Below are 72089 nucleotides of genomic sequence, written 5' to 3' on the forward strand. Positions count from 1 at the left end.
ATGATGAGCATGATTGCAATGTTGTTAGTATGAATTGTTTGAATACCCATGATGCTACTGATATGCAAAGCCACAAGCTTGGGGATGCTATGTTTGATGAAGATGATATGTTTAGTCCCCCAAGTTTTGATGAGAATATTTATTATGATGAAAGCATGCCTCCTATTTATGATGATTATATTGATGGAAGTGGGTTTGGAAGAGTGTAAAATTTAGGAAGTAATGATCCCACTATTTTGGAGGATGTTGAATATTATTGTGATAATTATGAAAGTGGATTTGGAGAGGTCATGACTTTATTTAGTGATGAATCCACTATTTCGAAAGAGGTTCCAATTGATTATGAGAACAAAGTTGCTACCTATGACGATTATTGTGATGACTTGTATACTATTAAGAATAATGATAACCATGAAACTTGTCATCATTATTTTAGTTTTCAATTGGATTATGCCTCACATGATAATTATTTTGTTGAGTTTGCTCCCACTATTATTCATGAGAAGAAATTTGCTTATGTGGAGAGTAATAAAAATTATATGCTTGTAGATCATGAAAAGAATGCTTTATGTGATGGTTATATTGTTGAATTCATTCATGACGCTACTGAAAATTATTATGAGGGAGGAATATATGCTTGTAGGAATTGCAATAATATCAAGTTTCCTCTCTATGTCCTTAAAATCTTGAAGTTATGCTTGTTTTGCCTTCCTATGCTAGTTGATTATTGTTCCCATAAGTTGTTTGCTCACAAAATCCCTATGCATAGGAAGTGGGTTATATTTAAATGTGCTAGTCATATTCTTCATGATGCTCTCTTTATGTTTCAATTCTTATCTTTTATGTGAGCATCATTGAAATCATCATGCCTAGCTACGGGTGTTAAACGTTAGCGCTTGTTGGGAGGCAACCCAATTTTATTTTTGTTCTTTGCATTTTGCTCCTGTTTAGTAATAAATAATTCATCTAGACTATGTTTATATGTGGTTTTATGTTTCATTAGTGTTTGTGCCAAGTAGAACCTTTGGGAAGACTTGGGTTAAGTCTTTGCGATCTTGCTGTAAAAAACAGAAACTTTTGCGCTCACGAGATTAGCTACCATTTTTTACTGAAGAGTGCTTTTAGGTTGATTCTTTTTGCAGATGATTAATAGACAAATTCCTCAGGTCCACCAATTTATTTCAGAATTTTTGGAGTTACAGAAGTATTCGAATGATACAGATTACTACAGACTGTTCTGTTTTTGACAGATTCTGTTTTCTATGTGTTGTTTGCTTATTTTGATGAATCTGTGAGTAGTATCGGAGGGTATGAACCATATAGAAGTTGGAATACAGTAGATATTACACCAGTATGAATTTAGAATTAGTTCACAACAGTACCTAAGTGATGATTTATTTTCTTATATTAACGGAGCTTACGAGTTTTCTGTTGAGTTTTGTGTTGTGAAGTTTTCAAGTTTTGGGTAAAGATTCGATGGACTATGGAATAAGGAGTGGAAAGAGCCTAAGCTTGGGGATGCCCAAGGCACCCCAAGGTAATATTCAAGGACAACCAAGAGCCTAAGCTTGGGGATGCCCCGGAAGGCATCCCCTCTTTCGTCTTCGTCTATCGGTAACTTTACTTGGAGCTATATTTTTATTCACCACATGATATGCATTTTTCTTGGAGCATCATTTTATTTTGTTTTGTTTTGCTTGCTGTTTGATAAATACCAAGATCTGAAATTCTTAAATGTTAGAGAGTCTTCACATAGTTACATAATTATTCAACTACTCATTGATCTTCACTTATATCTTTTGGACTAGTTTGTCATTTGCTCTAGTGCTTCACTTATATCTTCTTAGAGCATGGTGGTAGTTTTATTTTGAAGAAAGTGTTGATCTCTCATGCTTCACTTATATTATTTTGAGAGTCTTTAGAACAGCATGGTAATTTGGTTTGGTTATGAATTTAGTCCTAATATGATGGGCATCTAAGAGGGATATAATAAAAACTTTCATATAAAGTGCATTGAATACTATGAGAAGTTTGATTCCTTATGATTGTTTTGAGATATGAGGATGGTAAATATTAGAGTCATGCTAGTTAAGTAGTTGTGAATTTGAGAAATCTTTGTGTTGAGGTTTGCAAGTCCCGTAGCATGCACGTATGGTAACCGTTGTGTAACAAATTTGAAGCATGAAGTGTTTCGTTGATTGCCTTCCTTATGAGTGGAGGTTGGGGACGAGCGATGGTCTTTTCCTACCAATCTATACCCCTAGGAGCATGAATGTAATGCTTGGTTTCTATGACTTGTAGATTTTTGCAATAAGTATGTGAGTTCTTTATGACTAATGTTGAGTCCATGGATTATACGCACTCTCACCCTTCCATCATTGCTAGCCTCTTCGGTACCGTGCATTGCCCTTTCTCACCTCGAGAGTTGGTGCAAACTTCGCCGGTGCATCCAAATCCCGTGATATGATACGCTCTAGCACACATAAGCCTCCTTATACCTTCCTCAAAACAGCCACCATACCTACCTATTATGGCATTTCCATAGCCATTCCGAGATATATTGCCATGCAACTTTCCACCGTTCCGTTTATTATTACACGCTTCATCATTGTCATATTGCCTTGCATGATCATGTAGTTGACATCGTATTTATGGCAAGGCCACCATGCATAATTTTTCAGATTCATTCCCGGTACACCGCCGGAGGCACTCATATAGAGTCATATTTTGTTCTAGTATCGAGTTGTGACGCCCCCGATTTGACCGTACACTAATCATACACGCAAACGTGTACGATCAAGATCAGGGACTCACGGGAAGATATCACAACACAACTCTAAAAATAAAATAAGTCATACAAGCATCATAATACAAGCCAGGGGCCTCGAGGGCTCGAATACAAGTGCTTGATCATAGGCGAGTCAGCGGAAGCAACAATATCTGAGTACAGACATAAGTTAAACAAGTTGCCATAAGATGGTTAGCACAAACTGGTATACAGATCGAAAGAGGCGCATGCCTCCTGCCTGGGACCCTCCTAAACTACTCCTGGTCATCATCAGCGGCCTGCACGTAGTAGTAGGCACCTCCGGTGTAGTAGGAGTCATCGTCGATGGTGGCGTCTGGCTCCTGGGCTCCAGCATCTGGTTGCGACAACCAGGTAGAATGAAAAGGGGGAAAAGAGGGAGAAAAGCAACCGTGAGTACTCATCCAAAGTACTCGCAAGCAAGGAGCTACACTACATATGCATGGGTATATGTGTAAAGGGCCATATCGGTGGACTGAACTGCAGAATGCCAGAATAAGAGGGGATAGCTAATCTTGTCGAAGACTACGCTTCAGGCCACCTCCATCTTGTAGCATGTAGAAGAGAGTAGATGGTAAGTTCACCAAGTAGCATCGCATAGCGTAAACCTACCCGGTGATCCCCTCCTCGTCGCCCTGTTAGAGAGCGATCACCGGGTTATATCTGGCACTTGGAAGGGTGTGTTTTATTAAGTATCCGGTTCTAGTTGTCATAAGGTCAAGGTACAACTCCAAGTCGTCCTGTTACCGAAGATCACGGCTATTCGAATAGATAAACTTCCCTGCAGGGGTGCACCACATAACCCAACACGCTCGATCCCATTTGGCTGGACACACTTTCCTGGGTCATGCCCGGCCTCGGAAGATCAACACGTCGCAGCCCTACCTAGGCACAACAGAGAGGTCAGCACGCCGTTCTAAATCCTATGGCGCAGGGGTCTGGGCCCATCGCCCATTGCACACCTGCACGTTGCGTACGCGGCCGGAAGCAGACCTAGCCCCCTTAATACAAGCACGAGCTTACGGTCCAATGCGGCACGCGCCGCTCAGTCGCTGACGTCACGAAGGCTTTGGCTGATACCACGACGTCGAGTGCCCATAACTTTCCCACGTAGTTGGTTAGTGCGTATAGGCCAGTGGCCAGACTCAGATCAAATACCAAGATCTCGTTAAGCGTGTTAAGTATCTGCGAATGCCGACCAGGGCCAGGCCCACCTCTCTCCTAGGTGGTCTCAACCTGCCCTGTCGCTCCGCCATAAAGTAACAGTCGGGGGCCATCGGGAACCCAGGCCCACCTCTACCGGGATGGAGCCACCTGCCCCTTCAGCCCCCATCTCCAAACAGTATCATAAGTAATGTAACAGTATAAAGTATATATCATATGCCCGTGATCACCTCCCGAAGAGATCACGGCCCAGTAGTATAGCATGGTAGACGGACAAGAGTGTAGGGCCACTGATGGAACACTAGCATCTTATACTAAGCAGTAGGATAGCAGGTAAGGGTAACAACTGTAGCAACAATGACAGGCTATGCAGCAGAATAGGATTAACCGAAAGCAGTAACATGCTACACTACTCTAATGCAAGCAGTAGAGAGAAGGAATAGGCAATATCTGGTGACCAAGGGGGGGCTTGCCTGGTTGCTCAGACAAGAAGGAGGGGTCATCGGTGACGTAGTCGACCACAGGGGCATCAACATCGTCACGGGGTCTACCGAAGAGAAGAGGGGGAGAAACAGTAAATACATAGCAAGCAAGTGCATAACGGAACAACAGGCAGAGCTAGACGTGTTCTAACGCGGTATGAGGTGATACCGGTGAAGGGGGGAAACATCCGGGAAAATATCCCCAGTGTTTCGCGTTTTCGGACAGATGAATCGGAGGGGAAAAGTTGCGTGTTCGCTATGCTAGGGATGCGTGGCGGACGAACGGGCTGCGTAACCGGATTCGTCTCGTCGTTCTGAGCAACTTTCGTGTACAAAGTTTTTCATCCGAGCTACGGTTTATTTTATATTGATTTTAAAAGATTTAAATCATTTTTAGCATTTATTTAATTATTTTAATCCAACATTATCCAGAACAGTGCACGCTGACGTCGACGTCAGCAGTCAACAGAGGCGTTGACTGGTCAACTGACGTGTGGGTCCCGTTCGTCATTAACTGTTTAGTCCAATTAGGGTTTAACTAATCTAATTATTGTTTAATTAAACTAACTAGTTAATTAGATTAATTAAATAGGATTAATTAACTTAATTAATTAATTAATTGTTTTAATTATTATTTTTTATTTTTTATTCATTTTTTTAATGTTCCAGGGGCTGGGCCCCACTTGCCATTGGCCCTGGGGGGCCATAGCGGTTTTGGGCGCGGGTGCGGGCACGCGCCCGTCAGGGCGACCCCGTGTGAGCGGGCGACGGTTACGGGCATGCGGGTGCGCGCCCGAGTCTACCCGGGAAGGGGACTCCGGCCAGGGTGGGGGCGCGACCGCGGCGGCGGGCGCCGGCTATGGCGGAACGGCGCGGGGCCGGCGGGGCGAAGGAGGCGTGCGGCGGCACGCACGAGCTGCAGCGGTGGAGGTGGTGGCGGGGTCGCGCGGGCGAAGCGGCGCGAAGGCGCTGGCGGGATGGGCGCTGGTAGCGCGCGGGCAGAGCGGCGCGGGCAGCGTGCGGCCAGGCCGAGCAGGAGGGGGACGGCGGAGCTGAGGCAACCAGGCGGCAGCACAGGCCATGGCGGGGCAGGGAGGGGCAGAGCCGGAGCAGGGGTTCACGGGCGCGCGGGCCGACGAGGTGACAGCAGCGTCAACGAGTCGGAACAACGCGCGCGGGCGAGCAGCGGGGCCGCGAGCGGGGCGCCGGTCCAGGCTCGGCGCGGGGAGGAGGGGAGAAGTGGCCGGGGGCCTCACCAACGGTCGTGGGGTCAAGGCAGCGGGCTCGGGGAGGAGGACGACGAATGGGCGACGTCCGGGTCGCTGGCGAGGCGACGGGGTCGAGGGCGCGGCGCAGGAATGGCAGCCTCGGCACGGGACGAGTAGGAGGCCGAGGCACAGGGGGCGATGGCGGCGTCGGCGGAGACGTCAGGCAGTGGTGGTCGGCGACGGGGAGGGTGGCGGCGGCCGGGGAGTGACGGCGTTGGGGGCGGCGGTGACCGGGCGTTGGCCCGATCTCGATCCCGTTCGGGATGGGGAAAAGGGGATCGTGGGGAGTGGGGGGCGAGTGGTGGAGTAGTGGGCTAGGGTTACCGTGGTGGGGGCTAATAGGCAGGGGTGGGGTGGCTGGTTGGGCCTTTGCCCAGTTGGGCCAGCCCGCTGGGCCATCTGGCCCAGTGAGGGGGGTCCTTTTCCTCTCTTCGGTTTCTTTTACTTTTTATTTATTTTTCTAATTTTGTTTTCTTTTAGTTTCCATTTATCTTAGTTTTAGTAAAATACCAAAGTGGCACCTAAGTAGATGCTACAAATTATGCCACTGCCACAATAGTTTAATACTTATAACAATTTAGTTTTGAAATTGTTTATTATTTTAAAAGCGTTTAAATAATTGTACTTGCTACCGTTTTATTCATTTTATAGTATTTAAACATTTTATAAAAGTGTGGTTTCTTCACCAGTATTATCCATGATTTATTTGTCACATTGAGAACATTTTAGTTTTGACTTTTGAAAACTTTAATTGTTTGACTTGAATTCAAATTCGAGTTTGAATTGGTTTTGAACTAACGCGAGATTAACAATAGTAACCGTGGTGACATGGCATCATTAACATGTGATTACTATAGCCTAATTATCCGGGCGTCACAATTCTCCTCCACTACAAGAAATCTCGTCCCGAGATTTAAGAGGTAGTGAAAGGGGGAAAGGTTTTGGTTACGAATCTAGCGGGTCTTCTCATCCCGGCTTGCTCTTCGTGAAGAAGTTGATCCCTGTCGTTGATGTCTTCATTTTCCTACTTCAGGTCATCTTGACGAAGTCGCATCCTTTCTTCGGGGTCTGTCTCGTACTTACGAATAGGTAAGGGGCAGTTTGACAATGATAGAATGCTGTAAGGGTTAACCATTGGGGGTCATCCCATGAATGAACATAGGGGTATCTCTCGAGTTGGTCAAATGAAACACATCGAGAGCCAAGCAAGAAGGTATAGTAAGAAGTATCAAGCGGAAAGGCGATCGTTCGGTGCCCAATTAGAAGGTGAAAGGGTTTCAAGGCATAAGAATAAGTGCGTCTGATACCAGAATTGATGATCTCTCCGACGGTGGCTCGTGAATCCCATACGAGGCCACACGCGAGGAATAACTTTGGGAACAGGGGGTATAGGAGAGTCAGGTTTCGATCCTGTGGAACTATGGGTTATGGGCCCACCATGTGGGTTAAAAGTAGGAAGTGTGGTGACGTCTTGCACGATCATGTAAGCAAGGCATGTCAGAGGATAGCCTATCAATTATGTCGGCCACGTCGGTACCAAGGGCGAGGGACGAAGAGAACCATTTTCCTGCTTGTTGAACGAGGCGGACCAATAGGCAAAGTTCTCGTCCATCGGTGGCTAGCAGAATGTCATCAACAATAGTAACAGGGTCTTGCTGACAGAATTGTACAACGAGGTGTTTACATAAGCAGGAGAATATTACTGCTTAGATCATATAGATCACAAGAAAGGTTAAACCAAACAATGGAAAGGAAAATATGATTATCAGATTAAACAGAACAATGGAAAGGAAAATGTGTTAAAACACATATTTCAGGGGCATTTCCTTCCCAAGGACAAACAGAGTATGATATCCGTGACAGGATATAATGTAGAAAACCCTCTAGGTAGGGGGAGAGAAATTTTCATGACATTACCGATACAACGGTGTTTGGATAACTGAGCAAGAAACAATTAGCATTGGGATAAGTGTTCTTGTTGAAAATCGGAGTACCACAGACATGCTTCGAGATAGCATTGACATGGTCTTCAAGCAAAGGTCATACTTGGATACAAAAAGGATTCATCAAGAACAACATATAGAATAAGTCTTACAATTTCCTTATGGAAGAATGGGTAACATTGCTGAAGAGGATACTATAACAATAGGTCCTCCGGTCAAGTGTGCTAGGCATGACATCACCTTACCGGGTTATATAAAGACCAATGTTATAACTCCTGAAAATATGCTCCAACCATCATATCTGACCGAGATTCAGATTTGATCGGTGTTAGGATACCTCAGACTCAGCATGCCTGAGAAGAAAAGGTGCAAAACAAATTGATGAGACGACATTGTAAGATTCTCGGGAAATGAACGATGGAAGCAAGTTCCGAAACCAGAGTTCAGCATTAAACCAAGGAGAGGATGAGGAGTTGGCTGATGAACTCAGCGACAATTCAATGAGATTTCCAAAAGATGGATTTCCACAATTATGTGAACAAGGAGATAACATTAGTCAGATCAAATGATATAATGATGTATGCTCGAGGAAAACATCCACAATTAAACATTGGTTGACAGGTGCACCCGAAATATGGCTGGGTCGCATGAACAATGTTAGAATGGTGACTTAATGAACAAAAGAATTAGAATGAAACTATCAATCATTCACTTCAAAGCATTAGGGTTGCTAGAAGTTTTGAATTCACACCTCAAGTTCAATTGTCGGTATTCCGATTCGAATCAACACGGGGACCAAGAAATGAACGGAGATGGCGAGAAGTAATACTATAACAAGAATCCTTAAGAGGTGGGGCATTCCCATGACATTCTCGACATAACAGATGGTAATACTCCAAGGTAGAACACAGCATAAGCTGGATGGCAAGGAACCCAAGGTGTAATACAAAACACGAACAAGTTTGTGTTGGAGAGAAGGCAAGGATGTTGTCGATGGTAACTCAAATTACCAAGGAACAAGGGTGGTACTTATCATCATGAATTCGATTGGTATCCTGGAAGGATTCAAAATGTTGATGATGACCACGACAATTTTTGTCGAGAGATTTCATGAGGATGTAATCGATCAGCGATGACATCAAGTCAAAGGGATGATGAAGCAAGAGATCAATGGAAGCACAGGTACAACACAAACTTGAAATCAAGCTTGCTGTTCAAGGTGAAATTATATGACAAGGAAATTCAACGTAAGCTTAGCTCATTGTCGAAAATTGTGCTCCGGGAAGGACCAGGTAGTACAGTTAAAATTGGCACAATAATGATGTAGCCGATCAGGCTAGGAATGAGTTGAAAGATTATTAAATCATAAGCAACGAAACTTACTTAGAGTTATTGAATCGGAGTGCGGTATCGATTCACTTAACGGTGTTCTCGAGTGACTAATAACTAAGAACCCGAGGGAAATTGGAATTGGCGAGAATAATAGTTGATGAAGAACTCATAAGAAGTTATGTAGTTCCATGGTATTCTTAAGATACCAGAGTGTAATGCTCGACGGTAGATCAAAGGGTTGGACAGGTGCAATGATCTGCAGAAGACAAGTACTTCAACTTGTCCGAGAAATGGTATTTAAAAGGAGAACATGGCCGGAACAACGGTTGCAAAATGCTAGATCCCAGATATAAGATAAACTTATACCAAGGAAATATTTATTTGAAGAGAAGCTTTAATGATACGATCTACATTGTTTCCATGGGCATGAACACAAAGTTCAAGGTCGACTCCCACTTCTCCAATGCGAGACCATTCATTCACTGCTCTAATAAAAATGATTTCAGTGTGAAAACCTACCGGGTGAATTACTAGAGGAGTATGACCCGTGAAAAGTTTTTGGGTCAAACAGATTAAGGAAGGCATAAGGTTCAACCCATCGGGATATCTTAGTAACATATACCACAAGTTCCAAGAGTAAATATCACCAGCTCGAAAGCAGAGCATGGTTGGCCAAATCAGAGAATAGGATTTACTAATGGCATTATGTATCAGGGAAGAATTCACAAGGCGATTAAATATGAAGGACATTGCCGAATAATAATCCAACAAAGGATTTGACGGTCGATAGCGGAGCTGATGTGAGCATCGGCACACAACCAGTTGAAGAAAGAATGCAAGGGCATCATATTATAGAACATCTGAATGATTCGATGCTTAGATATCAAAGGAATTATGATTTCCAAATCGAAGGATTAGAAGAGGACGCTCTGATCAAAGGGTGGATAAGTTCAATAGACCTAAGGGTACAATTGACGGCAAATAGATTGGTCGAGAACAAGCTCATGTTTAAAATGACGTCTGAGCCAAAAAGATAATTTAAAAGGATCAACTGATGATTGCGTGCATTCGCACTCAGGTTGAATCAATAGGATCAAAATGATGGTGCCTAAGGATACTAACGAATATTGCCAGACATATAGAAAGCATCCATAATGCAAGCAGATAAAGAAGATCAAGAGCAATAGGCTACTGAGGATTTCGGAAGACCGAATGGCATTTCAAAGAATTTTGCGGAACACCTGAACAACTGGGGATGAACGAATCCCCAATAAGGGTGAGGAATTATTCATACATGTATTCATGAGGAAAAGGAGCTGCAAGGCAGTAAGCACAAAGGATTCTCGGAACAGCGGGAAGTAGTTCAAGGTATCTTGTACTAACAAGAGTAATCGAGAATGAAGGTATGGATGGCAAGTATAAGTAGCTATCCATAGGGATGTCTCGGTGGTAGTGAATTTACAAAGGCGGCGGGCACAAGTGTCCCGGTGCAGCAGGCGATCATCTGTAATAAGGGGCTCTCCGGGTGGAAGTAGTTACGAGAACCTAAAGTCAGAGTAAGTAAAATCGTTTAACCCGAATAGAAGAGATGTCAGAGTCCCAGAGTATAGGTCGAGAAATAAAAGATCCTAATACCACCCAATGGCGACGTGGGCCCGTAAGCCGCACAACCATGTTAGTAAAAACTTTTTCAATGACTAGACTCAACTTCGGCCAAGGAGGTGAAAAGGGGGATTCCTACAGGTAGTCGGCTCTGATACCAACTTGTGACGCCCCCGATTTGGCCGTACACTAATCATACACGCAAACGTGTACGATCAAGATCAGGGACTCATGGGAAGATATCACAACACAACTCTAAAAATAAAATAAGTCATACAAGCATCATAATACAAGCCAGAGGCCTCGAGGGCTCGAATACAAGTGCTCGATCATAGGCGAGTCAGCGGAAGCAACAATATCTGAGTACAGACATAAGTTAAACAAGTTGCCATAAGATGGCTAGCACAAACTGGTATACAGATCGAAAGAGGCGCAAGCCTCCTGCCTGGGATCCTCCTAAACTACTCCTGGTCGTCGTTAGCGGCCTGCACGTAGTAGTAGGCACCTCTGGTGTAGTAGGAGTCATCGTCGACGGTGGCGTCTGGCTCCTGGGCTCCAGCATCTGGTTGCGACAACCATGTAGAAGGGAAAGGGGGGAAAAAGAGGGAGAAAAGTAACCGTGAGTACTCATCCAAAGTACTCGCAAGCAAGGAGCTACACTACATATGCATGGGTATATGTGTAAAGGGCCATATCGGTGGACTGAACTGCAGAATGCCAGAATAAGAGGGGGATAGCTCATCATGTCGAAGACTACGCTTCAGGCCGCCTCCATCTTGTAGCATGTAGAAGAGAGTAGATGGTAAGTTCACCAAGTAGCATCGCATAGCGTAAAAATACCCGGTGATCCCCTCCTCGCCGCCTTATTAGAGAGCGATCACCGGGTTATATCTAGCACTTGGAAGGGTGTGTTTTATTAAGTATCCGGTTCTAGTTGTCATAAGGTCAAGGTACAACTCCAAGTCGTCCTGTTACCGAAGATCACGGCTATTCGAATAGATAAACTTCCCTGCATGGGTGCACCACATAACCCAACACGCTCGATCCCATTTGGCCGGACACACTTTCCTGGGTCATGCCCGGCCTCGGAAGATCAACACGTCGCAGCCCTACCTAGGCACAACAGAGAGGTCAGCACGCCAGTTTAAATCCTATGGCGCAGGGGTCTGGGCCCTTCGCCCATTGCACACCTGCACGTTGCGTACGCGGCCGGAAGCAGACCTAGCCCCCTTAATACAAGCGCGAGCTTACGGTCCAATGCGGCGCGCGCCGCTCAGTCGCTGACGTCACGAAGGCTTCGGCTGATACCACGACGTCGAGTGCCCATAACTTTCCCGCGTAGTTGGTTAGTGCGTATAGGCAAGTGGCCAGACTCAGATCAAATACCAAGATCTCGTTAAGCGTGTTAAGTATCCGCGAATGCCGACCAGGGCCAGGCCCACCTCTCTCCTAGGTGGTCTCAACCTGCCCTGTCGCTCCGCCACAAAGTAACAGTCGGGGGCCGTCGGGAACCCAGGCCCACCTCTACCGGGATGGAGCCACCTGCCCCTTCAGCCCCCATCTCCAAACAGTATCATAAGTAATGTAACAGTATAAAGTATATATCATATGCCCGTGATCACCTCCCGAAGTGATCACGGCCCAGTAGTATAGCATGGCAGACGGACAAGAGTGTAGGGCCACTGATGGAACACTAGCATCTTATACTAAGCAGTAGGATAGCAGGTAAGGGTAACAACTGTAGCAACAATGACAGGCTATGTAGCAGAATAGGATTAACCGAAAGCAGTAACATGCTACACTACTCTAATGCAAGCAGTAGAGAGAAGGAATAGGCGATATCTGGTGATCAAGGGGGGGCTTGCCTGGTTGCTCAGACAAGAAGGAGGGGTCGTCGGTGACGTAGTCGACCACAGGGGCATCAGCATCGTCACGGGGTCTACCGAAGAGAAGAGGGGGGAGCAGCAGTAAATACATAGCAAGCAAGCGCATAACGGAAGAACAGGCAGAGCTAGACGTGTTCTAACGCGGTATGAGGTGATACCGGTGAAGGGGGGAAACATCCGGGAATATCCCCGGTGTTTCGTGTTTTCGGACAGATGAATGAGAGGGGAAAAGTTGCGTGTTCGCTATGCTAGGGATGTGTGGCGGACGAACGGGTTGCGTAACCGGATTCGTCTCGTTGTTCTGAGCAACTTTCATGTACAAAGTTTTTCCATCCGAGCTACGGTTTATTTTATATTGACTTTAAAAGATTTAAATCATTTTTAGCATTTATTTAATTATTTTAATCCAACATTATCCAGAACAGTGCACGCTGACGTCAGCATGACGTCAGCAGTCAACAGAGGCGTTGAATGGTCAACTGACGTGTGGGTCCCGTTCGTCATTGACTGTTTAGTCTAATTAGGGTTTAACTAATCTAATTATTGTTTAATTAAACTAACTAGCTAATTAAATTAATTAAATAGGATTAATTAACTTAATTAATTAATGAATTAATTAATTTAATTATTTTTTATATTCATTTTTTTAATGTTCCACGGGCTGGGCCCCACTTGTCATTGGCCCTGGGGGGCCATAGCGGTTTTGGGTGCGGGTGCGGGCACGTGCCAGTCAGGGCGACCCCGGGTGAGCGGGCGACGGTTACGGGCGTGCGGGTGCGCGCCCGAGTCTACCCGGGAAGGGGACTCCGGCCAGGGTGGGGGCGCGACCGCGGCGGCGGGCGCCGGCTGTGGCGGAACGGCGCGGGGCCGGCGGGGCGAAGGAGGCGCGCGGCGACATGCACGAGCTGCAGCAGTGGAGGTGGTGGCGGGGTCGCGTGGGCGAAGCGGGGCGAAGGCGCTGGCGGGATGGGCGCTGGTAGCGCGCGGGCAGAGCGGCACGGGCAGCGCGCGGCCAGGCCGAGTAGGAGGGGGACGGCGGAGCTGAGGCAACGAGGTGGTAGCACAGGCCATGGCGGGGCAGGGAGGGGCAGAGCCGGAGCGGGGGTTCACGGGCGCGCGGGCCGACGAGGTGACAGCAGCGTCGGCGAGTCGGAACAACGCGCGCGGGCGAGCAGCGGGGCCGCGAGCGGGGCGCCGGTCCAGGCTCGGCGCGGGGAGGAGGAGAGAAGTGGCCGGGGGCCTCACCGACGGTCGTGGGGTCAAGGCAGCGGGCTCGGGGAGGAGGACGACGAAGGGGCGACGTCCGGGTCGCCGGCGAGGCGACGGGGTCGAGGGCGCGGTGCAGGAATGGCGGCCTCGGCACGAGACGAGGAGGAGGCCGAGGCACGCGAGGCGATGGCGGCGTCGACGGAGACGTCAGGGAGCGGTGGTCGGCGACGGGGAGGGCAGCGGCGGCCGGGGAGTGACGGCGTTGGGGGCGGCGGCGACCGGGCGTTGGCCCGATCTCGATCCCGTTCAGGATGGGGAAAAGGGGATCGTGGGGAGTGGGGGTGCGAGTGGTGGAGTAGTGGGCTAGGGTTACCGTGGTGGGGGTATAGGCAGGGGTGGGGGTGGCCAGTTGGGCCTTTGCCCAGTTGGGCCGGCCAGCTGGGCCATCTGGCCCAGTGGGGGGGGGTCCTTTTCCTCTCTTCGGTTTCTTTTACTTTTTATTTAGTTTTCTAATTTTGTTTTCTTTTAGTTTCCATTTATCTTAGTTTTAGTAAAATACCAAAGTGGCACCTAAGTAGATGCTACAAATTATGCCACTACCACAATAGTTTAATACTTATAACAATTTAGTTTTGAAATTGTTTGTTATTTTAAAAGTGTTTAAATAATTGTACTTGCTACCGTTTTATTCATTTTATAGTATTTAAACATTTTATAAAAGTGTGGTTTCTTCACCAGTATTATTCATGATTTATTTGTCACATTGAGAGCATTTTAGTTTTGACTTTTGAAAACTTTAATTGTTTGACTTGAATTCAAATTCGAGTTTGAATCGGTTTTGAACTAACGCGAGATTAACAATAGTAACCGTGGTGACATGGCATCATTAACATGTGATTACTGTAGCCTAATTATTCGGGCGTCACAGTTCTAGTATCGAGTTGTAACCCTTGAGTTGTAAATAAATAGAAGTGTGATGATCATCATTATTAGAGCATTGTCCCGTGTGAGAAAAAAAAGAGAAAGGCCAAAAAAAGAGAAAGGCCAAATAAAAAAAAGGAAGGCCCAAAAAATGAGAGAAAAAGAGAGAAGGGGCAATGTTACTATCCTTTTTCCACACTTGTGCTTCAAAGTAGCACCATGATCTTCATGATAGAGAGTTTCTTATTTTGTCACTTCCATATACTAGTCGGAATCTTTCATTATAGAACTTGGCTTGTATATTCCAACGATGGGCTTCCTCAAAATGCCCTAGGTCTTCGTGAGCAAGCAAGTTGGATGCACACCCACTTAGTTTCTTTTGTTGAGCTTTCATACATTTATAGCTCTAGTGCATCCGTTCCATGGCAATCCCTACTCCTCGCATTGACATCAATTGATGGGTATCTCCATAACCCGTTGATTGGCTGCGTCGATGTGAGACTTTCTCCCTTTTTGTCTTCTCCACACAACCCCCATCATCATACTCTATTCCACCTATAGTGCTATGTCCTTGGCTCGCGCTCATGTATTGCGTGAAAGTTGAAAAAGTTTGAGAGTACTAAAGTATGAAACAATTGCTTGGCTTGTCATCGGGGTTGTGCATGATGAGAGCATTTTTGTGTGACGAAAATGAAGCATAGCCAAACTATATGATTTTGTAGGGATGAGCTTTCTTTGGCCATGTTATTTTGAGAAGACATAATTGCTTAGTTAGTATGCCCGAAGTATTATGATTTTTATGTCAATATTAAACTTTTGTCTTGAATCTTTTGGATCTGAACATTCATGCCACAATAAAGAAGATTACATTGATAAATTATGTTAGGTAGCATTCCACATCAAAAAATTTGTTTTTATCATTTACCTACTCGAGGACGAGCAGGAATTAAGCTTGGGGATGCTTGATACGTCTCCAACGTATCTATAATTTTTGATTGTTCCATGCTATTATATTATCCATCTAGGATGTTTTATATGCATTTATATGCTATTTTATATGATTTTTGGGACTAACCTATTAACCTAGAGCCCAATGCATGTTTCCTTGTTTTTGAGTATCGCAGAAAAGGAAAACCAAACGGAGTCCAATTGACCTAAAATTTCACGGAGATTATTTCTGGACCAGAAGAAGCCCACGGAGTATCGGAGATGGGCCAGAAGAGTCCCGAGGCACCCATGAGGGTGGGGCGCGCCCTACCCCCTGGGCGCGCCCCCTACCTTGTGGCCGCCTCGGAGACCCCCCTGACTTGTTCCCGACGCCAAAAATCCCTATAAATATAGAAACCCCCGAAAAGAAACCTAGATCGGGAGTTCCGCCGCCGCAAGCCTCTGTAGCCACCAAAAACCAATCGGGACCCTGTTCCGGCACCCTGCCGGAGGGGGGATCCCTCACCAGTGGCCATCTTCATCATCCCGACGCTCTCCATGACGAGGATGGAGTAGTTCACCCTCGGGGCTGAGGGTATGTACTAGTAGCTATGTGTTTGATCTCTCTCTCTCTCTCGTGTTCTTGATTTGGCACGATCTTGATGTATGTTTGAATAGAATTGTATTAACTGGAAACACATAGCTATTTTATCATGATAAATTTTTGTTATTCATGCTAGAATTGTATTAACCGGAAACTTGATACATGTGTGGATACATAGAAAAAACACAGTGTCCCTAGTATGCCTCTACTAGACTAGCTCGTTAATCAAAGATGGTTAAGTTTCCTAACCATAGACATGTGTTGTCATTTGATGAACGGGATCACATCATTAGGAGAATGATGTGATGGACAAGACCCATCCGTTAGCTTAGCATAATGATCGTTAAGTTTTATTGTTATTGCTTTCTTCATGACTTACACATATTCCTTTGACTATGAGATTATGCAACTCCCGAATACCGGAGGAAATACCTTGTGTGCTACCAAACGTCACAACGTAACTGGGTGATTATAAAGATGCTCTACAGGTATCTCCGAAGGTGTTTGTTGGGTTGGCATAGATCAAGATTGGGATTTGTCACTCCGAGTATCAGAGAGGTATCTCTGGGCCCTCTAGGTAATGCACATCATGATAAGCCTTGCAAGCAATGTGACTAATGAGTTAGTTGCGGGATGATGCATTACGGAACGAGTAAAGAGACTAGCTGGTAACAAGATTGAATTAGGTATGAAGATACCGACGATCGAATCTTGGGCAAGTAACATACCGATGACAAAAGGAATTACATATGTTGTCATTACGGTTTGACCGATAAAGATCTTCGTAGAATATGTAGGAACCAATATGAGCATCCAGGTTCCGCTGTTGGTTATTGTCCGGAGAGGTGTCTCGGTCATGTCTACATAGTTCTCGAACCCATAGGGTCCGCACGCTTAACGTTCAATGACGATTTGTATTATATGAGTTATGTGATTTGGTGACCGAATATTGTTTGGAGTCCCGGATGAGATCACGGACATGATGAGGAGTCTCGAAATGGTCAAGAGGTAAAGATTCATATATAGGACAATAGTATTCGGACACCGGAAGTGTTCTGGGGGTGCCGGGTACGTATCGGGTCACTGAAAGGGGTTCCGGGCAACCCCCAGCAAGCTATATGGGCCTAATGGGCCAAGAGTTGGACAGACCAGCCCCAAAAGGGGCTGGTGCGCCCCCTATAGGCCGAATAGGAGGAGAAGGAAAGGAAGGGAAGGGAGAAGGAAAGGGGAGGATTCGGCCTCCCCCTTTCCTTCCCCTCCCCCCTCTCTTTCCTTCCCCCTCCGATGGATATGGAAGGGGGAGGCCGACTTGGAGGAGGCGCCCAAGTAGGATTACTCCTACTTGGGGCGCCCCTTGCAGCCCCTATCCCTCTCCCACCTGTATATATGTGGGGGGGACCGCTAGAACACACAACATTGATTCCTAGCCGTGTGCGGCGCCCCCCTCCACAGTTTACGCCTCCTGTCATATTCACATAGTGCTTAGGCGAAGCCCTGCGCGGATCACTTCACCATCACCGTCACCATGCAGTCGTGCTGATGGAACTCTCCCTCGACACTTTGCTGGACCAAGAGTTCGAGGGACGCCATCGAGCTGAACATGTGCAGAACTCGGAGGTGACGTACGTTCGGTGCTTGATCGGTCGGAACGAGAAGAAGTTCGACTACATCAACCACATTGTCAAACGCTTCCGCTTTCGTTCTACGAGGGTACGTGGACACACTCTCCTCCTCTCGTTGCTATGCATCTCCTAGATAGATCTTGCGTGATCGTAGGAATTTTTTTGAAATTGCATGCTACGTTCCCCAACATAAACCCGGTCAGCGGAAGAAGCCGTTCAAAGGAACTAGGGACGGTCCATCTAATTTAGACAAATACTGGATAGGCCTTGCCAGATCCTTGGCGCTTCTGACAAGCCTGCCAACCACACCAACAGAAACTGCTGGGTTTTTAAACAGGCCGGTAAATTAAATACCGAACATAAGGGGAAGGGACCTCAAATCGAGGATGATGATGAGCCTCGCCCTCCGAACACTGGGGGACAGAAGAAGTTTCCCCCCGAGGTGAAAATGGTGAACATGATATATGTCAACCATATCCCCAAGAGGGAGCACAAACGCGCATTAAGGGACGTCTATGCCATAGAACCCGTCGCCCCAAAATTCAACCCATGGTCGGCTTGTCCGATCACCTTTGATCGCAGGGACCACCCAACCAGTATCTGTCACGGAGGTTCGGTGGCCCTGGTACTCGATCCTATCATCGACGGATACCATCTCACTAGAGTCCTTATGGACGGCGGCAGCAGTCTCAACTTGATCTATCAAGATACTGTCCGTAAGATGGGTATTGACCCATCAAGAATCAAGCCTAGTAACACTACCTTTAAAGGCGTGATGCCCGGCGTGGAGGGCCGTTGCACGGGTTCCTTAACACTGGAAGTAGTATTTGGCTCTCCAGACAACTTCCGAAGTGAGGAATTGATCTTTGACATCGTCCCTTTTCGCAGTGGTTATCATGCACTGCTTGGGCGAACTGCTTTCGCCCGCTTTAATGCAGTCCTGCACTATGCTTATTTGAAGCTCAAAATGCCCGGACCACGTGGCATCATCATAGTAAATGGAAATATGGAGCACTCCCTCCGTACAGAGGAGCACACCGCGACCCTAGTAGCTGAGGTACAAGGCGGCCTCATCAAGCTGAATAGTTCATCTGTCATCAAGACCCAGGACACTGCTAAGCGAGTCTGATCTGCATTATAGTGCGGTAGCTCGGTGGATCCTGAGCTTGAATAGCAGTTTCGCCTCCGCCAATCGCCCTATGAGGTTGCGGCATACGTACCGCGCGTACATAACTACGCACTTAAAATACCTTTGGCAGCGCCGGAGGCACACTGCGGAAAAGGTCCATAGTACGGCTTGACCCTATTCGGACCTTCCATATTTTTCCCCTACAGGTTAGTTAAAAACCTGCCTACTCTATGATTGTACAGGGGCTCTTTTCTAGGTCCCTCTTTCTTGCAGACGACCATCAACTCCTCCTCTCTAAGGATTTCTCACCAAGGAGAAATGAAGCAGACGTGAAGCAGGGCACCATTGGGATCTTCGAACCAATACTTTTAGGCCCTGCGTAAACCTTTCCCTTGTGTAAAACTCTTGGCATGTAAAATGGCCTCGATATTTATGGCATTATTTGTAACAACACGTCTCGACGTATTAAGCAGGGTAGAAAGGAAGCAGTCGATCACCACTTTTGTTTGGTACTCATTTATTGCATATTATCATCTGTATTCCCTCCCTACTTTAGACTGCCACACGTGCTTTGGTCCGGCCTTATCACCGGGGGTTGTATTCGGCCCTGCACATTTTCAAGTCTGAACACCTATAGGGTACTCTTCGGCGTCCTGGATATTGCATTATATGCATCAGCTCTGAGTCATGTCTTTGGTCTATAGTTGGGTTGCCCGGCTCCTGTGCTTACCACCTTACGTTCCGCTCGTTCGGCTAAGGTAGTAAAGGGAGAACTACTTCGATTGTATTTCTAGTTCGTTCGGTCAAGTACCTCAGTAGAGAAAGCCGAAAACTGACTGTCGTGATAAGCGAGAGTTGGTCGGCGATTCAGCGACTTAGTCTTATACTACAAATCGTTAGCGATTCACTCCATGTTATACGAGGGGCTGGTCTTCGTCCAGCCACGTGGAAAAGGCACCATCGTCCGGATAGCCGCACACGCACCAGGGGCTAGTACTTATCTCCACAGTCAAACTCATATGGCTAAGTGAAAGTAATAAAGCCGCATAGTCCAATTGCCTGGTTCACCTTGCAGACACCTCCTTGACGGACCAAGACGTTGGATAAAGTGTGGTCATGCGTTACATCGAACACCCCTGTAACATCTACATGGGGGCTGAAGCCGACGACTGGCAACTTTCAGAAATAAAACAATAAACGGCCGCATAGGAGGCAAATCGCTTAAAACAAAAGGCACAAACATGGATATGTAAACATCATGGGTTCATCACATTGTTTGTACAACCCGAACACATTTTAATCAAATATTATGTCCTTAGAACATTGGCCCTCTACTACTCGGGCTCCTTCTAGGGCGTCGTCGAAGTACCTCTCCGGCTTCTGATGATCTTTGCCTTCGGGCGGGCCTGCGGTTGCCACTTCGGCAGCCTTCATCTTCGCCCATTGCATCTTGACATGGGCGAAGGCCATCCGGGCACCCTCTATGCAGGCCGAGCGCTAAACAACAGCAATCCTAGGCCACACATCGATAAGATGCTTCACCAAACCGAAGTAGCTACTAGGGATCGGCTCGGCCGGCCAGAGCTGGACTATCAGGTCCTTCATGGACAAGCCTGCCACCCTATGCAGCTCCGTCAGTTGCTTCAGGTTATCGTTCAGAGGTGTCGGGTGTTCCGGCGTGAGAAATTGCAACCAGAACAGCTTCGGTCGAGTTCCCCTCCTGGGCTCGGAAGAACAGTGCGGCATCGGCAACACTCCTCAGAAGATCCGCAAACGCGCCTGGAGAACTCCATACTCGGGTGAGCAAAGCATACCTCTGACCTCCAAAGATACTCTGCAAAAGAAAGGCCTTACCAGCCGCTATCTGCCTCGCCTGGTGGATCTCATCATGAGCACTCCGGGGCTCGATCCGCGCCTCTTTGGCATCATGGAGAGCCTTGGCGAGCTTAGTCGACTGGTCTGAAGTCTTTTGCTCCAAAGTTTAGCATTTGTTGATGGCATCCTTCAGCTCCTGCTCGACTTCGGCCACCCGAGCTTCGTGTTGGCGGTGGGCAGCTTGCTCGATCTTCAGTTCAGCAGCCGCCTTGTCAGCGACTGCCTTATTCGCCTCCGCCTCTTTTTTGGCCTGGGCAAGGGCTCCTTTGAGGGTCTCGACCTCGGCTGCGCCAGCTGTGATCATAATCAAAAGCATTCCACGGGTTAATCTCTAAATATGCATATCACTTTTGATATAAAATTAAAACGTTTAAACATTATACGCATACCTTGTGTCTCGTCGAACTGCTTGTTAATGCAGTAGATTTCCTCATCAGCCACCTGAAGCTTCCGATTGAGTTCGGAAACTTCTGCGGCCTGAGCGGTTGCCGCCAATAGGGAAGCCTGTTACAACAACAGAGCAACATGTTAACTCTCCCTTATACTATGTGGATCCTCTGTCCTGTTTCTTTTAAAAACCGGACAGAGCCTCAGGGGCTACTGGCTGTACACGGGTATATCCTTCTATATGAAAAGTTTTTTCAGAGCATTGCGTCTCATACCTCAAAGCCCATCAGTAGGCTGGTGAAGGCTTCGTTCAGTCCGCTTTTAGCAGACTGAACCTTCTCTACCACTGCACCCATCAGGGTGCGGTGCTCCGCTACGATGGAAGCACGTCCCAGTGCTTCCTCCAGAGCGTTGGGCGCCTCCGGATTAGTGGATGCCGCAGGTGGAGTTGATGCTCCTCCCCCCTCTTTCAAAGGGGGCTGCTCATCCGATCCTGGAGCCACGTTGGTCTCCGGAATGGTGTTCGGCTGGGGCCCGAATTGTTGGGGCTCCCCACTGTCGGTTGTCATAGGGGTCGCCTCCCCTAAGTCTTCGACGACCGAGGTATTAACCTCGGGTGCCTTCTCGACGGCCTCGCTCGCCCCCCCCCTCGGCTAGGAGAGGTCCTTCAGGACGACACTTCAGTGTCCTCCATGGTGATAGGCGAGGGGGCTCGCGGCGGCGTGTCACTCTCTTGCCATTTCGGGTGGCAGAGAGTTCCCCTCCGATAACGGAGTTTGCGGGAGCTCGCGGGGAGGGCTGAAAGATAAATAACAAAATAACTTATGCAATGAAAACATGTAGATCAAAGATACATGAGTAAGTTTATGAATACTTACGATTCGGCCAGGGGCTTCACCCTGGGAGGTCTCTTGGGGACTAGTTCGGACTCTGAGTCCGAACTGTCCGAGAGGCTCACCTTCCCTCTCTTGGGCGCCTCGCCCTCCGGGTCTTCGGAGGTCACCCTCTTCTTCTTCTTCTTCCCCTTATGAGGGGAGTCGCTTTCCACCTCCTCCTCCTCTTCCTCCTCGTCTTCCTTGTGGGAAGAGGGGGCTTCGGTCTCTCCGAACACTGCGTCCGAAGGACCTTTGTGGCGGGGGCCACCCTTGGCCTCCTTGCCCTTCTTCTTCTTGACCTTCTTCTCCGGCGCCTGATAGGGCGCCGGGACCAGCATCTCCGTTAGCTGGGGTGTGGCCGAGTTCTCAGGCAGTGGTGCCGGATAATTGATCCGCTCCGCCTTTGCCGTCCAGACTTGTACGAAAGGCAGGCAATGTAATCTACATTATATCTAAAATATTGACCGGATAAGTCTTCGGAAAAGTTATGCTTACCACTGAGGCCGGGTTCTCGATGTCGAACCCGATGTCCTCGGTCTTCTTCCGCCATGTTTTTTGTGCCTTGAAAAGCTGCTTCCATATGTCTTCGTGTGTGGTGCCGAAGAAGCGCTTCAGGGTCCGTGGCTCCTCCAGATTGAACTCCCACACGGGAGAGGCCCGGAGTTGGCAAGGAAGAGTGCGGCGGAAGAGCATCACCTGAATCACGTTTGTGAGACCGGTGTTTTTGCCTATCATGTTGGAGATGCATTTTTGTAGCATCTGCACCTCCGGTTTGGACCCCCAGTCAAGGCCCTTGGTAGTCCAGGAGGTGAGCCTCGTGGGGGGTCCGGATCTGAAGTCAGGCGTGGCCGCCCAGTTGGCGTTGCGGGGTTCGGTGATGTAGAACCACTCCTGCTGCCACACCTTGACCGTCTCCACAAACGCCCCTTTGGGCCAGACGGCATTGGGGAGCTTGCTTACCATGGCCCCGCCACAGTCCGCATGCTATCCGTCAACCACCTTCGGCTTCATATTGAAGACCTTGAGCCACAGGCCGAACTGTGGAGGGATGCGGAGAAGAGCCTCGCACATGACGATGAACACCGATATGTGGAGGAAGGAATTTGGGGCTAGATCGTGGAAATCTAGCCCATAGTAGAACATGAGGCCTCGGACAAAGGGGTGGAGGGGAAACCCTAGCCCTCGGAGGAAATGGGGAATGAACACAATGCTTTCACCGGGCTCCGGAGTAGGGAGGACCTGATCTTTGTCAGGGAGCCTGTGTGCAATGTCCGCGGACAGGTAGCCCACACTTCGGAGATCCTTGATGTCCTTCTCGGTGACGGAGGAGGCCTCCCAGTTGCCCTTGGAACCAGACCCGGCCATTGCTAGGGAGGGTGGCAGCGGTGGGAAAGATCGAAGTTTTGGGCGCTAGAGCTTGGAAGTTGGAAGACATGAGCTAGAAGAAGGCGAGGGGAAAAAGGAGGGATCTTTATCCTCTTATAGACGGTGAAAATACCAAACGTCCCCTTCTCAAGCCTTAAACCTCGCCTGTTCCCAAAGAGATCGTGCGTAAGGATCGGCTGGATTACCCAAACCGTATTGATGAGAATCCGTAATGGGCGGGCACGATCTCTATTTTGACAAGACGTGCCAATGGAGGCTAAGCCTCGACACGCGAAACGGGAGGCGTGAAAACGGTTCGAAAATATTAAAGAGTCAAGCATGACGCTTCGCCGAAAAAGTTTTCAGTAAAAGACATTGTTCCTATGTTGACATCTTGCCTTCATGGCTAAGGGTTGTATTGATTATGTAGAGCCGGATACAGTTCCTTTATGCAGGAGGTTAACTTAAAATATTTAGGAGAAGGAACCCGCCTTGCAATGCCGAAGGTAATCCACATGCCAAACACATCGTCATCGAAGGCTGGTTCAGGGGCTACTGAGGGGTCCTAGATTAGGGGGTCCACGGGTGTCCGGTTTATCCAACATGGGCCGAACTGACGGGCCGTGAAGATAAAGCAGAAGACTATCCCCTGTGTCCGGATAGGACTCCTATGTGCGTGGACGGCAAGTTTGGTGTCTGGATGTATTCCTTCCTTCCTTTGCAACCGACTCTATACAACCCTAGGCCCCTCCGGTGTGTATATAAACCAGAGGGTTTAGTCCATAGAGACTATCAGAACAATCATAAGCTGGACATCTAGGGTTTAGCCACTACAATCTCGAGGTAGATCAACTCTTGTAACCCCTATACACATACCTAATATAATCAAGCAGGACGTAGGGTTTTACCTCCTTAAAGAGGGCCCGAACCTGGGTAAACATCGTGTCCCCATCGTTCCCTATTACCATTGATCCTTAGACGTACAGCTTGGGACCCCCTACCCGAGATCTGCCGGTTTTGACACCGGCACCAGGTGTCGCACTGTGTGGTGTGGCGCCTACTTGCTAGGCATTGCACATCTAGAGAAATGTCCAGTGAGCAACAGAAGGTTACAACCAGAAACAGAGTAGTGTGTTGCCTATTTGCTAGGCGTTGCACATCTAGACAACTGTCTAATGAGCAACAGAAGGTTACAGCCAGAAACAGAGTAGTGTGGTGCCCAGAGCTAGGCGTCGCACTATGAGGTGTGGTGACTAAGTGGTAGGCGTTGCACTGTGTATTTTTGCAGCACTAGTGATGACTGCAGTTTTTTGGGACTATTGAAGAAAGCACATGAAATAGATAACACAAGGTACACATACACAATCAGAGCATACAGTGCTACACATGTAGGGTAACATAGTACATAGTAGTTCAAATATAGGAGGAGTCCATACAGCCAAATCGAGGAGGAGTCCAAAACACATAGTAGTTCACAAGCAAATCGAGGAGGAGTCCAAAACACATAGTAGTTCACAACCAAATCGAAGATCATAGCTTAGAGGATAACACGGTCATAGTCCACAACCAAATCGAAGATCACATAGCTCTATTCTGTCGAGCAAGGCCCCTTTCCCTTCTTCTTCTTCCTCCTCCCTTTTCCTTATGCGGTGAGCCTCCTGAACCACCCTCTCCATGAATATCTTGTTCTCCCTCTCTTTCTTTGCATCTTCAAAAGCCCAAAGCTTCAAGGTTCTTTCTTGAAAATTGTTTAGACGTTTCTTCTCTGCCTCCTCACATTTAATCTTCAACTTGTGCCTCCTCGTGATCTCCTCAAAACCCCTCTCTCATGTTCCTTCCTCTTCTCTTCGATCTCCTATTGCTTCTTCTTCTCTAGTGCGGTTGCATCCTCCTCTCTCAACTTCTTCGCAACCTTCTCCCACCACCCTGCCATCTCACCTTCGCCATCCTTCTCCTCCATCCCCTTCATTGTTCCTTTGTTGGGTTGAGAAGCCTCCATACCTACGAAGAGACAAGCGTAATAGTTAGTAATGACAAAAAGAACATATGGGAAAACATGTAAATTGCAACATATTAGTGAATAAGGACAACAAAAACATATGAAAAATATGTAAATTGAAACATTATAGTTAGTGAGCAACATACGGAAATGGTCCATCGAGGTATCCAAACATTCCTGTATAACGACCTTACCCAAGACCACCACCACGACCAAGATCACCGCCGAGGCCAAGACCACCACCATGGCCAAAATCACCACCAAGGCCTCTACCACCACCACGGCCTAGAGCACCACCACGGCCAAGACCACCACCACGAGCTCTACCACCACCATGTCCTCTTGTAAGTCCTAGTTGCCTCCCTCTTTGTTGCCTAGTTCCCCCTTTTGGCCTGCCCCTTGTTGGCTACTACCTGGTTGGTTTGGCACTTGTTGGCTACCACTTGCTTGGCTTGGCACTTGTTGTCTACCACTTGGTTGGCTACCACTTGCTTGGCTTGGCCCTTGTTGTGTACCTGCTTATTGGCTTGTGCTTGCATCATTTTTCTTTGACATCTTTCTTGGTTTGGTACACTTTCTTTTGTTGTGGCCCTGACCTTTGCAATACCTCCGCTTAGCTAGGACAACTATCAAACACCATGTCAAGCTCATCCGGGGCCGGTTCAATATTGCCTTTCAAAAAGGCGTCTTTGTCCACATGATGAACGAACACACATGTTCTTCCCATCCCTATGAGCATTCAAACAACAAAATGTAACATATCTTCCATAAGTACTCATTCAAAGATTAACACGAATACAAATCCAAACATAGATATGAAACAATAACCCTAACCCCCACTTAACAATGACCATAAGCACAACCCTCACATACTAACAACCCTAACCCTAACCCTAGCCCCAACATAACAACACCCATAACCCTAACCCTAACATACTAACAAGCCTAACCCTAGCACCAACATAACAACACCCGTAACAATAACCCTAACATACTAACAACCCTAATCCTACGAAAATGGCAAACAAACATCTCTTATCTCCATACAAATTTCAAGATCCATAAAAATGTTGGAAATATGCCCTATAGGCAATAATAAAATGGTTATTATAATATTTCCTTGTTCATGATAATTGTCTATTGTTCATGCTATAATTGTGTTATCCGGAAATCGTAATACATGTGTGAACACATAGACCATAACATGTCCCTAGTGAGCCTCTAGTTGACTAGCTCGTTGATCAATAGATGGTTACGATTTCCTGACCATGGACATTGGATGTCATTGATAACGGGATCACATCATTAGGAGAATGATGTGATGGACAAGACCCAATCCTAAGCATAGCACTAGATCGTGTAGTTAGTTTGCTAAAGCTTTTCTAATGTCAAGTATCATTTCCTTAGACCATGAGATCGTGCAACTCCCGGATACCGTAGGAATGCTTTGGGTGTACCAAACGTCACAACGTAACTGGGTGGCTATAAAGGTGCACTACAGGTATCTCCGAAAGTGTCTGTTGGGTTGGCACGGATCGAGACTGGGATTTGTCACTCCGTATGACGAAGATGTATCTTTGGGCCCACTCGGTAATGCATCATCATAATGAGCCCAATATGTGACTAAGTAGTTAGTCACGGGATCATGCATTACGGAACGAGTAAAGTGACTTGCCGGTAACGAGATTGAATGAGGTATTGGGATACCGACGATCGAATCTCGGGCAAGTAACGTACCGATTGACAAAGGGAATTGTATACGGGATTGCTTGAATCCTCGACATCGTGGTTCATCCGATGAGATCATCGTGGAACATGTGGGAGCCAACATGGGTATCCAGATCCCGCTGTTGGTTATTGGCTAGAGAGCTGTCTCGGTCATGTCTGCATGATTCCCGAACCCGTAGGGTCTACACACTTAAGGTTCGATGACGCTAGGGTTATAAGGAAGATTTGTATGTGATTACCGAATGTTGTTCGGAGTCCCGGATGAGATCCCGGACGTCACGAGGAGTTCCGGAATGGTCCGGATGTGAAGATTTATATATGGGAAGTCATCATACGGTCACCGGAAATATTCGGGGGTATACCGGTATTGTATCGGGACCACCGGAGGGGTTCCGGGGGTCCACCTTCCCCGGAGGGCCTTATGGGCTGTAGGTGGAAGGGAACCAGCCCCTAAGTGGGTTGGGCGCCATCCCCCCTAGGGCCCATGCGCCGAGGGTTAGGGGGGAACCCTAAAGGGGGTGCCCCCCTTGCTTGGGGGGCAAGCCCCCTCCCCCTTGGCCGTCGCCCCCCCTCTAGATCTCATCTAGAGGGGCCGGCCCCCTTCCCCCTTCTCCCTATAAATTGGGGGTGGAGGGAGGGCTGCAACAACACATCCAAGGCGCAGCCCCTCCCCTCCCCAACACCTCTCCTCCTCCGCGTGAGCTTGGCGAAGCCCTGCCGGAGAACTGTCACTCCATCACCACCACGCCGTCGTGCTGCTGTTGGAGCCCTCTTCCTCAACCTCTCCCTCCTCCTTGCTGGATCAAGGTGCGGGAGACGTCACCGGGTTGCATGTGTGTTGAACGCGGAGGTGCCGTTGTTCGGCGCTAGGATCGGAATCCACCGCGATCTGAATCGCTATGAGTACGACTCCCTCATCCGTGTTCTTGCAACGCTTCTGTCTCGCGATCTTCAACGGTATGAAGATGCACTCCCCTCTCTCTCGTTGCTAGTTACTCCATAGATTGATCTTGGTGATGCGTAGAAATTTTTTAATTTCTGCAACGATCCCCAACAGTGGCATCATGAGCTAGGTCTATGCGTAGTTTCTATGCACGAGTAGAACACAAGTTGTTGTGGGCGTCAATTTTGTCAATTTACTTGCCGTTACTAGTCTTATCTTGATTCGGCGGCATCGTGGGATGAAGCGGCCCGGACCGACCTTACACGTACGCTTACGTGAGAGAGATTCCACCGACTGACATGCACTAGTTGCATAAGGTGGCTAGCAGGTGTGTGTCTCTCCCACTTTAGTCGGATCGGATTCGATGAAAAGGGTCCTTATGAAGGGTAAATAGAAATTGGCATATCACATTGTGGTTTTGGCGTAGGTAAGAAACGTTCTTGCTAGAAACCTATAGCAGCCACGTAAAAATTTGCAACAACAATTAGAGGACATCTAACTTGTTTTTGCAGCATGTGTCATGTGATGTGATATGGCCAGAAGAATGTGATGAATGATATATGTGATGTATGAGATTGATCATGTTCTTGTAATAGGAATCACGACTTGCATGACAACCGGCAGGAGCCATAGGAGTTGTCTTAATTTATTTATGACCTGCGTGTCAACTGAAACGTCATGTAATTACTTTACTTTATTGCTAACCATTAGCCATAGTAGTAGAAGTAATAGTTGGCGAGACAACTTCATGAAGACACGATGATGGAGATCATGATGATGGAGATCATGGTGTCATGCCGGTGACGATGATGATCATGGCGCCCCGAAAATGGAGATCAAAAGGAGCAAACTGATATTGGCCATATCATGTCACTATTTGATTGCATGTGATGTTTATCATGTTTTACATCTTATTTGCTTAGAACGACGGTAGCCTAAATAAGATGATCTCTCACTAAAATTTCAAGAATTGTGTTCCCCCTAACTGTGCACCGTTGCTAAAGTCCGTTGTTCCGAAGCACCACGTGATGATCGGGTGTGATAGGTCCTAACGTTCACATACAATGGGAGTAAGCCAGATTTACACACGCAATACACTTAGGTTGACTTGACGAGCCTAGCATGTACAGACATGGCCTCGGAACACGGAAGACCGAAAGGTCGAACATGAGTCATATAGAAGATACGATCAACATGAAGATGTTCACCGATGATGACTAGTCCGTCACGTGATGATCGGACACGGCCTAGTTGACTCGGATCATGTATCACTTAGATGACTAGAGGGATGTCTGTCTGAGTGGGAGTTCATTAATAATTTGATTAGATGAACTTAATTATCATGAACTTAGTCTAAAATCTTTACAATATGTCTTGTAGATCAAATGGCCCACGCTAATGTCAACCTCAACTTCAACGCGTTCCTAGAGAAAACCAAGCTGAAAGACGATGGTAGCAACTATATGGACTGGGTCCGGAACTTGAGGATCATCCTCATAGCTGCCAAGAAAGCATATGTCCTTGAAGCACCGCTAGGTGAAGCACCCGTCCCAGCAAACCAAGACGTTATGAACGCTTGGCAAACACGTGTTGATGATTACTCCCTGGTTCAGTGCGGCATGCTTTACAGCTTAGAACCGGGGCTCCAAAAGCGTTTCGAGCAGCACGGAGCATATGATATGTTCTAAGAGCTGAAAATGGTTTTCCAAGCTCATGCCCGGGTCGAGAGATATGAAGTCTCCGACAAGTTCTACAGTTGTAAGATGGAGGAGAATAGTTCCATCAGCGAACACATACTCAAAATGTTTGGGTTGCACAACCGCTTCTCTCGGCTGGGAGTTAATCTCCCGGATGACACGGTCGTTGACAGAATCCTTCAGTCGCTTCCACCTAGCTACAAGAGCTTTGTGATGAACTTCAATATGCAGGGGATGGAGAAAACCATTCCTGAGGTATATTTGATGCTGAAATCAGCGGAGGTGGAGATCAAAAAGGAATATCAAGTGTTGATGGTGAATAAGACCACTAAGTTCAAGAAAGGCAAGGGTAAAAAGAGCTTCAAGAAAGACGGCAAGGGAGTTGCCGCGCCCGGTAAGCAAGCTGCCGGGAAGAAGACAAAGAATGGACCCAAGCCTGAGACTGAGTGCTTTTATTGCAAGGGAAACGGTCATTGGAAGCGGAACTGCCCCAAGTACTTAGCAGACAAGAAGGCCGGCAACACCAAAGGTATATGTGATATACATGTTATTGATGTGTACCTTACCAGTACTCGTAGTAGCTCCTGGGTATTTGATACCGGTGCGGTTGCTCATATTTGTAACTCAAAACAGGAGCTGCGGAATAAGCGAAGACTGGCGAAGGACGAGGTGACGATGCGCGTCGGGAATGGTTCCAAGGTCGATGTGATCGCCGTCGGCACGCTACCTCTACATTTACCTATGGGGTTAGTTTTAAACCTCAATAATTGTTATTTAGTGCCAGCTTTGAGCATGAACATTGTATCTGGATTTCGTTTGATGCGAGATGGCTACTCATTTAAATCTGAGAATAATGGTTGTTCTATTTATATGAGAGATATGTTTTATGGTCATGCCCCGCTAGTCAATGGTTTATTCTTAATGAATCTCGAATGTGATGTTACACATATTCATAGTGTGAATGCCAAGAAATGTAAGGTTGATAATGATAGTCCCACATACTTGTGGCACTGCCGCCTTGGTCACATTGGTGTCAAACGCATGAAGAAACTCCATGCAGATGGACTTTTGGAGTCTCTTGATTATGAATCATTTGACACGTGCGAACCATGCCTCATGGGAAAAATGACCAAGACTCCGTTCTCCGGAACAATGGAGCAAGCAACCAACTTATTGGAAATCATACATACTGATGTGTGCGGTCCAATGAGCGTTGAGGCTCGCGGTGGCTATCATTATGTTCTCACCGTCACTGATGACTTAAGTAGATATGGGTATGTCTACTTAATGAAACACAAGTCTGAGACCTTTGAAAAGTTCAAGGAATTTCAGAGTGAGGTTGAGAATCAACGTGACAGGAAAATAAAGTTCTTACGATCTGATCGTGGAGGGGAATATTTGAGTCACGAATTTGGCACACACTTAAGGAAATGTGGAATTGTTTCACAACTCACGCCGCCTAGAACACCTCAGCGTAATGGTGTGTCCGAACGTCGTAATCGCACTCTATTGGATATGGTGCGATCTATGATGTCTCTTACCGATCTACCACTATCATTTTGGGGTTATGCTTTAGAGACTGCCGCATTCACTTTAAATATGGCTTCGTCGAAATCCGTTGAGACGACACCGTATGAATTATGGTTTGGAAAGAAACCTAAGCTGTCGTTTCTTAAAGTTTGGGGATGCGATGCTTATGTCAAGAAACTTCAACCTGAAAAGCTCGAACCCAAGTCGGAAAAATGCGTCTTCATAGGATACCCTAAGGAAACCATTGGGTATACCTTCTACCTCAGATCTGAAGGCAAGATCTTCGTTGCCAAGAATGGGTCCTTTCTGGAGAAAGAGTTTCTTTCGAAAGAAGTAAGTGGGAGGAAAGTGGAACTTGATGAGATGACCCCTCTCGAACCAGAAAGTAGCGCAGCACAAGAAAATGTTTCTGTGGTGCCTGCACCGACTAGAGAGGAAGTTAATGATGACGATCATGATCAAGTTACCACTGAACTTCGTAGGTCCACAAGGACACGTTCCGCACCAGAGTGGTACGGCAAACCTGTCTTGGAAATCATGTTGTTGGACAACGGTGAACCTTCGAACTATGAAGAAGCAATGGCGGGCCCAGATTCCAACAAATGGCTTGAAGCCATGCAATCCGAGATAGGATCCATGTATGAAAACAAAGTATGGACTTTGACAGACTTTCCCGATGATCGGCGAGCGATAGAAAATAAATGGATCTTTAAGAAGAAGACGGACGCGGATGGAAATGTTACCATCTATAAAGCTCGACTTGTCGCTAAGGGTTATCGACAAGTTCAAGGAGTTGACTACGATGAGACCTTCTCACCCGTAGCGAAGCTGAAGTCCGTCCGAATCATGTTAGCAATTGCCGCATTCTACGATTATGAAATATGGCAAATGGACGTCAAAACGGCATTCCTTAACGGCTTCCTTAAGGAAGAATTGTATATGATGCAGCCGGAAGGTTTTGTCGATCCTAAGAATGCTGACAAGGTATGCAAACTCCAGCGCTCAATCTATGGGCTGGTGCAGGCATCTCGGAGTTGGAACATTCGCTTTGATGAGATGATCAAAGCGTTTGGGTTTACACAGACTTATGGAGAAGCCTGTGTTTACAAGAAAGTGAGTGGGAGCTCTGTAGCATTTCCCATATTATATGTTGATGACATACTATTGATGGGAAATGATATAGAATTCTTGGAAAGCATAAAGGCCTACTTGAATAAGTGTTTTTCAATGAAGGACCTTGGAGAAGCTGCTTACATATTAGGCATCAAGATCTATAGAGATAGATCGAGACGCCTTATAGGTCTTTCACAAAGCACATACCTTGACAAGATATTGAAGAAGTTCAATATGGATCAGTCCAAGAAGGGGTTCTTGCCTGTATTGCAAGGTGTGAGATTGAGCACGGCTCAATGCCCGACCACGGCAGAAGATAGAGAAAAGATGAGTGTCATCCCCTATGCCTCGGCCATAGGGTCTATTTTGTATGCCATGCTGTGTACCAGACCTGATGTAAACCTTGCCGTAAGTTTGGTAGGAAAGTACCAAAGTAATCCCGACATGGAACACTGGACAGCGGTCAAGAACATCCTGAAGTACCTGAAAAGGACTAAGGATATGTTTCTCGTTTATGGTGGTGACGAAGAGCTCGTCGTAAAGGGTTACGTCGATGCTAGCTTCGACACAGATCTGGATGACTCTAAGTCACAAACCGGATACGTGTATATTTTGAATGGTGGGGCAGTCAGCTGGTGCAGTTGCAAGCAAAGCGTCGTGGCGGGATCTACATGTGAAGCGGAGTACATGGCAGCCTCGGAGGCAGCACATGAAGCAATCTGGATGAATGAGTTCATTGCCGACCTAGGAGTTATTCCCAATGCATCGGGGCCGATGACTCTCTTCTGTGACAACACTGAAGCTATTGCCCTTGCCAAGGAGCCCAGGTTTCACAAGAAGACCAGGCACATCAAGCGTCGCTTCAACTCCATTCGTGAAAATGTTCAAAATGGAGACATAGATATTTGTAAAGTGCATACGGATTTGAATGTCGCAGATCCGTTGACTAAACCTCTTCCATGGGCGAAACATGATCAACACCAGAACTCTATGGGTGTACGATTCATCACAATGTAACTAGATTATTGACTCTAGTGCAAGTGGGAGACTGTTGGAAATATGCCCTAGAGGCAATAATAAAATGGTTATTATTATATTTCCTTGTTCATGATAATTGTCTATTGTTCATGCTATAATTGTGTTATCCGGAAATCGTAATACATGTGTGAACACATAGACCATAACATGTCCCTAGTGAGCCTCTAGTTGACTAGCTCGTTGATCAATAGATGGTTACGGTTTCCTGACCATGGACATTGGATGTCATTGATAACGGGATCACATCATTAGGAGAATGATGTGATGGACAAGACCCAATCCTAAGCATAGCACTAGATCGTGTAGTTCGTTTGCTAAAGCTTTTCTAATGTCAAGTATCATTTCCTTAGACCATGAGATCGTGCAACTCCCGGATACCGTAGGAATGCTTTGGGTGTACCAAATGTCACAACGTAACTGGGTGGCTATAAAGGTGCACTACAGGTATCTCCGAAAGTGTCTGTTGGGTTGGCACGGATCGAGACTGGGATTTGTCACTCCGTATGACGGAGATGTATCTCTGGGCCCACTCGGTAATGCATCATCATAATGAGCTCAATATGTGACTAAGTAGTTAGTCACGGGATCATGCATTACGGAACGAGTAAAGTGACTTGCCGGTAACGAGGTTGAACGAGGTATTGGGATACCGACGATCGAATCTCGGGCAAGTAACGTACCGATTGACAAAGGGAATTGTATACAGGATTGCTTGAATCCTCGACATCGTGGTTCATCCAATGAGATCATCGTGGAACATGTGGGAGCCAACATGGGTATCCAGATCCCGCTGTTGGTTATTGGCTAGAGAGCTGTCTCGGTCATGTCTGCATGATTCCCGAACCCGTAGGGTACACACTTAAGGTTCGATGACGCTAGGGTTATAAGGAAGATTCGTATGTGATTACCGAATGTTGTTCGGAGTCCCGGATGAGATCCCGGACGTCACGAGGAGTTCCGGAATGGTCCGGATGTGAAGATTTATATATGGGAAGTCATCATACGGTCACCGGAAATATTCGGGGGTATACCGGTATTGTATCAGGATCACCGGAGGGGTTCCGAGGGTCCACCTGCCCCGGAGGGCCTTATGGGCTGTAGGTGGAAGGGAACCAGCCCCTAAGTGGGCTGGGCGCCATCCCCCCTAGGGCCCATGTGCCTAGGGTTGGGGGAACCCTAAAGGGGGCGCCCCCCTTGCTTGGGGGGCAAGCCCCCTCCCCCTTGGCCGCCGCCCCCCTCTCATCTAGAGGGGCCGGCCCCCTTCCCCCTTCTCCCTATAAATAGAGGGGTGGAGGGAGGGCTGCAGCAACACATCCAAGGCGCAGCCCGTCCCCTTCCCAACACCTCTCCTCCTCCGCGTGAGCTTGACGAAGCCCTGCCGGAGAACTGCCACTCCATCACCACCACGCCGTCGTGCTGCTGTTGGAGCCCTCTTCCTCAACCTCTCCCTCCTCCTTGCTGGATCAAGGTGCGGGAGACGTCACCGGGTTGCACGTGTGTTGAACGCGGAGGTGCCGTTGTTCGGCGCTAGGATCGGAATCCACCGCGATCTGAATCGCTACGAGTACGACTCCCTCATCCGCGTTCTTGCAACGCTTCCGTCTCGCGATCTTCAACGGTATGAAGATGCACTCCCCTCTCTCTCGTTGCTAGTTACTCCATAGATTGATCTTGGTGATGCGTAGAATTTTTTTAATTTCTGCAACGATCCCCAACAAAAAAACTAGGGTTTCCCCAAACTAGCAAAAAACGAGCAAATGTTCGCATTTTTTGGATCAAAACAAGGGAATTAGAGGAGATTACCTTGAAGGAGGGATTGGGTTCGAAATCCACGGAGAAAATCTTCAAATTTGGAAGATTTGAAGAAGGATTTGAGAGGGGGAGAGAGGGCAAATCACGGGTGGGGGGGTCGGGGGTTGGGGGTGTGTGGGGGAGGGGGGCCAGCCAGCCAACTAGTAACAGGGTGTGCAGCGCCTAAGAGCTAGGCGCTGCACATAACAAGTGTGGCGCCTAGCTCGCAGGCGTTGCACATTACATGTGGGGCGCCTAGCTCTGAGGCGCTGCACTGCTGGGTGCGGGCCTCTGAGGTGCCACGCTGGCCAGACGTGCAACGCCTGAGAGCTAGGCGCTGCACCGTAGGGTGTGGCGCCACCGTGTCGGACGCCACACAAAACGGTCAGCTGACTGAATTTTTCTCCAAACCAATTCAGTTTGTGAATTGATTTCGTCCAGAGGTTAAATTTGTCAAATTTACCGCCAATATACTTTTTAATGTGTTGCTTTAGATACTTTGGCCTTTACACCGAAAAAAGAGCATCATCAAATTTATTGAAATAAAGTGTTATTTTGTAGGTTATCCCAAATGATTGGGTATTCCTTTATCACTATGACGAGGTAAAGTGTTTTGCCACATGTGCAGAAATTTTGAAGAAATTGTTTTCTGCAAAAGAGTGAGTGGGAGGACAGTGCAACTCGACAAGATTACATAATCTTTGTCATCAGGTCAAAGATTGTGCCGGTGATGGCGATGCTGTGGGATCGAGACGGCCGACACAGACAATGCATTTTTTTGTTCAGAGCTGATTATTCTTATTTTTTTCTTTTTAATTAAAGAGGGGAAGAGAGGAGAGAAAGAAGGCATATTGGGCTAGGTTGGGTATGATTTGTGTGATTTGGCATAGGTCCGATCCATCAGATTGTACTTAGGAGACGCGTCGAGGCGTGCTCCGGCCTTCTCAGTTTTTGCCTCAGATACGAGCTGGGTTTGAGAGATGACGAACAATCTGGACATATAAGACCGGTTTGAAGAGCTGGGTAGGTCGTATTTTCACCACCGATTACTGACCAGGTCATCCGCGTATACAGATAGAAGAAGGTTTGGGCGCGCTTTATTGTGCCGTTGATGTTGTTTGGTAAAAAAAAAAAATTTACTCCCTTTGTCTCAAAATTTACGGTGATCGTACATGCTGTAATGTTGTGGTTTGGTTCGATCCACGACCGGAGCAAGTGCAGACCAACTGAACCACGGACAACCTACTAGTGCTAGTGCGCCTCCATTTCCGAACCGAGGCGAGGCTCCCCTGCAAGTGCTCCCTTCCTTCCTTCCCGCTTCCCTCGTCAACCAAATCAACCAACCCCCCCCCCCCCCCCCCCCCCCCCCCCCACTCGCCACGACTGGCACGCCCCTCCTCCCCCCAATCTCCCGAGCCTTCTTTCTCGTCCCCAATCGCGTCCCAAACCCCCCACCCACCCTGCGCGGATCGATCCCCCACCGACTGCGCAGTGGCAGCCGCAGCCGCGTCCCCGTCTTCCTCCCCGCCGATTCGGCCGAGCGATCGCGGCTGCCCTCGTCCACCCATGCTTCCCCGGGTGGCTGCGGACGAGATATGAGCCGGCGGGGAATCGACGGAACCGCCGACGCCACCCGCCATGGACCCCTCCGAGCGCCCCGCCGTCGTATTCGACAACGGCACAGGGTACAACCCCGAATCTCTCCGTCCGATCCTGCGGCTGTACCGCTGGTGTGATTCGCGCCTGCGCTTGCAGCAGTAGCTAGGTTATTTTTCATTTCGTTTGCGCGGGTCCCTGAGTGCGTGCCCGTGTGTTTCCGCTGACCGCGCTGGAGGAAAATTGGGGCAGGTCGAATCGGATTACCGACTGCCGTGGGAATAAATGCATTTCGTTAGCCAATGGGACATGAATCACCACCAACGACACGTCACACGGTGAGGCTTGCTCCCTAACTGCGAGCCAACATTCACATTGGTAGCTCGAGCGTTCTAGAGTATGGTGAACCTGAACCTAAAATGACACGAATTTCTATGCGTGTTTGAAAAAAATACCACAGTGAACTTAAGGTAGGAATTGAAACTGGGTTTATGGACTTTCTATGGCTATATTTATTTCATCACTGGTTGAACTAGGCGTTGGTCCATTCATTATTGGTTAGTCTTTAAATCCACGCTGCCAGCGGTGAGGCAATATCTGTCTGTTTAATGGTTGGAGCTATGAACGGAAAATCTAGGGACTGCTTCTTTTTTGGGATTATAGTTAGTAATGTTGTTCTAGTCCTTTAGCTCAAATTGTTACTGTTACACTGTAGACTATTACGAAGTACTATAACATGTCTTAACTGATGCACTATGTGTGTTCCGTGAAACATAAAAATGACAATCGTTAACGGACTGCGATAGAAGGCAGGAAATAACTGTTCCCGCGCACAAGCGTTTTATCATGAAGTTGGATTGTTTTGGTTTCTTCAAAGCCGCTTGAAATTTTCCATATGCATGTCACATGCAAAATTTGCTCTATTAAGCTCATCACACTGTGTCCTTACATAATCTGTATGCTCTTATGTTTAGGTATAGCAAACTTGGGTTTGCTGGTAACTCCGAGCCGTCTTTCACCATCCCTACTGTAGTAGCTGTGAATGAATCTTTCTTGGACCAATCAGAGCAGTGCAGTAGTGCAAATTGGCTAGCACAGTATAATGCAGGTGTCATGGCTGATCTTGATTTTTTTATCGGGGATGAGGCTCTGTCACATTTCAAATCTAGTGGCCTGTACAGTTTAAGAAGCCCAATTCGTCATGGTCAGGTATGCATATACATTTTCTGTTTGTAATATTGTCCTTCGCGGGTGCACCATGCCACTATGTCATATCTTTTTCCCTGCTCTCCAGGTGAATGACTGGGATACAATGGAGAGATTTTGGCAGCAATCCATTTTCAATTATCTACGGTGCAATCCTGAGGAACACTACTTCCTACTTACAGATAGTCCTGTCAGTACGCCGGAAAGTCGTGAATGTATGGGAGAAATTATGTTTGAGACCTTTAATGTCCCTGGTCTATATATTTCTGTGCAATCTGTGCTCAGCCTTTCTGCTGGATTTGCATATCTGAAAAGTCTTTCTGAAGAGGATTCAGAAGATTCTGTGGTAGGTCTTGAACTCACCTCCTTTCATGCTTTTGTTTGATCAAGTATCAAGATGGTCATCAACCCGTGAACTTCATCTCTTTCACTGGAACAAATCACCTTGTGAATGTTTTAACAGATAACCAAAATTCTCATATTGATCTCATACCCACATTAAGATAAACTCCCCTTTTACATTTTACAGATTATTCTTTGGAATTGTTGCCTTGCATGTTTTGGCAAAATTTTGGTCCATCTTTGAATTATATTACCCATTCATATCGTACTTGTTGCTTGCCAGCCCCTGGCGTTTCCATTCCAATTTGGAGATATGTTTTGCTATTCCGTACTCATAAGCATGGTCCCTGGAGAATTTTGAGCGTAACACAACCTCATGATATGAAGAAACCATTTTGTGAGAATTATGTGATGACTGCTTATTTCTCACTCGCCAATTCTGCAATGAGCGCCAATTAACTTGCTAACTAAAACTTATGTTTATCGAGAATTGTGGTTGTGAAGCTCTGTAAAGATATTTTGTTCTAGACATAAATAGTACCATAGGAGTAATCATCATTGATGAAGTAGACTCATCTAAAGATCAAGTGTTCTGGCAGGATACAACTCTTCTCGTGAGTTTGACCAATATATTTTGTCAGTCTGATATGACAGGTGTAGTAGTTGACATTGGGGATGGAGCTCCACATATTGTGCCAGTTGTAAACGGCTATGTAATTGGGAGTAGCATAAAGTCTTTTCCTCTTTCCGGAAGTGATGTAACTCAGTTTGTTATGCAGCTCTTACAGGTATTTAATTTTCTTCCCACATTTTCCTGGGGTTATGTTAGGGTGTCGACGTCCTTGTGCTGTCCATGAATAGTTTCTGTCCATGAATAGCATATTGCAAATGCATTAATAGAAGCAAGTTTGTGCAGTACCGACTAAACCAGAACAATTGAATAGCAATTTTTGGATTTTCCTGAAGTTTGGGTGGTATGGAATTATCCAGGAAAAAGGAAATGTGTTAGCAGTAAGAAGAGACCATCATGTATTTGTTAGGTACTTCAGCAAATATTTATTATGTTAGAATATTTATCTGGATAGTTCAATGATAGTAATAATCGGATAACACTGCATTTCGGTCAACAAAGCCAAAACGATGCTTCAGTCAAATAGTTTCTACTTTCATGGATATCTATTCTGAAGCCTCCTGGTAAGTGATCATGTTAATATGCGAACCCTAGATCTGTTGTGCGTTATTGCTTGGTATCCTGACATTAGTTTTGCTTCTCAGTATGGTTGCTTGATTAATCAACTTGGAAGAGTTCGCATTCCTTTTGTAAGGATACCTAAGGTTCCAGTCTCCCCCATATTATACCCACAGACCATATATCATCCACAAGAAGTTGATTTTGTGAATATGTTCTCTGATGAAATATGGCAATTTTTTATCTGGATCACACAAATCTAGAAAACAAAACCTGCACCATAGCATTCACAAGTGTTGCTGTTATCGGCTTTGAGTCGTATGTGCGGCGGAATTATACGGAACCAGCAACAATAATAGACTTGTACTTGCATAAAACTAGAACGAGTTGAAATGTCCATGTTGGATGCTATTTGTACTTTAAATTAAGTTGTGATCCAATTTGTGGATCAAGTTAGTTGTTTTATATAAATGACTAGCATTTACCTGTTTTTAGACAACAAATCAATGAACGAAAGTTCCAATAAGCCTCAGAGCTTCTCTTCCATCTCAGAGATGAGCCCTGCTGCCGGACAGTAGAGGGCCCTCTCGTTGGTCTTCAGACCTTTACTATACCCAAATTATCTCATTGTGGATCAATGTCCATAACAGCTGCCATAATGTTTGGGTGGCCTCTTAGCCTCAGTTGCAACTTTAGATTGAATGCAAATATGTAATTTAAAATGAAAAACTGGAATGTTGTCATCTGGGTAAGAAACTCCATTTTACTGTAGAACTGGTGCGACATCATTTGCCCTGAATATTTGGTTGTGGCCCATTCTGTAGAAGCTAGTGAAACATGGTACTCTGATAAACAATGTAGTTTGTTTTAGGATTTGGACCAGTCAAACATTGTTAAGTTTGATCATTACAATGGAAAATATTACCTACATTGGCAACATGAAATTGGTATTACTAGATTCATTGTGAGAATACATTTTTGTAATGCATAATTATTTTTATCTCAAGCAACATATTGTTGTATAAATTGACGATCAAAGTCTGCGTCTATGTCCCAAACAACATTCATTGGTGATCAGAGGGGATAGATTTCTGCACGTACATGGCTGCTTTTATGTTTATGACGTGTAGTAGTATTATAATATGAAATTCAGTTGGTGATTTAGTATCATCGTGCGTTATGCAGGAAAGGGGTGAGCTTCTTCCACCTGATGATGCTTTGGATATAGCTCGTAGGGTGAAAGAAACGTATTGCTATACTCCTTCAGACATTGTCAAGGTATTGTGTTGCTTGGAACCAGTGTCTTGATATTATATTTTCTTGTCCTTGTATTTTCCAATGATATACAGAAGCACATTATTCAGTGGAATATTTGAGAGTTGAAGTTTCTCCACTAAAGTCAAATATATAAAACCTATTCTGTGCAATGCTGAGAAATCACTGTTATTTTGTTATATGGAACTGTTCTACATGCTGCATATGTTTGCTTGCATTGTTGTAATACCTACCTTTCGGACTTTACCTTTTGCAATACAAACTCATTTATTCATATTCCTTTTTCTTTATGGATTTATCTGTTCACAAGTATGATAGGCGGTTGAATTGTATAATTTCAGGAGTTCAAGAAGCATGACAGCAAGCCTAGTAAATATATCAAACAATGGTCTGCAATCAAACCGAAGACTGGGGTTCCATACACAATTGACGTTGGATATGAGCGTTTTCTTGGACCAGAGGTTTGTCCGTACACCGTATTCTACCATTCAATTTCATGGGAATTTTTCATGCAGTGGACCTATCCATTATTCTCCCTCCGTTTCAAAATAGATGTTGTTCTAGCCTTGCCATTTTTTCTCAGAATGCTTGTCAGTTTACATAAGTCATTCTGTTCTTACTTTACCCTTAATCAACAACAAACAACAACTAAGCCTTTAGTCCCGAACAAGTTGGGGTAAGCTAGAGTTGACCCATAAGATCTCGAAACCAGCTCATGGTTCTGGCATGTGGATAGCTAACTTCCACGCGCCCCTGTCCATGGATAGTTTTTTGGTGATATTCCAGTCCTTCAGATCTCTCTTTACGGACTCCTCTCATGTCAAGTTTGATCTACCCCGACCTCTCTTGACATTATCAGCACGCTTTAACCGTCCCCTATGCACTGCACTGTATAATATATGTCCAAACCATCTCAGCCGATGTTGGACAAGCTTCTCTTCAATTGGTGCTACCCCAACTCTCTCGCATATATCATCATACCAGACCCGATCCTTCCTTGTGTGGCCGCACATCCATCTCAACATGCGCATCTCCGCTACACCAAACTGTTGAACATGTCGCCTTTTAGTCGGCCAACACTCAGCCTCGATTCTTCCTGCATCTTGTTTGCCCAAAAAATGAGGTTGAAAAGCTTAGTTAGCCATACTATCGCCATGTCTCTGAGGCCTCTCCACACCTCAATGGTTAATCCTTTTTAAAGCCTCTCTGACCTCAGACTCTTGGATTCGTCGCAGAAAACGCCTGCTGGTATCATCAAAGTAGTTGTCCAGCTCAATATTATAGCTCCCATTCTCTCCATTGAACAGCTTGTCGAAGTACTCCCGCCATCTGTGCTTAATCTCCTCGTCCTTCACCAGTAGTTGATCTGCTCTGTCCTTGATGCATTTGACTTGGTTGACATCCCTCATCTTCCTCTCTCGGATCTTGACCATCTTATAGATGTCCCTTTCGCCTTCCTTCGTGTAAGCGCTAGTAGAGGTCCTCATACGCCTGACCCCTTTACTCACAGCTCGCTTTGCGTCTTTCTTTGCCACCTTGTACTTTTCTATGTTGTCTACACTCCTATCCAGGTGTAGGCGTCTGAAACAGTCTTTCTTTTCTTAATAGCCTTCTGGACATCATCTTCCACCATCAGGTATCTTCAGCTTCGCTTCTACTTACCGGGGTCACTCCAAACTCCTCTGAAGCCACCTTACGAATGCAAGTCGTCATCTTCATCCACATATTGTTTGCATCACTCCTTCCTCCCAAGGGCCCTCGTTAGGCCCTCTCCTTGAAAGCCTATCCCCCTTGAGCCTCCCCCACTTCGTTCTAGCGACTGGTGCGCTTATCCTGATGGACACGATCCGAATGCGGAAGTCAGCCACCACAAGCTTATGTTGAGGGACAACACTCTCTCCAGGTATCACCTTACAATCTAGGCAGGCACGCCTGTCTTCTCTTCTCTAGAGGACAAAATCAATCTGGCTAGAGTGTTGACCACTACTAAAAGTCACTAGATGCGACTCTTTTTAAAGAGGGTGATAGCTACAATCATGTCGTAGGCTAGAGCGAAGCTTAAGACATCTCCTTGATTCCCGATGCCATAGCCAAAGCCCCATGCACCCCTTCAAAACCTGTGTTAGATGTACCCGCGTGACCATTGAGGTCTCCTCCTATGAAGAGCTTCTCGCCAATAGTTACGCTCCTAAGGCCCTGTACAATGCAAGGTGCTTAGGGGAGATGCTTGGAGAAATAAACCAGGCTTTCCTTAAGCACCGGTGCTTATTTGTACAGGATAGACGCTTAATTAGGCGTCTCTCCTACAGAAATAGGCACCGGTGCTTCAGAAAAACCCGGTTTATTTTTCTAAGCACCTAGCATTGTACAAGGCCTAACCATGCCCTCAAGGCCTTCCCAAAACCCCCTCTTGGTGTTCCCATTGTGGCCTATTTGCGGGGCATACGTGCTGATAACATTGAGAACCAAGTCCCCAACTACCAGCTTGACCAGGATAATCCGGTCTCCTTGCTTCTTGATGTCTACCACTCCATACTTGAGGCTCTTGTTGATCAAGATGACTACTCCATTTCTGTTTGTATTTGTCCCAGTGTACCACAGCTTAAGCCGGTATCCTCCACCTCCTTCGCCTTCTGTCCCCTTTATTTGGTTTCTTGGACGCAAAGGATATCAACACCTCTCCTCACCACTGTGTCAACTAGCTCCCGTAACTTACCTGTCAGGGACCCTACGTTCCAGCTACCTAAGCGGATCCTACTAGGCTCGGGTAGCTTCCTTACCCTTCACACTCGTCAAGTCAAATGCGAAGACCCTTGCTCATTTTGTGCCCCTTAATCAATGTCACAAAAAGGAGAACTAATTAACTCTTGTGCTTGCATGCTTTGCTTTGGGGAGGAAAAATAGGTTATTTCATGACCTTGTGAGGAAGAGATGAGCAATATAGACATGTTCTGCCCAACTCTAAAACAAAATATGTTTGAAAAGGAGGGGGTACTTGATTTTGGTTACACCATGGGAATAGACTGGAAGCTATGTAGTATGATAGAACATGTATGACTGATTGAAGAAATCATTTCATTCTTCAAGATTTATAGTAATAATGAAAATATGGGGTCCCAACAGATTAAATTAGTACTCCCTCCGTTCCTAAATATAAGTCCTTTTAGAGATTTCAATAAGGATTACATACGGAGCAAAATGAGTGAATCTACACTCTAAAAGATGTCTATATACATCCGTATGTAGTCGATATTGAAATCTCCAAAAAGACTTATATTTAGGAACGGAGGGGGTAATTCTGATGGTTCACAGGTATGAAACTATGTTGAACTGCTAAGCTCTTATAACCAGTCATCAAATCAATGGACGCCTTTGCATGTTTAGACTTGAGGTTGCAATGCCTTATTACATACTTATAGAAGTATCATCTGACTGACAGACAGGTTGACCAATATATGGGAATTTGGATCATGATTTTCTTTATTCCTAAATACGTAAATAATAAGTAGCTCAGGATTTTTCTAGGGAAATGGTTTATCATTAGTCTATGGGGGTTATGAAATATATCGAGAAGCTCTAAAGGAAATCCTAACAATTTTATGTTTGTTTTTAGCTGAACTTAATTGTGTAAGTTGTTACGCATTTTTATTAGAATAAAGAGGCAACAGTTTACAAGTGTCCTTGCTCTTGCACTTGACACAAGTAGTAGTTGGAACCAGTGTAACTTTTTAATAACACAAATGCAGATCTTCTTCCATCCTGAGATGTATTCTGCTGACTTCTCCACTCCTTTACCTGAACTGATTGACAGCTGCGTTCAATCTGCACCAATTGACACAAGGAGAGCTTTGTATAAGGTGCTTTCTTTGAGCTCTGCAAACACATCTAAGAATAGAAAGTGACATGTTGATGTGACACTATGAAATTCCACTATTTGCAGAACATAGTATTATCTGGTGGAACTACCATGTTTAAAGACTTCCACAAGAGACTCCAAAATAATATAAAGAAGATAGTAGACGAACGTGTTGCCGAAACTAATGCACATCATCGTGTGGAGGTGAAAGTAAGTACAACAATGCTTGACTGAGCTCATGCCATAACTAGTTGAATTGTCCTCTATATGTTCATGTTTGAATGTCAGCCTGTTGTAATCAATAGTCTATATGTGATTGATTCTGTATGTTTTGTTTGTCTATATTTTGATGCCAGCCTGTTGAGGTCAACGTAGTCACCCATCCTATACAGAGCTACGCAGTTTGGTTCGGGGGTTCTGTAGCTGCATCCAGCCATGAATTCTTCGAGGTACCTGCCACTTGACACTTCATTTGACACGCAGAAGTGAATATTAGTGCATATATTTCTGCTATATTAACTGTTGTATGTCGATGGAAGGCCTACTATTGCAAGTCTTTCAGTCCACGCCAATCCAGACATTGCCATTGTAATTGGGCTATGAATTCAGTCATATTTTTGTCCACATGAATAGACAGATATACATGGAATTAAGTGGTTATTTTTTCTGTTCTCATTCAGTGCTGCCACACAAAGGAAGATTACGAGGAGCATGGAGCAAGCATCTGCCGAACAAGCACCGTTTTCAAAGGAATGTACTGAAGTTTTGACATATCCGACATTTTTGTAGGAGCTCTACTAGGTTTCTCCAAATAGAATAGAGTCAAAATTGATTCTCCTTTTGGCTCGTCTCAACCATCACTGGGCCGATAGATTGTAGCTCAATATGTAGCTCTCTCTGTTCTGTACGACATGTTGTGTATAGTCAGCAATTTTCTTCCTGTTCCAGGTGCATGTTTGTTTGTAGCCAGTTGTGGTCGTAAGCAGAGAGATGTTTTCCCCTTGTATTCTTGTTTCATCTAGATAGAGGGTTGCTGAAAGAGTTTTGCTATGTATGGAGCTGTGTCAAACGCTATCTTGTTTCCCTTTTACTATTTTGTGCTATGGACCCGGAGAAATGCGAGACTGCTACGGGTGCTCAATATCTGCTCCTGCCGCATCGACGGGCATGTGGGACTTTTTGGCGTCTTGGAACATGAAGAGAACAGTTTATGTAGGTAACTTTTATGTCCATAAGTTTTAGTGTGAGCTGAAGTAATATATAGGGGGAGGGGGGTTATATATCCTTTGGAGGGTTGTAGTCTTGAGTAGTGTTGGATCGGCACTTTGTCATCTTCGTTGGAGCCAGGCCAGCGTGATAAGGAACAAGTAACGAGTGACATTGGAATCGTCGAGTAACATTTTCGGTTGAGTTACACAGAAGGTCAAGGTGAGGCAGTAGATCGGCTTCCGTGGTCCAGCAGAGCAGCTCTGCAGCAGTGACATCAACAGTGCATTTCACGTCCTGTATTCGCAGTCTTTGCCATGTCTCAGAAATTAATTGGCGCGGATCCCCGTAGTACTGTTTACAGCGAGATACCGGCTGTTGGTCCTCTTTTCTTACCGGACTGGTAGCAAGCTTTGATTGGAAACCAGCCAAATCCAGCCCTGCTAGTGCCAGGCTGCAGTGAAGACCGTTGTCGTTGGGTCCAGCACAAGGACCACTTTTGCCTGCTTGCTCCCTCTCTCTCTCTCTGTGCTTCCAATAACTGACCTGCACAGCACCGTTTGGATTTTGCAAACCAAATCCAAGCCACAGCAACCGCAGAGACGCCAGAAAAACATCGCGCAAGGAACCGAAAAGACACATCATCTAACAATGTGTTACGCTTCAATGATCCACACAAGTCTCGTTCAAACTTACACACGATGTATTGAAAAATAAGGTAACATCAGGCATAAGCAATGTTAGGTACTCGTACTAATAACAGATTGCCGACATTATTTTGGACTCTAAAGACTCGCAGATAAATTGGTTGAGGTTCCAGACTACTCAAGGTAAAACACCGCTACTTGTTGTAAAAAGAGATTCCTTAGATCTATCCTCTGCACTTGGATGGTTGTCCTTCCCTCTCTCCCTCCTACATCGCGGGATGGAATCCGGCAGATTGCAAGAGAACCGCCTTGATCTCCTCGGGCTGAAGACCAGGGCCATCCTTGCATTGCTGATGCCAAGAAGAAGAAGAAGAAGAAATAAGTGTTTTTTTTTTCATTGTTTCTGAAAACTTGACGACAGACTTGGAGTGCAATGCCATACCTCAGCCTTGAAGACGTCCAAGGCAAAGCCATTGAAGCAGCTGATAACGGCCTGCTGCACATCAAGACCAAGGGCTTCGATCGCCTTCATGGCAGAAAGCACAAGACCGGGCCTGCGAGGGCACAGCATGTGGATGTTGACGGCCCGGCCTTCCCGGAGCCTAACCTCAACCTTTTGCAAGCCAAGGGGGACAAAAAAGGATACCATGTCATGTCAAGGTCTGAATTTCCTGGGTGAAATTCAGAGGTCTAAGAGATAGATACTCACGGTTGGCTGCTGGCCGGTAGGGCTTGGCAGCGCACTCGGGCAAAGCTCCTCCTTCACGCGGGACGGCAGCGCGGGTAACGTCGGAGTCAGAGGGTGGAAGCTTGTGGGAGTCGGAGGCAGCGAGGGCATGGAAGGGGATGATTCAAGCTCATTCTGAAGATCGCTGATCTTGTGCAGGAGCTCCTTGAGGTACTCGATCGCGTCGCCGAGAATAGAAGCCCTGTCCATCTGCCCATTGCAACCACATACATCAGTTCGCTAGACTAGCCAGGCATAGAGAGAAATGATAGCTGGTGAATTCTATGCACATAGTGAGACAAGAAGTACCACTCATGCTCAAGGTGAACTCTGTTCAGAAAAAAACCATAACAGATCATTCATGCTCTTTTTCAGCTACAAAACCCGGGCATTTTTTTATACGTTGTGAAACTGAAATATTCTCATTTTTTAAACAAACATACACCAGTAGGAGTATAGGGGATAATTCTTATATTAATTATTGTAATTGACGTCTTTTGAACAGTTCCACGATGTACAGTAGCCTCCAGTATCTGCAGTTGCATTTTTATGGCCGTGCAATAATCATGATTTAAAACTTTGATTTTTTTTGCAATATGTCTACAACCTCTGATAATGGACTAGAACCTGAATAATATACAGTAGTACTAATAGATAGCTATAGTATATTTGACAGAATTTGTCGGTTGCACAACTCATGGACAGCAGCCGCATTTAATCCGTATAACAAGCAATAGCTAGGAATAAAATTACGCTACTTGTTTCGTCCTAGGAATATAAATTCAGTAGCCTTTCTAAGTAAGGCAAGATTATGGCCATGCCAATAGAGATAATCATCAGTAGAGCTAAACAGAAAAGCTGGGACTGCGGATACTGGAATAAAACACAAAGCTAGACAGACCAAGGAGTGTGTGGCCAACAAGGCTTAAATTTCTATGACACATTCTTGAAACTGGCGTGCATGAGTGCATCCACAACTCTACACAAAAACTTGCACCTAAAATGCGCAATAACTGACCAATTTTTATTATGTAACTGTTTTTATGATCTTTCTCTCTACAACTCTATGATAATTGAGTGAAAACTGAACATGAGGCAGCAGAGACAGAGATTGGCAATAAGATGGAAAATGATTTATCTGCAGTAAAAAACTAAAGTTACTCTAATCTAATTCCTCAGGCAATCTAAACTAAATTTACTCCATGATAGTCATCCTAAAAAAAAATAGAATTATCGTCACACCAAATAGGGAGAACCATCCACGCAAAATAACATCTAAGGTAACATTCGCTGAAATTAAATTGAAGATCTGGTCCTGTAGACAACCAAAGTGCACAAAATTCGTCAAGATTAAGTGATGTAGCAAAATTGCTTAAACCTACTCAACCTAAACACAAGCAACTAGTATTTCCTTGTGTACTTTGCGAAACTCTGATAAGGCACTGAGGTGGTGCACACAAATAATTTCTCACCTTGCTGATCTTCGGCACGACGGACCTGAGCATGTAGAGCCGGTCATTGAGCTTCTTCCGACGACGGCGCTCCGCCATGAGGTTCTTGGCTGGCATTCCCTTCTTCTTCCCCTTCCCTTCAGCCGCAGCGCCGCCGGTCACCGTGCTGTTGGCGTTCGACTCCTTGCCGTCCTTCCTGCCGCTCTCCTCCACGCCCCTCCCGTCCTCCGAGTCGTAATTCAGCCCGGACGCGTCAATGCTGCCCATGTCCTCGTCGGCGTCGTCGAGCATGGTGTCACAGCCCGCGGACAGGGCGCTTCCTTCCGCCACCGCCGCCGCCTTACGCTTCTTGTCGTCATCCTCTTCGCCGGCATTACGCCGTAGTGCGCGCTTCTGGAAGAGCGTTGGCTGCGCGCCCACTGGCGGGAAGATCTCCAGCGGCCGCAGCACCGCCGCCTTGCCGCGACCGGAGAAAGGAGCGGTCAAGGACACCGGAGCAGCCGGGCCCTCTGAGGAGGAGCCGCTCCCGCCCCCGCCTCCGCCCCCGGCACCGGTGTCGAACAAGTCGAAACCGGCGAGGCCACCAAACTCTGTCATCTGTGCCGGTGCGGTGCCGAAGCCGCCGAAGGAGCCGAGAAACCCCGTGTTCCCATGCGGCAGCAGGGAAACCGGCGATGTGTTCGACGCGTTGCCGGCGCCAAGGAACGCCGTGAAGTCGCCGCCTCCAGCGCCGGAGGCGCCAAGGTCGAACCCAGAGACGTCGAACGGTCCGGTACCGCCCAAGTTGAGGAGCGGGAACATCTGTGGACCGGCTCCGAAGCCGGAGCTGGACCCCGATGCTTCCATAGCGGCCGGCACCAGGGCCATGGACCCGTTCGCGGCGCCGTCGCCAACCGCGCCCGCGCCGAAGTACCAGTCCTCATCAAGCATCGACGGGGCGCGGAACCCGCCGCCTCCCCCCGTGGGCATAGCCAGGAGGTGCTGGTCGTGGTGGTGCCCAGCCTCCTGCCCCATCATCGGCATCATCCCCATCGCCGGCGGCTGCTCGTGGCCGAGGCCCTGTTGCTCATGGCCGTCGTCTTCCTGCATCCAGAGCGAATTATTGAACCGCGATAGCATGGCCGCGGTAATGGCGGCGCGTTGTGAGGGTGTTTGGTGCGGTAATGGAGTGGGGAGGAGCTGGCATGCGGCAGAGTCGCAGAGATGGCAGAGCAGGACAGAGGAGAGCAGATGAGAGCGCAGGGAGTCTCAGTTCTCTTTCTAGCAGCGAATCGTGGGGTATATGTATGGAAGGAAACAACTGCTGGACATCGAGGAGAGAGATACGCCAAATTACCACAATGCCCACTCCTCTAAAATTGTCTTTTCCAGTGTTTTTCAGTTTGGACGCGAATATTGTGGGAACGTCGGCTCCCTGCGCTTTTAATCGAACGATCGTTCGCACTGGCTGGCCAGCCCAGGGAACAAAAACATATGCATCAGCCGTCAAGGAACAGAGAAGGATTGGATGACGAGGTGAATGTATTATTGTACTCTCTCCGTTTCTTTATATAAGATGTATTTCTTTTTTTCCAAGCGATCAGCTTGGTAAACTACCTACAAAAATTTGCAATTAAAAAGTGTATTTTTTTAAAGTCAAACAAGTGCATGTTTGACCCAATTTTTAGAAATATATTAATATTTACAAATACAAAATTTATATCATCTCATCCATCATGACAAGTGTGTATTGCAGATGTTGCTATTTAATTGTATAATCTTGGTCAAACATTTAAATGGTTGACTTGCATGAAAATGAATACACCTTATATAGAAGGAGTATAAAGTATAAGACTTGGTTCCCGCAAAAAAATACAAGACTTAGAGGACAAGAAGTGATGTAGGGTGGAAACCCTAGGTCCGATCTTTCACGATTTGGAGGGGATCCCACGAAGAACACGACGAACACGAGGGAAAAAATGAGGGAGATTGAGAGGAAACACTCAAATCAACAAGAAATGATCACACATGTGCTAGATCCGAATACACATAGAGATACATGATCCAAAGTCCAACAACGGACGATACAAACGGTGACTAGTTCATCTCCATGAGGAGGCCTTGCATCCGCGAGGGATCTTCCCGTGAGGGGCCTTGAATCCACTTGGGGGATCTTCTTCGGAGAGGCCTCGGTCTCTCATGGAGAGGGTAACAAGTGGATGAGTACAACTCTATCTCCCAAATGAGCTAAACAAGTGCTAACCCTTGAAAGAGGGAGGTGGAGGAGTATATATAGTCTAAAGGGTACATGGGCTTCGGCCCTTTCACTGTTCGCAGACAGGGGTCGGATGTCTGGGGGTCACGGGCCGGATGTCCGGGGCGTCGAGGGGGTGGCGGATGTTCGGGGCGGGGGGGCTGGATGTCCGGGGCTTCGAGGGGGTGCCGGATGTCCCGGGCAGGGGGGCCGGATGTCCGGGGTGGTGCTGGTTTGGTTCTGTGAAGAGTGCCGGATGTCTGGGGCAGGTGTCGGGCCGGATGTCCGAGGCCTAGGCCGGATGTCCGGGCCCTGTAGCTTGTCGGCTGGGCGGCTGCTGCGGACACCATCAGGGGCCGGATGTCCGGGGTCATGGCCGGATGTCCGGGTCCTGGGAGCTATTCTCGACTCCTTCCGCTGGTTCTCTTCATCCATGAACTTGGGGACTTGTCCGTGTTCTTGTGCATCTTCGAGAGGGTCCTCTTGGTACCTGATCATGCATAACATTCTGGACTTAGGTAGTAGCCATGCTTCGAGAGGGTCATATGGAATATCACTAAGGAGAGATGGCACCCCGTTCTCAAGAGCTCTAGCACGTGCTTGTGTCATCGGTCCTCTTGGCACTTGGTGAGACGATGGTAGGTCCATGGGGATGACCGTAGGATGCTCCGCATCATCTCCCCCCCCCCCCGGGGGGGGGGGGGGAAAGATTCGACCTCGGATCGAAATCCTCATCGCCATGGTAGGGCGAGAGATCCTTGACGTTGAAGATATTGCTCACATTGTACTTGTCACGTGGGATGTCGTCTTGTAGGCATTGTTGTTGTAGTGTTCGATCACCTTGAAGGGTCCGTCGGCTTGAGGTAGAAGCTTGGACTTGCGTTCCGTGGGGAAGCGATCCTTGCGAAGGTGTAGCCACACAAGATCTCCGATGTTGAAAATCATGGGTTGCTTGTTGGTGTTGAGCTTGGTCGCAAGGCGGTGTAATTGTCGCTCTATGGTGTGCCTTGTATCTTCGTGCACCTTCTTGAGATAGCTCGCTCGTGCACTCGCGTCCATGTTGATGCGCTCTTGTAGAGGTTGAGGGAGTCCTGGATTAGGGCGTCCTCGGGTGTCCGAACTATTTGATATGGGCCGGACTGATGGGCCATGAAGATAAAAGCAGAAGACTTTCCCCGTGTCCGGGTAGGACTCCTATATGCGTGGAAGGCAAGTTTGGTGTCCAGATATGTTATTTCCTTCCCTTATAAACCGACTCTGTACAACCCTAGGCCTCTCCGGTGTGTATATAAACCGGAGGGGTTGGTCCGTAGAGATCATCAGAATTCTCATAGGCTAGACAGCTAGGGTTTAGCCATTACGATCTCGAGGTAGATCAACTCTTGTAACCCCAATACTCATTGAATATAATCAAGCAGGACGTAGGGTTTTACCTCCTTTAAGAGGGCCCGAACCTGGGTAAACATCGTGTCCCCTTCGTCCCTTGTTACCCCCGATCCTCAGACGCACAGTTCGGGACCCCCTACCCGAGATCCGCCGGTTTTGACACCGACATTGGTGCTTTCATCGAGAGTTCCACTGTGTCATCGATAGAAGGATCGATGGCTCAACTTGTCATCGACAACGATGCTGTTTCCGGGGAGACTTTCCTCCCTGGTCAACTCTTTGTGCTTGGCGGCTTCGCTCTGCGTGCCAATTCAACTGGTCACCTCGAGCAAATCGACAGCTATGCCCCTGGTCATCAGATCAGGTTTGGAAGCTTGAACTACATCGCTGATATCCGAGGAGACTTGGTCTTCGAAGGGTTCTCGGCCTCAGCCACCGCTCTTCATCCACATGAAGGAAGCCCGTCGGATTCACCATCAGATTGCGCTCAAGAATCGACTCTCGCGCCTGCCCTGGCCTTAGACCTAGAGCAGACCACTCTGTCCAAAGACAGGAGGATAAACCCCGCCGGACTATCTCCCATTACGGAGCCCCCTGTCAGAGACCCAGAGGCGACCATGTCGTCAGCAGACCCGGAGTCATACGTGACTCTTCCTGTCATCGGGAAGCCGGACTCGCCTCTGGACGCTAACTCTAAACTCTCGAGGTCTGCGTCTATCGGGCTTGGTCAAGTGGTTATTACCGAACCTAGCTCCGCAGATCCTCATACATCCATCCGGCTCTCGCTCTTAAATGAGACACTGGACCTAATGCGATCTCTCGCCATCACAGAAGTGTCACTTCCGAACTACGCCCACCCTGAACTGGGGGCTGAGAGCGGGGAATTTTACGTCCCACCCACCACCCACTTAATAGCCACTATTGAGGACCTAACCGACATGCTAGACTACGCCTCCGAAGACATCGATGGTATGGACGACGATGCCGAAGCTGAACTAGGCCAAAACCCGCCTATCACTGGGCGTTGGACGGCCACTTCTACTTACAACGTGTACATGGTGGATACGCTCGAAAAGAAGGACGATGATAGCACTCAAGATCCGATTGAGGACAAGCCCGTCGGGGCACCACCAAAGCACCGACGTCAGCGGCGTCGCTCATGATCGCGTCGGGAAAAGGAAAGCAATACTGGCACCGGAGATATTGACAATTTGGACAATGCCGAAGACTCCGACCACCCCGTCGAGCCTGCGTTCGAGCAGGATGAGATGGAAGAGGGACAAGTCAACCCCTACGAACTTGTCGATCATGAGGATTCGGAAGATAGTAACTATCTACCGGCCTCCAAGGAGGGTGTTAGCCTCGGTAACAAAGATTTCGTCATGCCAGAGGAACGCCTCGAACAAGAACACTTCAACCGACAGCTCATCGCCACAGCGAGGAGCCTGAAAAAGAAACAACAACAGCTTCAAGCCGAACAGGATACGCTCAACGACAGATGGACCATGGTCCTGGCAGCCGAAGAATACGGCCTCGAGCGCCCGACAAAGAGCTACCCAAAGCGCAGGCTACTACCACAATTCGACGATGAGGCCCTTGAGCCAATACCGTCAAGATACAATCATGCTGACCAACCAGACTGACCACCATGTGGACGTGACAAGGCAGCTAATATGCCGAACACCAGCCCGCGCCACCTCGTAGTAGAGGCAAAGAGGCAACGGCTCCGGGCTACACGTACGACTTACGTCAGGACCTGGGCAGTAGAGCCGGCCAGACCAGATCAATCTACGGATCAAGGGGACGTGCTCCACCACAAGACGACGACCATCAAGCCTGGCGTGACAAGCATAACCAAGTTCGGGCCGGGAACCGAACACGGATGTCATCCAAACTCCGTCGTGATGTTGCCCGATATAGAGGCACCGCACACCCCATGTGCTTTACCGATGAGGTAATGCAGCACCAGTTTCCGGAAGGGTCTAAACCCGTAAACATCGAGGCATACGATGGAACGACAGATCTCGCTGTGTGGATTGAAGATTTTCTTCTCCACATTCACATGGCTCGCGGCGATGATCTCCACGCCATTAAATACCTTCCTCTAATGCTAAAAGGGCTAGCACGACACTGGTTGAATAGCCTCCCAGAGAACTCCATTGGCAGTTGGGAGGATTTAGAGGATGCTTTTCGGGACAACTTCCAGGGCACTTATGTCCGGCCACCGGACGCTGATGACCTGAGTCACATAGTCCAGCAACCCAGAGAGTGAGCCCGCAAACTCTAGACTTAGTTCTTAATTAAAAAGAACCAAACCGTCGACTGCCCGGATGCCGAAGCCCTAGCAGCCTTTAAGCACATCGTCCATGATGAATGGCTCGCCTGACACCTTGGTAGGAAAAGCTAAAGACTATGGCAGCTCTTACTGCACTTATGACCCGCTTCTGTGTGGGCGAAGATAGTTGGTTGGCTCGTAGAAGCAACAACACCAGTGACCCCGGCACCTCTGAGGCCAGGGATGGCAATGGAAGGCCACGACGTAGCAAAAATAAGTGTCAGAACAACAACGAAGAAACTGAGGATACGACGGTAAACGTCGGATTCAGCAGCCCCAAACCCGGCCAGAGGAAGAAGCCGTTCAAAGGAAATAGAGACGGTCCATCCAATCTGGACAAAATAATAGATAGGCCTTGCCAGATTCATGGCACCCCTGACAAGCCTGCCAACCACACCAACAAAAACTGTTGGGTTTTTAAACAGGCCGGTAAATTAAATACTGAACATAAGGGGAAAGGACCTCAAAGCCAGGACGATGATGAGCCCCGCCCTCCGAACACAGGGGGATAGAAGAAGTTTCCCCCCGATGTGAAAACGGTGAACATGATATATGTCACCCACATCCCCAAGAGGGAGCGCAAACATGCATTAAGGGACGTCTACGCCGTAGAGCCTGTCACCCCAAAATTCAACCCGTGGTCGGCTTGTCCGATCACTGATAACCCACAAATATAGGGGATCGCAACAGTTTTCGAGGGTAGAGTATTCAACCCAAATTTATAGAATCGACACAAGGGGAGCCAAAGAATATTTGAAGGTATTAGCAGCTGAGTTGTCAATTCAACCACACCTGGAGATTAATTATCTGCAGCAAAGTGATCAGTAGCAAAGTAGTTTGATAGTTTTGATAGTAGTGACAGCAGCAACGGTAACAGTAATGATAACAGTAGTAACTTAGCAGAAACAATATAAAGTAATTTCGTAGGCATTGGATTGGTGACTTGTTGGATGATATTCATCATGTGACAGTTATAACCTAGGGCGATACGGCACTAGCTCCAGTTCATCGATATAATTTAGGCATTTATTCCGTAAATAGTCATACGTGCTTTATTAAAAGAACTTGCATGACATCTTTTGTCCTACCCTCTCGTGGCAGCGGGGTCCATATTGGAAACTAAGGGATATTAAGGCCTCCTTTTAATAGAGAACCGGAACAAAGCATTAACACATAGTGAATACATGAACTCCTCAAACTACGGTCTCACCGAGAGTGGGCCCGGTTGTTGTCACTCCGGGGTTGTCGGATCATAACCGTAGTAGGTGACTATAACTTGCAAGATCGAATCTAAAACATGGATATAATGATGAATTCATAAACGGTTCAGATCTGAGTTCATGGCACCCGGGACCAAAGTGACAAGCATTAAGCATAGCAGTCATAGCAACATCAATCTAAGAACATAGTGGATACTAGGGATCATGCCCTAACAAAACTAACTCGATTACATGATGAATCTCATCCAACTCCTCACCGACCAGCGAGCCTATGAAGGAATTACTCACTCCCAGTGGGGATCATCATGGAATTGGTGATGGAGATGGGTTGGTGATGACGAAGAACGAAGATCCCCCTCTCCGGAGCCCCAAACGGACTCCAGATCTGCCCTCCCGAGGAAGAACAGGGCTTGGCGGCGGCTCCGTCTCATGGATCACGATAATTCTTTCTCCCTGATTTTTTCTGGAATAATGTGATTTTATAGTATCAGGGGGGTCGTCAGCGGGGCCACCAGGTGGGTACAACCCACCTGGGAGCGCCAGGAGTAGGGGGCGCACCCTGGTGGGTTGTGCCCAACCAGGGCCCCCTCTCCGGTGGGTCTTGGCTCCAGAAATTCTTATTATTGATATAAAAAATCCTCCCAAAGTTTCGTTTCATTCTGAGAACTTTTATTTCTGCACAAAAACAACACCATGGTAGTTCTGCTGAAAACAGCGTCAGTCCGGGGTTAGTTTCATTCAAATCATGCAAATTAGAGTCCAAAACAAGAGGAAAAGCGTGAGAAAAAGTAGATACGTTGGATACGTATCAACTCCCCCAAGCTTAAACCTTTGCTTGTCCTCAAGCAATTCAGTTCATAAACTGAAAGTGAGAAAGAAAAACTTTTACATACTCTTTTGCTCTTGTTTGCATAAATAAGCTTAAACAGCACCCAGGTTTTCAGCCAGCATTATAACTAACCATGCCGACAATAACTCTTAAAGATTACAATGACTCATATCAATGGCATAATTAGCTAGCGAGCAATAATAAGATATCTCAAACAGCAACACGTTGTCAAAACAACCATGATATAATATGACAATAATGGTATCTCTCTAGCCCTTTCCGAGACCGCAAAACATAAATGCAGAGCACCTCCAAAGTTCAAGCAGCGACTAAACATTGTAATTCATGGTAGGAAAGATCCAGTCATGATGCACCCAACATTAGCTATACATAATGCATAAATCATGACAGGTATGCTCTACTCAGTTTCTGGCGCTTGTTTTTAGAAGGTGATGACACGACATAAAAGTAAATAGAAAGTCCCTTCGCAGAGGCAAGCAGTGATTTGCAGAGGTGCCAGAGCTCAGTTTTTGAAACAGAGATAAATGATTATTTTGAGACATGCACCCTTCTTATTCACTTCACGACCATCAGTTATCAACATCTTGCATGCTAAGCACGCTAGTGGCGGTTCCCAAGCGATAAAAGTAAAGGTTTTGACTCCGTTGGGAGTTTTTGTTTGATTATTTAAGAGATGAACTCTTTTTCATGTTTGCAGTTTGGGATTGGGCATCCCTATTACTGCCCATTTCCTCGTGCGATGGCGAGTGAATAAACACTGGACCTGAGGATAACCCGCTTAGCACGGAAGATATCGACCACCTCCTGTCGTTCCATGAACGATCCAGGCACACAAAAAGGATAATTTTTAGAAGTTTTTAGAGGTGGCACATGCAAATTTACTTAGGACAGCAGGGTAATACCATATATAGGTAGGTATGGTGGACTCATCTGGAATAACTTTGGGTTCAAGGGTTTTTGATGTACAAGCAGAGTTCCCACTTAGTACACGCGAAGGCTAGCAATTAAGATTGAGAAACGGCCAGCTAGAGAGAAACAACGATCATAACCAGGCATTATGCATAAGTAACATTGGATACTAGCATGAGTAGGATATGAACACCATGAACATAAATAGTATAGAGGCTATGTTGGTTTTGATTCAACTACATGCATGAACATGTACCAAGTCAAGCCACTCGAACATTCAGAGGAGGATACCATATCATCATACTACATCATAATCATTTTAACGCTATGTTGATATCCAAGATTATCATTATCAACTCCCAGCTACTTATACATGGCATGAGAAACTATAATCTCTAATTGTCATTGCAAACATGTTTAATCATAATGGGCTGAATCATGGATGCTAGGTTAAACATATTTACACAAACAAAACAAGTCGAGTTCATACCGGTTTCTCTTTGCCACGGCCAGCTCATCGAATACCGTCATTATTGCCTTTCACTTGCACGACCGAATGATATGAAAATAATAATGGTGCAAGAGTGCCATGGACTAAGCTGGAATCTGCAAATATTTTATTCAACAGGAGAAGACAAGGTAAAATGGGCTCTTTATTAGATCAACAGTTATTCATATGAGAGCCACTCAACATTTTCATCGTGGTCTTCTCCTCGGTACAACTCGAGTAAAAAGAAAAAAAATTCAGAGAAACACACTGAAATAGTTTTGGAGTTTTTGGTTTTCTTGAACAAGCAAATAAAAAGGGAAAAGCAAAAACGAGAAAAACTATTTACACGGGAAAGCTCCCAACAAGCAAAAGAAGAACAAGGAAATCTTTTTGGATTTTCTTTTTAGTACTACTACTAAGCATGCATAGAAAGTAAATTACTACAACTAATTTTTTTTGGTTTTCTAAAGTTTTTCAAACACACAAGAAGAAAGCAAGAAAATAAATCTAAGCATGGATGATACAATGAAAAAGTGTGAACACTGACAAATAGAATGATATGTGATGTAATGTCGGTTAGAAACACGTACTCCCCCAAGCTTAGGCTTTTGGCCTAAGTTGGTAATCGATCAGTAGCCTGGAGGGTAGTAGTCAGCGTGGTAGCTCACAGAGGCTCTTAGTGCGGATGCCTCGGCACGCCGCGCTGCCAGCACTGCTGCGATGTGGGCTCGGGCCTCGCTCTCAAGAACAAAATATCTTCCCTTGATGTGATAATCAAAGAGAGCAGGCGCAGGCAAATATGTGTCCACAACATGTGATTGGTTAAACAACAAATTATAAGTGAAGTTATCAGCCATTCACTTGAGAATTTTATGCTCTTTTGAAGCATCAAAATCAAAATACCGAGTGGGTAGGATAGGATCAAAAGGCAAAGGTGAAACACCCAGCCCTCGTGCTAGACGTGTGGCATAAATTCCACCATAGAACCAACCACTTTTGGCGTTATGCTGAAGTCTACGCGCAACAATCGCTCCAAGGTTATAATTCCTTTCACCAGTGAGAGCGATGTGAATAAGGCTCAAGTCTGGCGCACAGAGTATGGTACAGTCTTGCTTGCCTACTATGCATTTCCCGTTGAATAATGCAAAATACTGAATTGCGGGAAAGTGAATGCTCTTTATTCTTCCTTGCCTTACTCCCCTGTTTTCTCCGTAACAAAGGCTAATCAAGAAAGACTCATACTCAGCCTTCGGTGGCTCATCAAGCGAACCCCAAAATGGAAGTTTGCAATGATAAGCAAAATTCTCTAATGGAATAGTATATGGATTATCATAAAGCATAAACGACACCCTAGACTCACGTGGAAAATAATTAAATCCTTTGATAAATGATTCATTGAGAAGTTGGTGTTTTTCACACTTATCTGAGAGGTAGGGACCGAGACCGGCATTGTGAACATATTGCTCAAATTCCTCCTTAATGCCCACACGCGTCATATACTCATCGCAAGGCCATAAGCATGTTTTGGTGGCGGCATCTCGCGTGGAACTTTCACTTGGTTCAACATAAGACCGGCGAGCAGAACTATCACTAGAAGATGCCCCCGAGGATCGTCTCCTCTAAGAACTCCTTCCAAATAGGTTCATCCTGTTTGCGTACAATTTTTCCTATGAATAAAAATCTGAATTTTTAGTTCACAAAATTTTCTCAACAAAACTTCACAAAATTGATAGCAACTACTCATAGGGATACATAGAGGCCATAGCAAGCATTCAAACTACTTAGAACACTAAGAATTGAACATGCAAGCACATCTATAGCAGCACCAAGAGTAGCTAATTATTCAAAGTATAAACCACTAAAACTAAAACTAATTGGACAAATGGTGGAGTCACATACCAAGCAACAATCCCCCGAAACAGTTTTGGAAACGGAACTTCGAGCAAAGAGATCGAAATCCGCGGGTTTGAGCTCAAGAACACGTGAGAGAGAGCAATGGGGATTTTTTTCTGGAGGTAAGTGATGATGTGGGATGAAGAGGTAACTGAGGAGGCCCACGTGGGGACCACAACCCACCAGGGCGCGCCTGGGGGTGCTGGCGTGCCTAGGTGGGTTGTGCCCACCTGGTGCACCTCCCTCTGGTATTATTTGCACCAGAAATTCTTAAATAATCATAAAAAATCGTATAAATTTTTTAGGGCATTCTGAGAACTTTTATTTTTGGGTCATTTTTTTATTGCACGGGAAATTCAGAAAAAAGACAAAACATGGCATTTTATTTTATTTAACTAATAAAAATAGAAAACAAAAAGTAGGGACAGAAAGTAGTGCTTACTAAATTCATCAACTTCATACTGTTCAAAAATGATTCATTAATAAGGTTGATCAGGTCTTATTAACAACCACTTTCGGTTAGTATGAAACCGAAGAACTTTCGTAAATCACTAAGTTACCTCAATGGGGATATGAATGTCCCCAACAATAAGCATTTCATATTTCTTTTTGACAGTAGGTAGAGGTATTTGAAAACTTCCAATAGTGATTGTCGGAGATTTTTCAATAACATTAATACCATTCACTTGGAATTGTTTTTTTCGGAAAGTGCACCGTATGCTCATTACCATTGATATGAAAAGTGACCTTGCTTTTATTGCAATCAATAACAGCCCCTGCAGTATTCAAGAAGGGTCTACCAAGGATAATCGACATGTTGTCATCCTCGGGCATCTCAAGTATAACAAAGTCAGTCAAAATAGTAACATTAGCAACAACAACGGGCACATCCTCATAGATACTGATAGGTATGGCAGTTGATTTGTCAGCCATTTGCAAAGATATTTCAGTAGGTGTGAGTTTATTCAAATCAAGTCTTTTGTATAAAGAGAAGGGCATAACACTAACACCAGCTCCTAAATCACACAAAGCAGTTTTCACATAATTCTTTTTGATAGAGCAAGGTATAGTTGGTATACCCAGATCTCCAAGTTTTTTAGGTACTCCATCTTTGAAAGTATAATTAGCAAGCATAGTGGAGATTTCAGCTTCTGGTATTTTTCTCTTATTAGTGATGATGTCTTTCATATATTTTGCATAAGGAGGCATTTTCAAGATATCAGTCAAGCGAGTACGCAAAAAGACTGGCCTTAGCATTTCAGCAAAGCGTTCAAATTCTTCATCATCTTTCTTTTTTGTTGACTTGGGTGGATAAGGCATAGGTTTTTGAACCCACGGTTCACTTTCTTTACCGTGTTTCCTAGCCATGAAGTCTCTTTTATCATATCTTTTATTCTTAGGTTATGGGTTATCAAGATCAACAGGTGGTTCTATCTCAACATCATTGTTTGGTTCTTTTTCATTGTTTGGTTGAGTGTCTTCATGAACCTCATCATTATCCTTTTCATTATCACCAGGTGAGTGTTCATTACCATATTGAGTTTCAGCATCAGAGATAGAAGTTTCATTTTCATTATCAGGAGGTTTTTCTATTTCAGTTTCACTGGAAGTGTGCAAAGTCCTATCATTTTTCTTTTTCTTTTTCTTTTTAGAAGGACTAGGTGCACTAGTGTTAGATCTTTGTGAATCTTGTTCAATTCTTTTTGGGTGACCCTCAGGATAAAGTGGTTCTTGAGTCATTTTACCTCCTCTAGTTGCAACTCTAACAGCAAAGTCATGCACATTATGATTCATTTCATCAAGTAACTCTCTTTGTGATTTAGCAACTTGTTCTAATTGAGTTTGAACCATAGAAGCATGTTTTCCAACACCTCTAGCATCATTTGAGATCCTAAATAACAAGTCACTCAAGCGAGCAATCATATCGGAATTATATTTCAATTGTTTCATAACATTTGCATTGAAGTGATCTTGTTTTCTAATGTAGTTTTCGAACTCATAAAGGCATTGACTAGGATGCATATTGTGAGGATTTATCATTTTCATTGAACTTCATAAGAGAATTTACCTCTACCACCTTAGGCAGTGGTGGTGTATTAAGCCCATGTATTTCTTCAATAGGAGGTAAATTTTTAACATCCTCAGCTTTAATACCTTTTTCCTTCATAGATTTCTTTGCCTCTTGCATATCTTCGGACTGAGATATAATATACCCCTCTTCTTCGGAGTGGGTTTAGGCGGTGGTTCAGGAATAGTCCAATCATCATAATTTTTCAATATGTTATTCAATAATTCTTCAGTTTGAGCAATAGTTTGTTCCCTGAAAACACAACCAGCACAACTATCTAGGAAGTCCCTAGAAGCATCGGTTAGTCCATTATATAAGATATCAAGTATTTCATTTTTCTTAAGAGGATGATCAGGGAAAGCATTAAGTAACTGGTAAAGCCTCCCCCAAGCTTGTGGGAGACTCCCTTCTTTAATTTGCACAAAGTTAAATATTTCCTGTAAGGCAGCTTGTTTCTTATGAGCAGGAAAATATTTTTCAGAGAAGTAATAAATCATATCCTGGGGACTACGCACACAACCAGGAGCAAGAGTATTGTACCAAGCTTTAGCATCACCCTTTAATGAGAAAGGAAATAATTTGAGAATAAAGTAAAAGCGAGTTTTCTCATCATGAGTAAAAAGGGTGGCTATATCATTCAACTTAGTAAGATGTGCCACAACAGTTTCAGTTTCATAACCATGGAAAGGATCAGATTCAACCAAAGTAATTAACTCTGGGTCGACAGAGAATTCATAATCCTTGTCATCAATAAAGATAGGTGAAGTAGCAAACTTAGGATCACATTTCATTCTAGAATTCATAGATTTTTCTTTATACTTGCGTAGTAATTTCTCTAGATCATCTCTATCATTGCAAGCAAGAATATATCTAGTTGCTTCTTCACTCATAACATAACCTTCCGGTACCTTAGGCAATTCATATCTAGGAAGGCTAGTTCTAACAGGTGTTTCAGGAGTTCCAGTTTCAAGCTCATCATCAGATTCAACAACATCATGTTGTATTACTCTAGCAATTTGTTCATCAAGAAATTCACCAAGTGGCACATCATCATTATCAAGCAAGGTACTAGCATCATCATAAGCATCATTCATAGTAGAAGTAGCATCATCAATAACTTGCAACATATTAGAATTAATAGCATGTGATGGTGTTGCAAGTTTATTCATAACAGAAGGTGAATCTAAAGCAGAACTGGATGGCAGTTCCTTACCTCCCCTCGTGTTTGAGGGAAATATCTTAGTATTTGGATCCTTCAGATTCTTCATAGTGATAAATAGATAATAATTGCAAGTGACTCAACAATATTGCTATGCTCCCCGGCAACGGTGCCAGAAAAAGGTCTTGATAACCCACAAGTATAGGGGATCGCAACAGTTTTCGAGGGTAGAGTATTCAACCCAAATTTATAGATTCGACACAAGGGGAGCCAAAGAATATTTGAAGGTATTAGCAGCTGAGTTGTCAATTCAACCACACCTGGAGATTAATTATCTGCAACAAAGTGATCAGTAGCAAAGTAGTTTGATAGTTTTGATAGTAGTGACAGCAGCAACGGTAACAGTAATGATAACAGTAGTAACTTAGCAGAAACAATATAAAGTAAATTCGTAGGCATTGGATCGGTGACTTGTTGGATGATATTCATCATGTGACAGTTATAACCTAAGGCGATACGACACTAGCTCCAGTTCATCGATATAATGTAGGCATGTATTCCGTAAATATTTATACGTGCTTTATTAAAAGAACTTGCATAACATCTTTTGTCCTACCCTCCCGTGGCAGCGGGGTCCATATTGGAAACTAAGGGATATTAAGGCCTCCTTTTAACAGAGAACCGGAACAAAGCATTAACACATAGTGAATACATGAACTCCTCAAACTACGGTCATCACCGAGAGTGGGCCTGGTTGTTGTCACTCCGGAGTTGTCGGATCATAACCGTAGTAGGTGACTATAACTTGCAACATCGAATCTAAAACATGGATATAATGATGAATTCATAAACGGTTCAGATCTGAGTTCATGGCACCCGGGCCCAAAGTGACAAGCATTAAGCATAGCAAAGTCATAGCAACATCAATCTAAGAACATAATGGATACTAGGGTCAGGCCCTAACAAAACTAACTCAACTACATGATGAATCTCATCCAACTCCTCACCGACCAGCGAGCCTACGAAGGAATTACTCACTCCTGGTGGGGAGCATCATGGAATTGGCGATGGAGATGGGTTGGTGATGACGAAGAACGAAGATCCCCCTCTCCGGAGCCCCAAACGGACTCCAGATCTGCCCTGCCGAGGAAGAACAGGGCTTGGCGGCGGCTCCGTCTCGTGGATCACGATAATTCTTTCTCCCTGATTTTTTCTGGAATAATGTGATTTTATAGTATCAGGGGGGTCGTCAGCGGGGCCACCAGGTGGGTACAACCCACCTGGGTGCGCCAGGAGAGGGGGGCACGCCCTGGTGGGTTGTGCCCAACCAGGGGCCCCTCTCCGCTGGGTTTTGGCTCCAGAAATTCTTATTATTGATATAAAAAATCCTCACAAAGTTTCGTTCCATTCTGAGAACTTTTATTTCTGCACAAAAACAACACCATGGTATTTCAGCTAAAAACAACGTCAGTCCGGGGTTAGTTTCATTCAAATCATGCAAATTAGAGTCCAAAACAAGAGGAAAAGCGTGAGAAAAAGTAGATATGTTGGAGACGTATCAATCACCTTTGATCGCTGGGACCACCCAACCAGTATTCATCACGGAGGTTCGGCGGCCCTGGTGCTCGATCCCATCATTGACAGATACCATCTCACCAGAGTCCTTATGGATGGCGGAAGCAGTCTCAACTTAATCTATCAAGACACTGTCCGTAAGATGGGTATTGACCCGTCTGTTGGGAATGTAGTAATAATTCAAAATTTTCCTACGTGTCACCAAGATCAATCTAGGAGATGCTAGCAACAAGAGAGAGGGAGTGCATCTTCATGAAGGAAATATGCCCTAGAGGCAATAATAAAGTTATTATTTATTTCCTTATATCACGATGAATGTTTATTATTCATGCTAGAATTGTATTAACCGGAAACATAATACATGTGTGAATACATAGACAAACAGAGTGTCACTAGTATGCCTCTACTTGACTAGCTCGTTAATCAAAGATGGTTATGTTTCCTAGCCATAGACATGAGTTGTCATTTGATTAACGGGATCACCTCATTAGGAGAATGACGTGATTGACTTGACCCATTCCGTTAGCTTAGCACCCGATCGTTTAGTATGTTACTATTGCTTTCTTCATGACTTATACATGTTCCTATGACTATGAGATTATGCAACTCCCGTTTACCGGAGGAACACTTTGTGTGCTACCAAACGTCACAACGTAAATGGGTGATTATAAAGGTGTTCTACAGGTGTCTCCAAAGGTACTTGTTGGGTTGGTGTATTTCGAGATTAGGATTTGTCACTCCGATTGTCGGAGAGGTATCTTTGGGCCCACTCGGTAATGCACATCAATATAAGCCTTGCAAGCATTGTGACTAATAAGTTAGTTGCGGGATGATGTGTTACGGAACGAGTAAAGAGACTTGCCGGTAACGAGATTGAACTAGGTATCGAGATACCGACAATCGAATCTCGGGCAAGTAACATACCGATGACAAAGGGAACAACGTATGTTGTTATGCGGTCTGACCGATAAAGATCTTCGTAGAATATGTGGGAGCCAATATGGGCATCCAGGTCCCGCTATTGGTTATTGACCGGAGACGTGTCTCGGTCATGTCTACATAGTTCTCGAACCCGTAGGGTCCGCACGCTTAACGTTACGATGACAGTTTTATTATGAGTTTATGTATGTTGATGTACCGAAGGAGTTCGGAGTCCCGGATGAGATCGGGGACATGACAAGGAGTCTCGAAATGGTCGAGACGTAAAGATCGATATATTGGACGACTATATTCGGACTTCGGAAAGGTTCCGAGTGATTCGGGTATTTTTCGGAGTACCGGGGAGTTACGGGAATTCGTATTGGGCCTTAATGGGCCATACGGGAAAGGAGAGAAAGGCCTCAAAAGGTGGCCGCACCCCTCCCCATGGTCTGGTCCGAATTGGACTAGGGAAGGGGGGCGCACCCTTCCTTCTTTCTCCTTCCCCGTTCCCTTCTCCTACTCCCACAAGGAAAGGAGGAGTCCTAGTCCCGGTGGGAGTAGGACTCCCCCCTATGGCATGCCTCTCCCCTTGGCCGGCTGCCTCCCCTTTGCTCCTTTATATACGGGGGCAGGGGGGCACCCCAGAGACACAACTATTGATCCTTGAGATCTCTTTGCCGTGTGCGGTGCCCCCCTCCACCATATTACACCTCGATAATACCGTTGCGGAGCTTAGGCGAAGCCCTGCGTCGGTGGAACATCATCATCGTCATCACGCCGTCGTGCTGACGAAACTCTCCCTCAACACTCGGCTGGATCGGAGTTCGAGGGACGTCATCGAGCTGAACGTGTGTAGAACTCGGAGGTGCCGTGCGTTCGGTACTTGATCGGTTGGATCGTGAAGACGTACGACTACATCAACCGCGTTGTGATAACGCTTCCGCTTTCGGTCTACGAGGGTACGTGGACAACACTCTCCCCTCTCGTTGCTATGCATCACCATGATCTTGCGTGTGCGTAGGAATTTTTTTGAAATTACTACGTTCCCCAACACTTCATACCCTTGAAGATCGCTAAGCGGAAGCGTTACAAGAACGCGGCTGATGGAGTCGTACTCGCGGCGATTCAAATCGCGGAAGATCCGATCCAAGTGCCGAACGGACGGCGCCTCCGCGTTCAATACACGTACAACCCGGGGATGTCTCCTCCTTCTTGATCCAGCAAGGGGAGAGAAGAAGTTGAGGGAGAGCTCCGGCACCACGACGGTGTGGTGGTGGAGCTTGCGGTTCTCCGGCAGGGCTTCGCCAATCACTACGGAGGAGAAGGAGGAGTTGGAGGGGGGAGGGCTGCGCCAGGGAAGGGGTGCGGCTGCCCTCCCACCCCCACTATTTATAGGGGGAAGGGAAGAGGGGGCTGGGCCCCTAGATGCATCTAGAGGGGGGGCGGCGGCCAAGGGGGGAGACTTGCCCCCCAAGCAAGGTGGGAGTCGCCCCCTCCCCTAGGGTTTCCAACCGTAGGCACTTTGGGCCCTTGGGGGCGGGGGGGGGGGGGGGCACCAGCCCACTAGGAGGCTGTTTTCCTCCCATATTCAGCCCATTAAGTCCCCCGGGGTAGGTGGCCCCACCTGGTGGACCCCCGGACACCTTTCGGTGGTTCCGGTACAATACCGATAACCCCCAAAACTATTCCGGCGATTGAAACTGGACTTCCCATATAAATCTTCACCTCCGGACCATTCCGGAACTCCTCGTGACGTCCTAGATCTCATCCGGGACTCCGAACAACCTTCGGTAACCACATACAATTTCCCATAACAACTCTAGTGTTACCGAACCTTAAGTGTGTAGACCCTACGGGTTCGGGAACCAGGCAGACATGACCGAGACATCTCTCCGACCAATAACCAACAGCGGGATCTGGATACCCATGTTGGCTCCCACATGTTCCACGATGATCTCATCGGATGAACCACGATGTCGGGGATTCAATCAATCCCGTATACAATTCCCTTTGTCCATCGGTATGTTACTTGCCCGAGATTCGATCGTCGGTATCTCTATACCTCGTTCAATCTCGTTACCGGCAAGTCTCTTTACTCGTTCCGTAACGCATGATCCCATGGCTAACTCCTTAGCCACATTGAGCTTGTTATGATGATGCATTACCGAGTGGGCCCAGAGATACCTCTCCGTCATACGGAGTGACAAATCCCAGTCTCGATTCGTGCCAACCCAATAGACACTTTTGGAGATACCTGTAGTGCACCTTTATAGCCACCCAGTTACGTTGTGACATTTGATACACCCAAAGCATTCCTATGGTATCCGGGAGTTGCAAAATCTCATGGTCTAAGGAAATGATACTTGACATTAGAAAAGCTCTAGCAAACGAACTACACGATCTTGTGCTATGCTTAGGATTGGGTCTTGTCCATTACATCATTCTCCCAATGATGTGATCCCGTTATCAACGACATCCAATGTACATGGTCAGGAAACCACAACCATCTATTGATCAACGAGCTAGTCAACTAGAGGCTTACTAGGGACATATTACGGTCTATGTATTCACAAATGTATTACGGTTTCCGATTAATACAATTATAGCATGAACAATAGACAATTATCATGAACAAGGAAATATAATAATAAATATTTTATTATTGCCTCTAGGGCATATTTCCAACAGTCTCCCACTTGCACTAGAGTCAATAATCTAGTTACATTGTGATGAATCGAACACCCATAGAGTTCTGGTGTTGATCATGTTTTGCTCGTGGAAGAGGTTTATTCAACGGATCTGCGACATTCAAATCCGTATGCAGTTTAAAAATATCTATGTCTACATCTTGAATATATTCACGAATGGAGTTGAAGCGATGCTTGTCGTGCCTGGTCTTCTTGTGAAACCTGGACTCCTTGGCAAGGGAAATAGCTCCAGTGTTGTCGCAGAAGAGAGTCGTTGGACCCAACGCATTGGGAATTACTCCTAGGTCGGTGATGAACTCCTTCATCCAGACTGCTTCCTGTGCTGCCTCCGAGGCAGCTATGTACTCTGCTTCACATGTAGATCCTACCACAATGCTTTGCTTGCAACTGCACCAGCTGACTGCCCCACCATTCAAAATGTACACATATCCGGTTTGTGACTTGGAGTCATCCAGATCTGTGTCGAAGCTAGCATCGACGTAACCCTAGCGTATGATTTCCGGTGACCGTATGATGACTTCCCATATATAAATCTTCACATCCGGACCATTCCGGAACTCCTCGTGACGTCCGGGATCTCATCCGGGACTCCGAACAACATTCGGTAATCACATACGAATCTTCCTTATAACCCTAGCGTCATCGAACCTTAAGTGTGTACCCTACGGGTTCGGGAATCATGCAGACATGACCGAGACAGCTCTCTAGCCAATAACCAACAGCGGGATCTGGATACCCATGTTGGCTCCCACATGTTCCACGATGATCTCATTGGATGAACCACGATGTCGAGGATTCAAGCAATCCTGTATACAATTCCCTTTGTCAATCGGTACGTTACTTGCCCGAGATTCGATCGTCGGTATCCCAACACCTCGTTCAACCTCGTTACCGGCAAGTCACTTTACTCGTTCCGTAATGCATGATCCCGTGACTAACTACTCAGTCACATATTGAGCTCATTATGATGATGCATTACCGAGTGGGCCCAGAGATACATCTCCGTCATACGGAGTGACAAATCCCAGTCTCGATCCGTGCCAACCCAACAGACACTTTCGGAGATACCTGTAGTGCACCTTTATAGCCACCCAGTTACGTTGTGACATTTGGTACACCCAAAGCATTCCTACGGTATCCGGGAGTTGCACGATCTCATGGTCTAAGGAAATGATACTTGACATTAGAAAAGCTTTAGCAAACGAACTACACGATCTAGTGCTATGCTTAGGATTGGGTCTTGTCCATCACATCATTCTCCTAATGATGTGATCCCGTTATCAATGACATCCAATGTCCATGGTCAGGAAACCGTAACCATCTATTGATCAACGAGCTAGTCAACTAGAGGCTCACTAGGGACATGTTATGGTCTATGTGTTCACACATGTATTACGATTTCCGGATAACACAATTATAGCATGAACAATAGACAATTATCATGAACAAGGAAATATAATAATAACCATTTTATTATTGCCTCTAGGGCATATTTCCAACAGTCTCCCACTTGCACTAGAGTCAATAATCTAGTTACATTGTGATGAATCGTACACCCATAGAGTTCTGGTGTTGATCATGTTTCGCCCATGGAAGAGGTTTAGTCAACGGATCTGCGACATTCAAATCCGTATGCACTTTACAAATATCTATGTCTCCATTTTGAACATTTTCACGAATGGAGTTGAAGCGACGCTTGATGTGCCTGGTCTTCTTGTGAAACCTGGGCTCCTTGGCAAGGGCAATAGCTTCAGTGTTGTCACAGAAGAGAGTCATCGGCCCCGATGCATTGGGAATAACTCCTAGGTCGGCAATGAACTCATTCATCCAGATTGCTTCATGTGCTGCCTCCGAGGCTGCCATGTACTCCGCTTCACATGTAGATCCCGCCACGACGCTTTGCTTGCAACTACACCAGCTGACTGCCCCACCATTCAAAATATACACGTATCCGGTTTGTGACTTAGAGTCATCCAGATCTGTGTCGAAGCTAGCATCGACGTAACCCTTTACGACGAGCTCTTCGTCACCACCATAAACGAGAAACATATCCTTAGTCCTTTTCAGGTACTTCAGGATGTTCTTGACCGCTGTCCAGTGTTCCATGTCGGGATTACTTTGGTACTTTCCTACCAAACTTACGGCAAGGTTTACATCAGGTCTGGTACACAGCATGGCATACAAAATAGACCCTATGGCCGAGGCATAGGGGATGACACTCATCTTTTCTCTATCTTCTGCCGTGGTCGGGCATTGAGCCGTGCTGAATCTCACACCTTGCAATACAGGCAAGAACCCCTTCTTGGACTGATCCATATTGTATGTGCTTTGTGAAAGACCAATGAGGCGTCTCGATCTATCTCTATAGATCTTGATCCCTAATATGTAAGCAACTTCTCCAAGGTTCTTCATTGAAAAACATTTATTCAAGTAGGCCTTTATGCTTTCCAAAAGTTCTATATCATTTCCCATCAATAGTATGTCATCCACATATAATATGAGAAATGCTACAAAGCTCCCACTCACTTTCTTGTAAACACAGGCTTCTCCGTAAGTCTGCATAAATCCAAATGCTTTGATCATTTCATTAAAGCGAATGTTCCAACTCCGAGATACTTGCACCAGCCCATAGATGGAGTGCTGGAGCTTGCACACCTTGTCAGCATTCTTAGGATCGACAAAACCTTCTGGCTGCATCATATACAATTCTTCCTTAAGGAAACCATTAAGGAATGTCGTTTTGACGTCCATTTGCCTATCTCATAATCGTAGAATGCGGCAATTGCTAACATGATCTGGACGGACTTCAGCTTCGCTACAGGTGAGAAGGTCTCACCGTAGTCAACCCTTTGAACTTGTCGATAACCCTTAGCAACAAGTTGAGCCTTATAGACGGTCACATTACCATCCGCGTCAGTCTTCTTCTTAAAGATCCACTTATTTTCTATGGCTTGTCGATCATCGGGCAAGTCTGTCAAAGTCCATACTTTGTTTTCATACATGGATCCTATCTTGGATTTCATGGCTTCAAGCCATTTGTTGGAATCCGGGCCCGCCATCGCTTCTTCATAGTTCGAAGGTTCACCGTTGTCTAACAACATGATTTCCAGGACAGGGTTGTCGTACCACTCTGGTGTGGAACGTGTCCTGGTGGACCTACGAAGTTCAGTAGCAACCTTATCCGAAGTTTCATGATCATCATCGTTAACTTCCTTTCTAGTCGGTGTAGGCACCACAGAAACATCTTCCAGAGCTGCGTTACTCTCCGGTTCAAGAGGCAGTACTTCATCAAGTTCTACTTTCCTCCCACTTACTTCTTTCGAGAGAAACTCTTTCTCTAGAAAGGATCCATTCTTCGCAACAAAGATCTTTCCTTCGGATCTGAGGTAGAAGGTATACCCAATAGTTTCCTTAGGGTATCCTATGAAGACGCATTTTTCCGATTTGGGTTCGAGCTTTTCAGGTTGAAGTTTCTTGACATAAGCATCGCATCCCCAAACTTTCAGAAATGACAGCTTAGGTTTCTTCCCAAACCATAATTCATACGGTGTCGTCTCAACGGATTTAGACGGTGCCCTATTTAAAGTGAATGCGGTTGTCTCTAAAGCATA

The 72089-nt window shown here is 46.1% G+C and overlaps 2 protein-coding genes across 3 annotated transcripts; one reads left to right on the forward strand and one right to left on the reverse strand.

Annotated features, from left to right (window-relative positions):
• The first annotated feature begins 36637 nt into the window (after positions 1–36637).
• LOC123165209 (actin-related protein 3) lies at positions 36638–45754 on the forward strand. Of its 2 annotated transcripts, none has more exons than XM_044582843.1 (10): positions 36638–36921; positions 37807–38041; positions 38127–38384; positions 39022–39168; positions 40755–40847; positions 41186–41305; positions 44591–44701; positions 44785–44910; positions 45057–45149; positions 45381–45754. In XM_044582843.1, exons 1-10 carry the CDS (start codon positions 36875–36877, stop codon positions 45459–45461), a joined length of 1311 nt encoding a protein of 436 aa, XP_044438778.1. In that variant the 5' UTR covers positions 36638–36874; the 3' UTR covers positions 45462–45754. The 2 variants fall into 2 exon arrangements, with proteins under 2 accessions (XP_044438778.1, XP_044438777.1); XM_044582842.1 differs by lacking the exon at positions 36638–36921 and adding an exon at positions 37043–37170.
• Positions 45755–46545: 791 nt separating this feature from the next.
• On the reverse strand, positions 46546–49997 carry LOC123168446 (transcription factor ICE1). The gene is made up of 4 exons (XM_044586332.1): positions 48753–49997; positions 47263–47490; positions 46996–47166; positions 46546–46903 (listed from the first exon to the last, which is right to left on the reverse strand). Exons 1-4 carry the CDS (start codon positions 49848–49850, stop codon positions 46820–46822), a joined length of 1581 nt encoding a protein of 526 aa, XP_044442267.1. The 5' UTR covers positions 49851–49997; the 3' UTR covers positions 46546–46819.
• Between the last annotated feature and the right edge of the window lie 22092 nt (positions 49998–72089).

The sequence above is a fragment of the Triticum aestivum genome, chromosome 7D (genome assembly GCF_018294505.1).
Source record: "Triticum aestivum cultivar Chinese Spring chromosome 7D, IWGSC CS RefSeq v2.1, whole genome shotgun sequence".
NCBI classification, from domain to species: Eukaryota; Viridiplantae; Streptophyta; class Magnoliopsida; order Poales; family Poaceae; genus Triticum; species Triticum aestivum.

What these genes read in the sequence shown, in the direction of transcription:
- LOC123165209 (XM_044582842.1), top strand. Translation starts at nt 37,118, where the DNA reads ATGCATTTCGTTAGCCAATGGGACATGAATCACCACCAACGACACGTC. An exon ending in AGGATTCAGAAGATTCTGTG is followed by an intron (nt 38,385 to 39,021) that starts GTAGGTCTTGAA and finishes ATATTTTGTCAG; the next exon opens with TCTGATATGACAGGTGTAGT. An exon ending in CTCCTTCAGACATTGTCAAG is followed by an intron (nt 40,848 to 41,185) that starts GTATTGTGTTGC and finishes GTATAATTTCAG; the next exon opens with GAGTTCAAGAAGCATGACAG.
- LOC123168446 (XM_044586332.1), bottom strand. Translation starts at nt 49,850, where the DNA reads ATGCTATCGCGGTTCAATAATTCGCTCTGGATGCAGGAAGACGACGGC. An exon ending in TCGTGCCGAAGATCAGCAAG is followed by an intron (nt 47,491 to 48,752) that starts GTGAGAAATTAT and finishes TGCAATGGGCAG; the next exon opens with ATGGACAGGGCTTCTATTCT. An exon ending in CTACCGGCCAGCAGCCAACC is followed by an intron (nt 47,167 to 47,262) that starts GTGAGTATCTAT and finishes GGCTTGCAAAAG; the next exon opens with GTTGAGGTTAGGCTCCGGGA.